At 48.8% G+C, this 70,405-nt stretch overlaps 2 protein-coding genes and 2 long non-coding RNA genes across 4 annotated transcripts; 2 read left to right on the top strand and 2 right to left on the bottom strand.

Moving 5' to 3' along the window:
* Window positions 1–13,841: 13,841 nt before the first annotated feature.
* On the top strand, window positions 13,842–20,619 carry LOC137777975 (uncharacterized). Its single transcript, XR_011076690.1, has 2 exons — window positions 13,842–13,997; window positions 20,463–20,619. It is a non-coding gene; the product is annotated as an uncharacterized lncRNA (long non-coding RNA).
* An 8,326-nt stretch (window positions 20,620–28,945) lies between these two features.
* POU3F3 (POU class 3 homeobox 3) lies at window positions 28,946–30,457 on the bottom strand. Its single transcript, XM_068564581.1, has one exon. It carries the CDS (start codon window positions 30,455–30,457, stop codon window positions 28,946–28,948), a length of 1,512 nt encoding a protein of 503 aa, XP_068420682.1.
* A 20-nt stretch (window positions 30,458–30,477) lies between these two features.
* Window positions 30,478–43,884, bottom strand: LOC137777419 (collagen alpha-1(I) chain-like). The gene is made up of 7 exons (XM_068564181.1): window positions 43,858–43,884; window positions 41,717–42,700; window positions 40,372–41,012; window positions 33,305–33,462; window positions 32,282–32,478; window positions 30,696–30,971; window positions 30,478–30,654 (listed from the first exon to the last, which is right to left on the bottom strand). Exons 1-7 carry the CDS (start codon window positions 43,882–43,884, stop codon window positions 30,478–30,480), a joined length of 2,460 nt encoding a protein of 819 aa, XP_068420282.1.
* A 15,879-nt stretch (window positions 43,885–59,763) lies between these two features.
* LOC137778001 (uncharacterized) lies at window positions 59,764–62,374 on the top strand. The gene is made up of 3 exons (XR_011076700.1): window positions 59,764–59,847; window positions 61,752–61,835; window positions 62,169–62,374. It is a non-coding gene; the product is annotated as an uncharacterized lncRNA (long non-coding RNA).
* Window positions 62,375–70,405: the final 8,031 nt, after the last annotated feature.

Raw genomic sequence — 70,405 nt, 5'->3', positions numbered from 1 at the left:
GTATAGAGGCAAAAAACTTTTCCCCCTCTTTTCAGCGCCATCATATGGGAAGCACTGACTCAAAGTGTTTGGATGGTGAGAGGGAGGGTGGAGGTGAGGAGAAAGGAGGGGGGCACTTAGCCAAGATTTGCAGGTGTTACATGGAAACCCCAAATTGGTTACTGAGACTCTCCTGAGATCGGAGAAGGAAGCGGGTGGGTGGACAGGTGAGGAAAATAGTGACAAAATCGGGCTGGAAACCACGGGCTCCATCTGATGAATCTTAGCAAATATTCCCTTCGTATTTCCTTCCTTCTCCTGGGGGTGGGATTTACATAAGCATTTTCTGGAGTCCAGATAACAAAACCATGCCTTGAGAGACATTTCACTTTTTCTGCCCATAATCCAGGCTGATCCCTTCCAACATGCAGAAATCCTTGATCAACAACAACAAAATATGTACTCACCCCATTCTGAAAGTTTTCCAAATCACGGTGCAAAGGAGGAGGGGGAGATGCGCTGCCCGCCTGGCATCCCAGCCGCTCTTTCATCCCGGAATATTTTTCTCTCACTCGCGTCCTGTTCAAAATCCACATTAGCTCCTTGGTTTTTTGCACAACAGAAGGTACTCGTCAGACCTTCCTGATGAAACTTAACCCTTCGCAGAGTATTTGTTTGCCCCCTCAGAGCGCGTAGAAATATGCCCATTTGGCACGGGGAGCCAGGCTGCCCCCAGGAAGATGCAGGGGTGCGTTTTTCAGAGGAAAAGGTGTCTTTTTCAAGAGCAGCGATGTTTATATACGGCAGGCACGTTACCTCTGAAACGGATGCACTTTGATAAGTAGTGAGTGCCGGCACCTCGTCGTTGTCAGGACGGCTCTGCCCTCTTAGGAAAACGGTGCTGCATGCCAACCACAAACTGGCACTTGCCATCTGCCTCTACAAGGATTAAATCACAAGCTGCTATGACCGCTGACCTTCGACACCCCCTGAAAGGAGTTCAGGGTGGAGATCAGGAATGAGGCCCTCTGTGCTCTGGGAAAACTGGCAGAACAGCCCTTCAGATAGTGAGATATTTTCAGGGGAAGATTTTATGAGCCTGATTCTTGCATCTCCTCGTATCTAGAAAAGCACTAAGATCCTTCATGGTGACGTCTGCTCCTCATGACTAGCGGTAACCTTCACGAGACTAGCGGCAACCTTCTGCCAAAATGTGTGCTTGATTGCATGGACTCCCCCTTCACCAAAATCACACGTATCCCAACCTTCCCCCCTACCTCTTTGTAAGCAGTTCCTCAGAGCTATCTGAAATGCTGTCTCCCGGGCTACAGACCTCATTTTGCCCCAAATAAAACTTAACTCACAGCTCTCACGTTGTGCATTTTTTTTTTTGTCGACATGCACCACCTTCGCTGTGATCCTACCAAAAAAAAAAAAAAAAAAAGAATTCTACATGATTGAAACACCTAACTGTTCCTGATTGTTATTCAGCAGAAAGCGTTGTGCTTCTTAAGTGTTTTCCCCTTTTGTTTTTTAATTAATTAATTAATTAACTTTTGGCTGCGTTGGGTTTTCATTGCTGCACGCAGGATGTGGGATCTTCCCAGACCAGGGCTCCAGCCCATGTCCCCTGCATTGGCAGGCGGATTCTTAACTACTGCGCCACCAGGGAAGCCCCAGTGCTTCCCCTTTTAACACTGTTTTGAAGGCCCCCAATGGAAATGCTTCTGAGTGCGGATACAGAGGTGTGTGTTCACAGGCGCCCACGTGGGAGGCTGGGGGCAGAGGTTCGCATCCGCTCGGCGAAGCACGTGGGACTAGGAAAGGCCTTGGTGGGCTCTGCACTCCACCCACATTTCCACGTTTCCTGGCACCAGTATGTGCCGGCATTCAAGGCTCCCCTGGGGACACAAATCTGGCATTTTTCTTCTGAAATCCGGAAATGTAAAGTTTCGCTGGCATGATGAGCTGGGAGCTCATACCCTGGCTGTGCTGTCTGGTCCAGGCTCCAGACACGGAGCAATTCCACGTCTAAAATGGCCCCAGCACCCGCGACTCCAGCCTCTGTGTAAAGTCCTCTTGGATGAAAGCGTCCAGAGGCTCTTTCACTCCCAAGTGGTCCTTCCTGATGCCTTATTTACGTACCTGGACCCTGAGCCCCGGCAGGAAAGCCGGTGGAGTTTCTTCAGTGGTTTCCACAGCGGCTGCACAGGGAGCAGATCAATGGGCGACCTAGAATATTCTACCAGGCAGGTCACTGGGCAACAGTTTTCAGTAACACAGAGTTCAACCTAAATCCCTTATGCTTACGCCGTTCACCCCTTTTCTGCCCTAATGAAGGATGGCAAGTCCCGTTTCTGTATAAGAGCCTGGGATGTGCAGTCACCTTCTGTATATACCGCTGACCTCCTGCCCCTCAACCACGCACACTGGTCCTCCACACACAGCAGATACTGAATAATCAGCATTGTATACGCCTGGAACTGAGCCGGGTCCAAACATCCCTAGCTTTCCTGTCTCTGACTGAACAACATCCGTTTCTGGTTTGTCAGCCTTATGGTCCCTTAGAACTCCGTGAGGTTTTTTCTATCCTTCTAGAATTGGGTTCCCAGAGGGAAGTCCCTCCACAATCAGAGAATGACGAAAACTACCCCCTTGCAACACTTTTGAACACATCCTAGAGTGAACACATCACCCTCAAATGAATGGGTTTGGATTTCCACCACTATTCCAAACTAGTCTTGAGTTTTTAAATTAATTCATTAGTTAATTTTATGGTAGGTCCTTGTTGGTTATCCATTTTAAATATAGCAGTGTGTACATGTCATTCCCAAACTCCCCATCTATCCCTCCCCCCACCCTTCCCACCTGGTGACCATAAGTTCCTTCTCTAAGTCTGTGAGTCTGTTTCTGTTTTGGAAATAAGTTCATTTCTATCCATTTTTTTTTTAGATTCCGCATATAAGTGATATCATATGATATTTGTCCTTCTCTGACTTACTTCACTCAGTATGACAATCTCTAGGTCCATCCATGTTGCTGCAAATGGCATTATTTCATTCATTTTTATGGCCGAGTAATATTCCATTGTGTATATTGTACCACATCTTCTTTATCCATTCATCTGTTGATGGACACTTAGGTCACTTCCATGACTTGCCTATTGTGAACAGTGCTGCGATGAACGTTGGGGTGCATGTATCCTTTCGAACCATATTTTTCTCCGGATATATGCCCAGGAGTAGGATTGCAGGATCATATTAGTCTTGAGTTTACTTGTGTGCCAGCCTTGGTACTCACATTGTTCCCTGTCGTCCCTTCCATAATCTTCTCTCCACCAATCAGACCAGTCTGGTGTCATCTCTCTAACTTAATGAGCACGGTCTCTATTCTAATCCGTCCTTACAGGTAAGGGCACTTCTATACCATCTGCAGCCACTTGAAATGAGCCACTGAGGACTCACCCAGGGAAGACGCTCTTTCCATCCTCCTCCCACCCCCGCCCCTTTCCCAGTTCTGACCAGAAGCTGCTGGTGAGCGTAGCAATTCTGAGAAAGGGTCTCCTAGAGACCAGAGCTCCCTACAACCCCAAGTCTATCCTGACTTCCTATTGCTGGAGGGGCAAAAAGCCTCCACCCTGCCCTGCGTATCCATCCTAACGGTCTGAACCCTAACGGCATTCATTCCGAAATGTTTGCAACTTTACAAGACGACATGCTGATTTTCTGACATCAGACATAAGGCTGGGATGGGAGGGTCCTGGAAATGTGTTTCCTCCTCTGCACTGGAAGTAGAGAATTGCATCTGTTAGCATGTCCCAGATACTAAGAGAGGAGAGCTGGGCTGAGAATGGAGAGCTGGACAGGATCCAAAGCTGCTGCGTAATATTTCTGACTTTCCTCTGCCAGAAGTGATAGCACATTACACAAAGCTCCCACCGAGGGAAGGACCCACCCGTTCCAGCCCTGCCTAATGACAGACCAACGTGAGTTCATGCACAATTTGAAGGAAAAAAAAGAAGCTGTTAGTGTGCAGCTTCTATGGCCAAAGCTAATCCAGGGTCTTAAACTGCTTCACAAAGGCCCAAGGCCAAGGCTGCAATAGGCCCAGGGGCGGGTGCTATGTGGCTGGTGCATTACACACCAGGGCATCCTGCCCCTCTAATGCCCTGGCCGCTGGGGGTGGGCCTCTCACTGCACGCGGGTCAGAAAAGGCTAGCTCTTTTCCTCCAGGACTTCCCCTTAATCCATTTAGGGGTAATCCTGGCAGTTCTCCACAGGAGACACCTGCTTTCCACAAAGAAGCCACGCTGCTCATTCCTCTTCTCGGCGAGGGCCTTGCCTCGGAAACTGATGGGGGGGGATAATGTTCCCCCCAGGTCCTAGCCAGGTACAGAATTACATTTAAATGCTGTTATTCCTGATACTCAATATTCTTGCTTTCTGCTACCTGTCATTTTCACCTGTTGTTCTGGTATTCGATCCTTATCCTGAATACACTTGGCAAAGCTTTCATTTCATTCTGTGATGTTTCTTCTTGGTCCTTTCCTAGAGGAAGTGAGTTAAATTCAAATTTAAAAAGAGGAGAAGAGAATCAAGTGAAAAGGTGGACGTAACTCTCCAAGCACTTAGAGTGTGAATTTGTTTCTGAAGTCAGATTTTGAGTGTTTCAGTCACACGATGTCAGATGAATATGCGGAAATTCACGGGATTACTCAGACCATCAATGTGCGGGATCGTAAAAGTCAGGACGAACACCATTTTAGTTCCAACATCCAGTCTATGGAGAGACCAGGCGAGGCTGAAGGAAGAAGAGGGTAAATAAAAACATCCACGTCTTCTTTCCACCCAGAAAGATGGTGCTGATTAAGTCAGACCAGGATCTGAAATTTTCAATTCAGATAAGACTTGAAAAACAAACAAACGACCTTTTCCTTTGAAACCCTGTATATTTCTGAAAAACCCATTCCCTAACAGTAGATTTTATCTGCTCTACTAATCTTCTGGTGAGTCAGTGCTACCAACTAGACAGTAAGCAAGATATCAACTTGCTTCATTATTTTCCCTATAAATGCGGATTTTATTTCTTCTTCTTCTCTCATTTTCAAATAAGGAAGAAAAGAAGAGCAACGTGGAGATACAGGGGAGGGGAGGGAACAGTGACAGTCTAATGACAGATATTCCAGCTGTGAGACACCTTCAGGGGGTGTCCACCCAGCTCTGACCACACGTCAGAGGAACCCCAAGAACCACATGGGACCCTCCATGTGACCTGGCCCAACAAATTGCCATCCTTTAAAGCTCAAATCCAGTTTATTTTACTGAATTCAGGAAGATATTGGTTTTTATGGACACACCTAAGGCTATGTCAGAAGAAAATCAAGGCAACCAGCTGAAGAGCAAGTTTGAAAAAATATATTATAAAATATTATATTTGTACAGATTGCACTGTGATCTATATGTATCATATACATAGACATTTATATATATAAAGAGAGAAACAGAGGCAGAGAGACAAAGACAGGGCACACTGAACTTCACTGTGACCGTTGTATAGGGAAAAAAATAGACTGGATACGAATAAAAGAGGATTGTAAGTGAAATAAACTAGATGTGAAATTAAAAGGTTATATTTGAAATAAACCAGATGTCCTTCATCCTCTAAGAGTCTCAAGCCACTAAGAAATAATATTTTCACCCTGTTAATGTAGTAAGTTGCTTTTGATACAGTGTCTTTGCCTCATTGACTTTCCAGAGCATTTGTATGATACACTGAGTCTAATTCCACAATCTCTGCTCAGGGCAGAGGACAGCCTTGTACTGGTTTATCTAGTGGAACAGCACTCAACCCACCCCTGCCCTGAACAAGGAAACCCTGTCCAAGCCCTTGGCTGCGGGAAGAGGCGGGAACATCGCCTGTGGGCATCGCTCTGGACCACAGCGCCCGTCACAGAGTTTTCAGAGGACTGAGCCAAACAAACATACCAGATCTTTAGGAGAAAAGAGGAAAGCAGAGTGGAGAGGTTGTCCTTCTCCTCTGGGCTCTGCACCCATTCCTTGGTACGGAGTGGAGAACAAATCAGAAAGGTATTGATGGTGCTGCCCAAGAAACAAGAGGAGACTCATATGAACACTTCTAAAGGGAAGGAATTGATGACACCAGCAAAATGAATACAAACTCGGCCACAGACCTTGGCGGGGAGCGTGGTCCAGCACAGAGCGCGCCCTGGAGCAGGCAGGGAACATGAAGGTGCAGGGGGGCCCCTGGGCTGTTCCCCCAGAACATGGTGCCCCTCCAGCCAGCCCCACGGAGTTAATCGTTGTACAGACTGTGCTCCGTCCAAGCAGAACCTGGAAGTGGAGCCAAGGGAGCTTTCTCCTCCCGTCACGTTGGAGGGCATTGTTGCAGAGTACGCAGGATGAAGGCGAGAATCTGGCAGAAGGAATCTTTCCATCCTCCTGGCTGTGGAGTGAACAGGTGGCCCCAAATCTGTCTATGTGGTAGGGGGTGGAGGTGGGTGGGAAGAGGATGAATCTTAAAATATAATGTCCTGAAGCTTCAATCCCAACCACATAAAGGAGGGGGGAAATATGCCGTAAGGCAGTATTCTCAAAAATTTCCGCCAAAATATCACTAATGTCAGAAGAAACTGCATGTGCCTTGGACGAGAAGAAGGGCCAGCTATTGGTCCAAAGCCATCATCTCCAATCACAAAATGCATCTGAAGTCTTGGTTTTTGTTTTTAAATCCTAGGATGATTTTGTATGCTATTGTATAATAGATCCATGCTTGTTTTTATCTAAAGGTATAGTTTGAAATTATCTATCAGGTAAATGACTTAACTTGTCCCCCAAAGAATCACATGGTGCCGTGATGGTCCAGGAAAACAGGCTGCACTCGTCCTGGGACCTGACACGTCACCTGCGTCCTCTGCAGGTGTGAAGAGAACACTCGCATCCGTGGCACGGGACTCTGTGCTGAAGACAGAGCACAGGGGCCGCGGCGGTGGGAGGAGGCCCCGTGGATGGGAGGGGACCTGGCGCCTTCTCCCCCAGGGCCCCTCTCGCTTCGAGACCTGCTGCCCCGTTCTGCTCGCCAAAGGGCTAGGCAGCCATCTTCCGGCCCAAGCGTGGGAAAAACTTGCTTCTGGGGATTTCTCTTAGCCTAGCTGAGATGGGTCATGTGTGTGTGTGGTTTTTTTTCTTAAAAAGATCTGAAAAAAAAAAAAATGAGAGAACAAATAGCAGACTATGTACCAGAAACACAAAAGGCCAGGGGACTTCCCTGGCGGTCCAGTGGTTAAGACTCTGAGCTTCCACCACAGGGGGCGCGGGTTCCATCCCTGGTGGTCTGGGAACTAAGATCCCACATGCCCATGCCACAAGGCGTGGCCAAAAAACAAACAAACAAAACCCCAAAAAACAAAAGTCCAGCTTTCTTTCCTCTACCACTTGCTCTCACCTGAGATAACCACGCTTCATCGCAGAGGCCAGGCGAGGCTGGGCAGCCATGTCTCACCCACGCCAGTTCACGTCCCTGTCAAGGACCTGGTCTCCCAGACACCCAGAGGAGAAGGAACCGGGCTCAGAGCCCAAATGCGACTTAAGACACACAGGTGAGGGACTTCCCTGGTGGTGCAGTAGTTAAGAATCCGCCTGCCAATGCAGGGGACATGGGTTCGAGCCCTGGTCCAGGAAGATTCCCACATGCCGCGGAGCAACTAAGCTCGTGCGCCACAACTACTGAGCCTGCGCTCTAGAGCCCGTGAGCCACAACTACTGAGCCCGCGTGCCACAACTACTGAAGCCCACGCGCCACAACTCCTGAGCCCGCACACCTAGAGCCCGTGCTCCGCAACAAGAGAAGCCACCGCAATGAGAAGCCCGCGCACCGCAACGAAGAGCAGCCCCTGCTCGCCACAACTAGAGAAAGCCTGTGCGCAGCAATGAAGACCCAACACAGCCAAAAAAAAAAAAAAGAAAAAAAGACACATAGGTGTGTGTGGTATGTGCTGTGTGTGTTGTGTATCCTGTGTATGTCATGTGTGCATGTGTAGTGTGTGTGTGGTGTAATACACACACACAAATCATGGGATGCAGTGCAGTGAATCTTGAGCTCAAACAGAGCTCAAGTCTGTCTTTGCCGCCCACCCCAGACCCCTCCCACTCAGTAATGTCCTGTATTCTACCAAGTGAAAGAGAAGACCAGATTCACACAATAAAGACAACCCCTACAGAAGAATTCTAACTGTACAAGAGTGGGAGCACAGCCTTATCATAAAAGCCTAATAATGCGGAATAATATTCCACTGAGAATATGGAAGAGGTTGAAAATAGTTTGGTTTAATTATTTCACTACAGTCTCTACTATGGTATAGGCAGGTAGACCGTATTGACATAACAGTATCGATGATCTATCTTAGGCTTTCCCTATATCACTATAAAGAAATTGGCAGGGAGGAAAAAGAATCCACTTAGTTGGAAATCATTCATCCTTCTTTCCAGACCAAACCTTACAAGTGAATTCAGTCTCTGAAATCTGGGTAAATCGCATGATTTTGTTTTCACTCTGACCTTTGGAATCTGGCTGATTGAGGCTGGGTCTGCAAGCCCAGTGGTCCGTCCTTACACTACATGATTTTGTTTTCACTCTGACCTTTGGAATCTGGCTGACTGAGGCTGGGTCCGCAAGCCCAGTGGTCCGTCCTTATACTACATGATTTTGTTTTCACTCTGACCTGTGGAATCTGGCTGACTGAGGCTGGGTCCGCAAGCCCAGTGGTCCGTCCTTATACTACATGATTTTGTTTTCACTCTGACCTGTGGAATCTGGCTGACTGAGCCTGGGTCTGCAAGCCCAGTGGTCCGTCCTTATACTAAATGGACCTACAAGAATCCAGCCAGTTCAGCCAGGCCACCAGCTACTAATCAGCCAGCACCTGGTTAATCTTTATGGAGTTTCCAGAGTTTTCAACTGCCTGCATCCAGGTGCACAAAGGAGTCTTTGCTTTTCTTTGTCCTGTCCTGCGGGGATAGGAAGAACAGTCTTCTGTGGGCAAAGCAGACAAGATTCGGTGACAACAAGTGAGCCCTGAGGCTGTGGCCTCCTAGCCAAGCCACTGGCAGAGGGCACAGCCCAGGCCTGCCTTTGCTATACTAGGTACCACTTCTGTCTCCCCAACTGGGACGGGAGCGGAATGTGGAAGTGTGGGTGGCATTAGTGACACAGTACCATCAGTGGAGATCCTCGCTGCGGACCATAAAAAGAAGACACCAAAATTCACCACGAGTCCTGCCTGTGGTCTCCAGGGGTATGGGAAGGGCATTTTGCGGGGTAACCGTGTGTTAAGGGTACACTTTGGCTATTTCCCCTGGCCGGGTCATTGGAGGGGGAGCTAATCACTCAGTAAACAGAGAAGAGAGATGCTTATACTTAATAAGCCATTGCAAATGGAAAAAGCAAGCTCCTACCCAATGTGATTCTCTCTAGAAACAAATGGCTTGGATCCAAACCCTACAAAACCCTTTCAGAATGCCGAGAGGTCTCTCAGTCCCAGCGCCCCCAGAACGTAATCCTCCGGCACCTTCTCTTTCACGTGGAAGTAGCTTTAACAACGGAAGAGGGAATGACTGTGTGTGCACGCGTGTGGCACAGTCGTGAGTTTTTCTTTTGTCTTGTTTCGGAGCCCCTGATGGGCAGTGCATCCTTCTCTCTGGGGAGCAGCCGCTGCAATTAAAGGGGAGGGCCAGATACCACGCGGAGCCGAGGTGCTGGGAAGCGCCTCCAAGCCACCCTTCCCCAAGGGTGTGCTCAGCCCCCTCCCTCCACGCCCCCTGCGACACTACGGAGCCCTGGCTGTGCGGCAAGGGGCAGCGTTGGCCTGGTGGCAGAAGGGAGGTCAAGGTCTCTGCCAAGGCTGGCTGCTCTGGTTTCTCTCATCTGTGTCCTGGGCTAGCCCTCCTGTCAGATGAAAGAAACAGTGTGGTTCAGTGGCCAAGGCAGAGCTCGGGCTAGGAGCCTCGGCTGCGACCCTGGCACCACAGTCCTGGCCACTGATTATCTTGTGCCCACTCTAGATATTTTCACTTAAAATGTGGGCAATAAAAACACTGACCTGTCTCCACAGGCTGTAATATTAAAAAGAAGAGGAAAGGAGGACGGGGCACTTTGTAAATACACCACAAGGAACTTCTAAATACAGCTGGCTGAGCTCACCAGCCACCAGGGCCATGTGAGGAAGCAGAGGATGCTTTGTAGTAAGGCAGCTCCCAGCCAGGGAGTCGGGGTGGAATGGCCGCTCTCCTGCTTGCACACTTGCTATTTCTCAGCCCTTCCCTAGGAAAGAGGACTTCAGGGGTTTCCACCAGCACACACACACACACACACACACACACACACACACACACACACGGCCAATGTCAGGGACAGTAGCATCGCTTCCAAGTGGAATAATTCAAAGAATCCAGGAAGAAGACAAGCACAATTTTTTTCTTTTCTCCTCTCTATTTAAGAGGGGGTGAATCTCTGATCTCCTTCTGGAAACAAAGAAAGGAATAGGGCTCGCTAATATGATAGCCCCTCAATTTTCCAGCTTGTGATTAGAAAGAGAGGTGATTAGAAGTGATCATAAATGGTGCTAGGTCTGCATGCCCCCCTCTCTCTTGGCCGTTTCTCCCTTTCCCCTTTGGTAAAATTAGACTCAAAAATGAAAGAGTCATCAGGATGTTTCCACTCTGCTAAAACCCATGGCCAATTTGCCTTATTAATATGATTTCTTTATGTTTCTATATTTACACTTTAAAATGTTTCAAAACTACAGTTGGATACCTCTTCACACCCCTTAGAACGGCTCTTATTTAAAAAGCCAGAACAGAAAATAGCAAGTGTTGGCGAGGACGTGGAGAAATTGGAACCCTTGGGCACTGCTGGTGGGAATGTAAAGGGGTGCAGCCACTGTGGGGAACAGCAGGGCAGTCTCCCCCCAAGATTAAATATAGAAGCGTCATATGATCCAGTACACACCCCAACAAATTGAAAGTGGGATCTCAAAGAGATATTTGTACATGCCCTTTCAAAGCAGCATGATTCACAATAGCCAAAAGGTGGTCCCAACCCAGGTGTCCATCAACAGATGAATGAATAAACAAAACGTCATCTATACATACAATGGACTGTTATTCAGCCTTATAAAGGACTGAGTTTTTTTTTTTTTAACATCTTTATTGGAGTGTAATTGCTTTACAAAGGTATGCCATGGACATTATGTTAAGTGAAATAAGCCAGTCACAAAAGGACAAATATTCTATGACTCCACTTATATTAGGGACCCAAAGTAGTCCAATTTATGGAGGCAGAAAGTAGGATGGTGGGTGCCCGAGGCTGGGGGAGGGGAGGGGGAGTTAGTTAGTGTTTAATGGGGACCGAGTTTCAGTCTGGGAAGATGACAGTGTCCTGTGGGTGGTGGTGATGGTTGTACAACAAAGGGAATGTCCTTAGTGCCACTGAGCTGTACACTTAAAAATGGCTAAGATGGTGAACCGTATGTGTGTTTTACCACAATAAAAACTGTTTGTCCATCTGACACCATGTTCTTCCCTCATGACATACCTGAGGGAGGAACAGGCATTCCAGTCCCCAGGAAGGCAGGGCAGAAAACTCTCAGTTCTTCACCGCCTCTGGGCCTGGACCGGGGAGATGCCCCGCGTTCCCGGGAGTGGGGGGGATCTAGACTACAGTCTCTCTGGTCTCATCACCAGGGCCCACGCGGCGGGTCTCGGGCTGCCCACCGGCCTTCCCTGCCTCTGGCCCTTTGCTTGGAGGCACGGAGACAGGTCACCCACACTGGAAACATCGGGGCAGATGGTAGCTGCGGGGTGTGCGGAGAGGGTGGTTTGGGCCTTGACTGGCACCTCTGCTCCCTTACCGTCCTCCCCTCGCAGCTGGTCAGGGATGCAGTCCTTCTGCCAACTTCCCAGCTCTGCGGAAGTCCCTGAGCTGACAGGAGAGCATGGCCGCCACGTGCACCGCCCAGGACGGCGGGCCCGCCACGGTGGCCTGGGACGCTCAGGGGGCCTGAGCCTCCTCAAGCTCCAGCCCATCTTCTGGGGTGCCGGCTCCCTCTCTCCTCCATCTCTTCCTGCGCCCGGCTCCCTGCGCCCTCCCCAGAGGCCCCTGCAGGGCTTCCACACCTGTCGGCCCCGCCGAACAGCCGCTCCCAAGTAGCAGCCACGGAAGCTCTCCTGAGGTCCCCGCAGAACCAACTCTCGCTCAGCCGGGCACTTCTGTTTTGTTCCATTAGCATTATCCTCTTTCATCGCCTTTCCCCATCCCTCTGGAAGCTTCTTTGGCTGCAGACCTCTTCGTTAAGTGGCTGTTTCTTTCGGAAAACTGGTGCTCCCGACGGGGACTTCTTGGTACTTTCCACCGCGGGCCAAAAGGAAAAAGGGCTTGAAGGACACCAGGGCCCTAATAAGGCAGGTGCAAGACGATCCTTCGTCTCCCGTGGCCTGGGGCGCGCGGAAGGGAGGAGAGGGCAGGGGCGCAGGGAAGGGTCCCGGGCGGCCAGGCGGCCGCTGCACTCCCAGTCCCCGCCCCGGGGGAGGCGGGCTTCGGGGGCTGCAGATTCCCAAGCGCGTGTGCGGTGCGCGCGCCGGGGGTGGCGTCCGGCCGGCGCGCGAAGAGGTGGGGAGGCCCCGCCCGGGCCGCGCCGCCAGTCCCCACCTCAGCCCGGCGGCAGCTTCGGCTGCTCCCGTTAGATGGCGCTCGAGGCTTTCCGACCACTCGCGAAAGTGCGGCGGGCCGGGCGCACAAAGCCCCGCGGGCCGGGGGGGACGCAGCCTGCCGGCGAGGGCGCGCGAGGCCGACCCCACGGGGCCGCATGCCCAGGCCCGGGGCGCGGGCGGGGCGCTCCCGCTGGGCCTCGGCGCGCTGGCCGCGGCCTCCGACCCTTCGCCCCTCCGCCCACTCGCGCTCGGTCCCGGGGCCCGGCCGCGCTCCAGGGACGGGAGCCGCGAGGCTGGGGCTCAGGCCGCGGGGGCCCGGGGGCCGGGGACGCGCCAGGTGGGAACCGGGGCGCAGACACGAGCCTCCAGACCGCGCCCGCCCGCTGCTCCCCGACTGGCCGCCCCGCTCTCCGCGAGCCCGGCCTCTGCTTTGCGGGGAAGCGGGCAGGTGCGGGGTCGGTTGTGTGTCTGAACCGTTCCTCTGAAATTGTGGTTCGGTACGAGGTTTAATAAACTTCGTGGGCGCTCGCGTTTCCAACAACACGGGGCAAACTTTCTTGCTGTCCCCGATGCGGGTGGAGCCCCGGTGAAGCTCAAGCAGCCTCCTTTAAAAAAAAAAAAAAAAAAAAAGCTCCTGGGACTCTGGGGCGTAAAATGCGATGGCCAATTTCTAAGTAACTGTTCGGGGATCAGAGAGCGAGCTTTCCTTCCGCCACCAAGTTCGGCTCCCCTTCCACCCCCTCCAAGAAAAGTGACTTGATCACGCTCTCCCGTCCCTGAGGCTCCTCCTTATGTCGCCTGCGCGGGCCCCGCCGCGGAAAGGGGTGCGTCTCCCAGTCCCGGAACACGCAGCAGCGAGACCTTCCTTTGTGCCTACACTTGGCTGTGAACTTTCCCGCGCGGTGGGTTCTCCTTTAAGAAAGTAGCGATCTCTATGAATATTTAATGCCGGGCGCGGGCCGGGGGGGCGGAAGGGAGCCCCGCGCCCGGGTCCCCGCAGCCGCGACGGGGACCGGGGGCCGGGTGGCCGGGGGCGCAAGCCGGGCTGGGGCGCGCGGCCCGTCGCGTCCATTTCCATAAGAAAGCGGGCGGCGCGGTCGGAGGGACGATTTGGGCCCCTGCCGCCTTCCCCCGCCTCCCCGTACCCGGTTTTCTGCTTGAAGCGGGCTCGGGAGCTCTGAGCCCCAAGTGTGCGCTCTTGTCTTTGATGGTATCGACCAAGTGCGGTTTCAAATGTTGCCCCGACTGAGGCCGGTTTCCTGTCTGTGTGCGCAGTGGATGGAAGGACCGCGCCGGGTGAGTCCAGAGCGCGGGGAGCGGGCAGCCGGCCCGGCGGCGGAGGGGGAGGGCCGCCCGGCAGGGGCAGGTCTCCGGCTGGCTGGGTTCTGAACTGGGGAGCCAGGTGGAAACGGAGACCCCGGCACAGAGGAGCGTGTGTGTGTGTGTGTGTGTGGGGGGGGGGGGGGTGGGTGGGTGGGTGGTGGGGGGGGCGGTGATGAGGCACGAGGGGTCGCGAAGCCTGGCGCCCAGGCGGCCGCTGGTGGGAAGGTCTGGCGCGCCTCGCAGCCGTGTCCCTCTGCAAAGACCCGGGGCAACTTTTCCCTCGCCGCCGCTGACCCTCTTCCTGCGAAGGAATAAAGTGAACTTGCTCAGATACTCGATTCCGCTGGCGGTTCAGTTCTTTCTGCTTTGGTATTGAGTTTCTTTCCACCTTTCAGTGTGAACAGCCTTTGTGTCCTCAGTTCTAAGGTGTGCGTGTATGTATACATATATTCTATAGTGTGTATATATATTCTATCGTGTTTGTATATATATGAAATATATATGAAATAGTGTGTGTATATATATTCTATAGTGTGTGTGTGTGTGTATATATATACACATATCTATGAAATCTCCTAGGTACTTTTGATCCCATCTGGATAAATTAAAACCCAGATCTGTAATGTTTATTCTTAGTTTACAAAAGGCAGGGAAAAAAATGTGTGAGACACATGTCTGCAAGTATATCAAAAGTACTTTCCCTTCTGCTGGAAAAAGTTGCCTGCAAATGGCTTCCCTTCACTGATCCTGGACCACCTCTACTTCTCCGGGAAACTAAATCGGGTCATAACTAAAGCCCCCATCAGACCAAGCAATTAAGTGCCAATAATGACTATTAATGACTGTATTACTAATGATTGGAGTTGAGGACTCCAAGCCTGCTCAAGGTCATCAAGCTGTTTCAAAATTCTGCTACCCCAGATTTTTATAGCATTCCACCCCAGTAAAGGAGGGAAGAAGACAGAAGAAGTTCTCAAAGAATTCTCCAGTAGGTATCCCATGGTCAAAGTTGAATTTATTTCGTTCAGTAAAGTTGATTTCTACTTCTGGTAAATAACGGGGTCTTCACTTCTGGCCGTGTCAAGTTATGCGAAGTGCAATTGATGGTGGTGGTTATTTGGTTTGGATGCAGAATTTGGTTGTGGGGGGATTGGAAGGGAGGGTGCGTTCTCTCTCCAGTTACTCTGGTAATACTGAGAGCCCTGGAAGATTTTAAGAAACAAGTGTTTTAAATCTTCAGCTGGGCTCATGGATATCGGGATGGCTGGGAGCTGAGGAAGTGAGGGCTGGTGAACTCAGGGAGCAAAGGAGAAACAAGGAACTTGGTCTGAAAAAAGATTTTCTTTTTGCTCATGGGTTCACATGGTTTTAGCCTGTCACAAGCTGAGTGACTGTTCAAAAGAAAAGGTTAGCGAGACTCATCTGTTGGTGTAAAGGCTACTGAGGCTGAAGATGGTTCACCAGCCCCCCTTGCCTCTTTACTGACACCCCTTCTCACCCCAAACGGAAATCCAGGCTCAGTTCTGGGATGGGAGGAGGTGGCAGGGAGGGAGGGAGGGAATACATCGCCACTGGGAGTCCACAGTGAGGAGGGAGGGCAGCTTGCAGGGGCCCTGGCCGGCCACCGTGACGCAGGCAGGCTCAGCCATGGGGCAGTTGGAGGTGTTGGGTCACCTCTGCTCATTCCCCAGCGTTCAGCCCTTCCTGCCAGCCTGTCAGGACACTGGGTGAGCTGGGGAAGTGAACGTGTTCAGGACATCTCCCCAGCACCTCGCTGGCTCCTGGTGGAAGCCAGAGCAGCAGCGCACATCTGGTTCTGATGTATTTACCAGGCTGGTATGGAAATGCCCAGGCTGCACGGCAGAAACCTGAGCTGCTTGCGACCAGTAAAGTCCTCTGCTAAGCAGCGTGAATGGTTGGATGGTTGCAGAGTGCTGGGTGGCCCCCGCTCTCCAGGTGAAGCACTTGACCCTGCCCCATGCTGTTTTGTTAGAGTTAATTGCCCTGCAGTGAGGGTACCTCACACCTCCGCCAAGGAGTACAGCAGAGAAGGGATCCTCCACAGGTGACTGGATGGTGCGGGGTCATCTTGGACACCTGACAAGTCCCCAAACCTCACCTGAATGAAATGGGCCTGAAGTACGCTCCTGCCTGTGGCCCCTTTTGCCTGGCTCTGGCTGTCAGCAGCCCACATAGGACCCTGTAGTCCTGAGAGGCCTGCTACAGCTCCTTGGAGAGGGCAGCGGACCCCAGAGGCTTAACACGACAGCTCCATACTCAACAACAAATTCCCTGCTGACCCTGAGAATCCCAGGGAAGAGGGGGCTAGAGGCCGGCACGAGGCTCCCATAACTCGGGGCAGCCTGGGCCCTGCCTACCACTGAGTCTGGTGGCAGGGAGAGGGCCAGGGCTTGGGAACAGGGCTCCGAAAATCTGCTGTTCCGCTTCCTTGGGTCAGCTGCAGACAAGCCTGAGACTGCAAATACCTGTGAAGAGGGGAAGGCGTGGAGGCTGGAGCTGGCCCTGTGTCCTTACCAGGGTTCTAGGGCCCTGGGAACCCTCCGAGGTGGCTGGGGGCAGAATACCAGAGGCCGTTTGGTCGTCCCCTTACCTTACAGAAGGCCCACATCATCAAGGTCTGAGAGGACTTGCTTTCCCAGGAAACGCGGGGTGGGGCAGATCTGGTGAGAATTGGAGGCGTTTCCTCAATTTACTTACAGCTGGTTTGGAAATTGACATACAGAGGACAGCAAACACTTTACCCAGATAGGACCTCTGTGGTGTCAGAAAACTTCTCCCCACCTCCCCTGTGGACCCCGCTCACCCCCATTAAGCAGCCCAAACGCACTGTTCAAGATGTCAGGTTAGCTGGTGGAAGGAGTTTGATCCGTCCCCTCCACCCAAGTAAGTACAAATGAATTTTGTTCTCAAAAAGAAAACTTAGAGCTTGACACTTTCCCCAGCCAGATACACCTAAGTTTCACCCAGGTCTCTAGTTAGCAAGCGCAACACACCCCCACCTCTTTTTCCTTTCTTTGTGGCTTGAAGTTGCACTTCAGGAGGGTTTATATCATGTTGTTCATGTCAGCAAGCCTCCTTGTCTCCACTCCCACCCATCTCCCTGGATGGAATTGTAGCTGGAAACCACACACACACAAGAAATTCTCTTTAAAATTTTCTGCTATTCTTCCCAACTAGAGGAGTTGACAAGACGCAGACACGTTAAGTTGCAGAAAATACAGTGGACTGATCAGCCAAAATGCATCTCATTTGCACTTGTATGTAGCCGGGGGTAGGAGCTAGTGTCACTCAGGCTGGGCTGACTGGCTGGAATTTCCGAGCAGGCCCCTCTGCAGGGGCCATTTGTGGGGTCGAAGCCCCGGCCCAGCCCAGGCCAGCAGGAGGAGGGGGGAGTGGGAGGCGTCCGGAGGCCTGGCCCGAGGGCTGGAGCCACCTTCGGCAGACCTCCTGCTCTGGGCAGCTCGGGGGCTGGGAGGCCTGGAGGGGTGGGTGCTGGCAGCTGGATGCCCAGGTCGTCAGCCATTCCCCGGGCCTCCCCCTGGGTTGAATTAAAGAAAGGAAACACCTCCAAGGAGAGTCACTGACCAGATATTAAACCCGCTCCTACCTCTCTCCCAAGGTTGTGTCCCCGTCACCCACTTTGTCCCCATCCACCCACGGGTGGAGGGACACCTCTGCCTGATGCGTTCCTCCACCTACTTCGGGTCCTGAACTCGGACCCTGAGCTTCTCGCTTCCCGCCTGTCTCACTGAACCCCACTCCTGGGCCCCCGAGTTCCCAGGGAAACGTGGGTAGTGCCCTGGGAGCCTTGGAACCCAGCGGGGGCAGTTAGGGGGAAGGCACGGGTCTTTGAGGTGTTCCCGCTCTCCAGCCACCCACTCCCCTGCGCTGGTCGCAACTTTGCCCGACCCCGGGGCTAGGGCGCAACTCCTACCGGCGTATTCCCACCCGGCAGCTGGTGGCCCGGACTGCGCTGGGGCGCAGGGTCACCGCTAGGGCTCGGTGGCGGCGGCGTGCGGGGCGCGGGGTGCAGAGGCCGAGGAACTGGGCGCAGGGCCCAGGCCTAGGCCTTGGGAAGGGCCCACCTGCCTCCGTGAGCGCCCCAGCAGCGCGCCCTCGGGGCGTCCTCTCCACCGCGTCTCGCTTGCTTTCCTTGCCAAGGCCCTGGTGGCTCAGACGCCGCCAACCCCACGAGCTCCCTTCTCCAGCGCTCGGCTCTGGCCGGGCGTGGAGACAGGGAGGCGTGCGCAGTGCTCCAGGCCTCACAGCCGGGCACCCAGGCACCGCCGCGCATCCAGGCACCGCCGGGCCCCCAGGCACCGCCGGGCCGGACCGCAGCCCACCACCTTCCCGGGGCCAACCGGGGGCGACGCGTGTTGCCCAACGGGACCAGCGCCTCACCGGGCCGCCGGGGGACCAGCCACGCGCCCTCGCTCGCGGCGGAGCGCGGGGCCGAGGCTGCGACTCCGGGCAGCCAGCCCCGCACCATTGACAGCCCGGGCACGTCCGCGGAGTCCGGGGGGACGATCAACGGACTCTCCGTCCCGGGAGCTGGGGACACGCCTGTAAGGTGTGTGATGCTTTAAAGATCCTTGGTACTACTTTTGCGCGAAGCCTTTGTTCCAGCTTTGTCAGCTTGCGGGCCTTCAGCAGCTCCCCCTCCCGGGCCCTTCCACCCCCATCACCGCCCCCGGCCCCCCCCCCCCAACCCCTGCAGAGAGGGCATGGCGCAGGGAACCCGCCCGGATCAACTGCCCCGCTCCATATCCCCTCCTGCAAAATGCTTGTCCCTCGGTTACGTCTCCCCTTCGCGCTTGGGGCAAATGAACACGGTTTGCACCGCCTTCGCCTTTGGGGCGAGGTTCTCCTAGAAGAACAGGCTTTCTGAATGTGACCTCGGGCTGCGGCGGCGGCGGCGGCGGCAGCCTCCTGCTGCTGGTGAAAGAGCAGCTCTCCAGCCACAGGCCGGGGCGACCGGGGTGCGCACAGCAGGACCATGGGTGGGGGTAACCTGCCCTCCCACGGTAAGGATTTGAGGATTCAGACGGAAAGAGCAGGTTAAGGACAACACGGCCGTGAACTAACTTGACTCCTACTGGCAACAGGGCCGCCAGGGCCCGGTATTCCTGGCTAGGGTGGCCCTCTCCCAGCCCCCAAATTAGGTACAACTTCCCTTTTAGCCAAAGTGCAGCTAGATGCAGGGTGTTTCACGGATACTCTGGCAAACAGGAGGTGCAGATAATGACTGTTTCCATACACATAGGCTTGCATGCATCGTCGTATATGGGCACACATTTCCCATTTCTCCCTAGTCTTTCTATTTAATTTGTCTTCATTCCTTCTTTCTAGGCCTTTATGCCTGCACATAGCCATTTGGAGAAAAATCAAGTGTGAGCACCTCTCCCCGAAGAAAGTTCTGTATGTTATGTTAACACACTCACACAGGGATTCCTCGGGTTACCAATTTGCTCCCAATCAGCCAGCACTTGGCTTTCTGGCTGGGGTAGGGGTGTCAGGGTGATGCAAATGGACGTGGCGGCTTCACTGGGGGGGAGGCGCTTTTCTTCCCCCTTCTTGAAGCCCCAGTTCAAGGCCCAGGAACAAAGGGAGAGGTAACTGATCTGTCCTTTGGTCTCTTTCCCTTCACTTCCACCCCTCTCACCTGCAGACCTGCAGGCCCTCCTCCTTGACAAATAGAGGAAAGCCTGTGAGTTCAGGTACGCAAGTAAGTAGTGCTGAGCTGCGAGGCCCCCCCACTGAAAATCAAAAACCCCATTTTAGGTGTGCCTCGAGTCCCCACCACCTCCTCTCCCCCAGATGTCACTGGACCCAAGGCTATTTGCTTAGCTTCCCTCTCTTGTTAAAAACATCCAGGACAACTATTAAATAGTGCCTGGAAGAGTTAAAGACATCTCTCAGGTTTGAAACATTTTTTTAAAGCCCTGTTTGGAAGAAATCTTGGAGGAGTACTAAAGCATAATCAGTAAGATGGCCCGAGCAAGTTTGAAAGATTTCTCCCCCAAAACGTTAACTAAAAAGAGTTTGTAGGTGTTGTTTTCTTCACTGATGGGTGTTTCCCTGTTGTAACCTACAGATTCTCAAGACCAAGCTAGTAAGACATTTATTTTCATTTTGTTAGTTTCTGGGTGATACTATACTTTCCGATTAGACCTAATTTATTTATTTTTTTAAAAACTCTGCTGGAGAGTTTTCAACCTTGGAAATGTGAATGAGGAATAGATTCTCCCTCCGAGATTCTTACATGGGCAGAATGGAAGGACCCTGCCTGGCTCCCCTTCACACCTGGAAGTTGCCCTGCCTGAACCTAGGTGGACTGAGGGTGACAGATTTGGGCACCTTTTATTTCAGTGCTGGCGCAAGGCGAGCTCTTTGAAATGAGTATCTATTCTATTTCAGACTGCAGTGTCCCAGTCGGCTAAATGGGCTTGTCTTCTGCCAGGAGGGACACAGTCCTGCAGGACAGAACGAATGTTGGATCTCCCAGGAAGCTCTTCGTCAAAACATCCCTTGCCCTTTTGTTTTTGTTTTTGAATTAAAAGATGTGTTTGCTTTCCTCTCAGTGTTCATCCCGTTATTTTGTAGCTACAACAATGAAATGTGGAAAACAGTTATTCTTTTTTGTCCTCTGTAAACGTCTCATTTGGGGACCTCGGCAAGCTCCAAACCTACCTCAGGTGTGTCCTGTGCTTTTGATGTTTACTCACCACTCACTGGGGCACCTAGAGACTCACACTAGGTTCCCCCTTCCCCTGGGCATCCTTTCTCTCCCAAACAATGCCCCTCTCGCAACTCGAAACTCGCAGGGGAAAGGGATTTACTTAGAGAAAGCATCCCAAATTAATAAAGACCAGACTCAAGTTCTCCAGGTAAGTGATGTTTACACTGGGACAAGGAAGGCAAGAACCAGCATCACCCCAGGTGTGACTCCTGTCAGGAAGGAGTGAGGGCAGCAGGCACATTGCCACAGAAATTTCTAAAACTATGGCAACTAAGTGAGGTTTACGGTTAAATTTTGCTATATTCCCAGCCAGCTCAAGTTCTTTAAAGTTCACTTTTGTTCACACACGTGCACACACACCCCAACTAGGGTTAAGTTACCAGCGCAATTTCCCTGGGCAACTCTGGTGACAGGAACCACTGCCAACAAACTTATTTTCTGAAGAGTAAAAAAGAAAAAAAAAACAAAACACAAAACCTCTCCATGTCCTTTAAACGGTTATTTTATACTATTTAACATCCCCACAGACAGGAATTGGCCGGGACACCACTGCTTCTTTTTCTAGGAACAGGTAAACTAACCATTCTTCTTCCCCTCCCCCAAGACACAGCTATTTTTAAAAGCTAAAATTTCTCTTTCCAAAGGGAGGAGAAGGAACAAATTCCATTAATGAATTACGTACATGGAATGTGGCTTGTCTAGGGCAATTGTATTTGTAAATAAATGGCTTCCTGTTTATTATGTACGTTTTCCTGAGAACTCTGATGCCTTTGAGCGCTTAATATAGCAAATATGCAACTTCTGGTTTAATTTCCACTGGGTTTCTTTCTTTCTTTCTTTTTCTTTCTTTTTGTTTTTTTTGTATTCACTACATAGAAATCAGGTTAAACTGAGTGAGTTGGGGGGCGGTGTTCATGATCCTGAAGCGTCCAGGCTGACCAGGGGAGAAGTAACCTCTTAAGTTCTCACGTTTGCCAAAGTGCGAGCGAAGGGGGCTGGCTCCCTGGAAATGCTGCTGTAATCAATCTGGGGAGTTTCACTTTTGCCCCCGGATCTCTCTAAAGCCGACCACGGCCTCCTGTGGCAACTTGAGAGGCGAAGCCGGCGCGATCCTGCTGGCGGGCGGCTTGGGCACCGACCCGCCGCCTGGCAAACCCGCCTCCCCTGCGGCCGCCTTCGCCCCCCGCCCGCTCTGGGGCGCCGCGCAGGCCAGCGGCCCGCAGCCCCCGGGCGGGGATCGCGATGTGGCCGGGCGCACGCGGCCGACCCCAGCGTTCGTGGGGCGCCCGAGTTCCCCCCCCCGCCCCCGGCGGCGACGGCTGGGCCTTGAGCCCCGAAGTCCACCAAGCGCCGGCCTCCCGCCGTCCCGCCTCCGCTCGCATCCCGAACAAAGCAGCGCCCCGTGCCCCAGGCCGGCCCCGCTGACCCCTGCTCCCCGCCCCCCTCTTCGGACTGCAGCCCAGGGCTGGAGCCTGTTCCGAGCCGGTGCGTCCCCTCCCTGCGCGGCACCCTTCGGGAAGGGACACGCAGTGCCCCCGATGGAGGCCCCAGGCCCGGGTATCTGGCCCCGACCCAGGTCCTTGGAGACCAGGGGCTCCAGCTCCGTCTTTACTTTTCCTCCAGGGCCCTCGGGCGTGGGCCCCAGAGAGGATCGGTCTGCAGGCCCTGAGCTCAGCTTTCTCGGCTCCACGGTCATCGAATTCCCGGCAGAGCAGGCCGGGCCCCAGAACGGAAAATCCGCAAACGTGGAGCAGAGCGCAACAGACCTTTCTACCCTGGTGTTCCCAGAAGTTGTCTCCAGACGCCGGGAGCCTGAGCCGCGCTGGGCTCAGCCGCCCCCCAGCCCACCCGGGAAACTTCCACAAGTTCGCGTCCCGCTCCTCAAGTTCTTAGCTTTTCTCCAGCTACCGGCCTCGTCGATTGCTCTGCCAACTGTCCTTTAGTCTCTAGGGCTCCCGAGGCCTGAGTCGGTCCGGAATTATGATAATCATTGTTATTATCAGGCTGGGGACGGAGCGCAGAAGCAGAGGATGGGGGCTGAGGGACAGAGAAGAAATGCTGATGAAGGGGGATATTTCAACCTGTTTCAAAAAGTTTCAGTTGACCATTATCAGTAACCCCGATAGACAACTCCATTAAAAAAAAAAAAAAAAAGAATTTACTACTGCTCTTGAAAAGCCGTTATTTTTTACATCGCTTTTAGGAAGATAGATGAACAAAACATCGCGTTTCAAGCCGTTTTGATCTGTAATTAAATGGCAGGATCGGTTTGTATTCTCCTACGGCTTTTACAGAAGTTGCAGTGATCCAAAGTCGGGTTGCTGTGTCAGAGTGGCATTTTTATTAATGAGAATACAAAAAGCTTGCATATTCTTAGCCCTGCTTGAATTTAGTTGCTAAGCAACCGGTGTATGGTAATTCATCCGCGAAATTTAAATCTTTGAGAAAGGATCGTGCGTTTTGCTGAATGGTCGCCACGAGGAAAACAGCTTGTGGGACTGTCCGCAGCTGTTACGGCCGGGCCGCCGGGCAGAGCCGGGCCGGGCAGGGTCGGGCCACCCTCCCCCCGCCCCGCGAGCGCCACCGCCCCACCTGGGCGCCGGGCCCCGCTCTGCGTCCCCGAGGGAGGCGGGCGTCTGAAGCCCGCGGCCTGGGGCCGGCACCACCCTCCCCCGCTCCTCCGATCTCCTACTTCCACCTGCGGCAGACCTTGCACCTGAGCCAGCCGTCTGCACCCCAGGGTGCAGGGGCCAGGCCGCGACCCCGCGCCGCACCCCTCCCAGCGCCCGCGCCCCCAGGCCCGCGGCGCGCGCACACCCGGCCGCCGCGAGCACGCCGGTTGCCCTCTTCGCAGACCCCTCTGAGGTCACTTCCAGGAGGACTCTTCCTCGAGGAAGATCCGACTCATACAGAACGCAGCCCACAGCCCTCCAGAAGGCCAGGCGGCCGCCGCAGGCCGGCAGTGACATCATAGGCTCCTGCTCGCCACGCTCGCGCCCGCATTTTAGGAGACAGGAACAAACACGGATGTGAAATCAAGAATGAAAGAGACAGTAATCTAATTAATAGGCCATGAGCCAGGCTAACAGAATCAAAGAATCTGATTACACAAGTACCCCTCTTGCTATCTCCGCCGCCCCGCCCACACCCGTCTCCTCCAGCCTCCCCGCCGCTTCCTTTCCTAGGTTGGAAAGTCCAGGAGGCAAACCCAGAGCCCTCCGATTTCCTCACTGAAATCAAGATCAAGCCCACGGTGGGGCTCCAGCAGCCGGGAGGTCACGTGGGTGACCTTCGGGCCCTCGAACAGCCGCTCTGAGGAACTGAGATGACCAAGTGACCTACAGAATTTGGAAAGCTGGAGAGGTGACCCCTACACTTCCTACAAGTATCACTCTCAACCACAGCAACGACCACGACCACGACCACCATCAGTACACCTGCACTGATTGCTTCTGCTGTTAGTAACAGGACCAGGAGAGAGCCGTTCTTCACTCAGAGCCATTTTAAGAGGATCTACTTTTTCAAAAAACCATAGCACAACTCTTTTTTCTACATCACCTTGCTTCTGGGTCACCAATAACTTCAAAGTTTTAACTCTCCTTCCACACCCTTCCCCACCACAGACATCTGAGCACAGCCAGGTACTAGGTTTTATCACTGCCACATAGCATCTGTTCTAATAGGTCCAGTCAGCCATGTGCAATCCATGAAAGAAGTGAATTCTCTCATTTCTATCCTTCTGCCTTGAAAAAAACCAGGTCCACCTCCTAAATAATTAATTTCAAGTCTGCATCCAGTGCCAATACTTGTTGCATCCATTTTAGAGTTTGATTAATTACCCTGGAACTTGGGCAAACTAAACTCAGTGTGGAGAGAATGTTTCTTCCTTCAATTTAGTTCTGAAAGCTACAAGTTATTGATGGATCTTTACTCTATTTACATACAAATTGGTGCAAATATGGCCATCTCTTAAAATGCATTTTGTATAAATATATAAAAGTGTCATTTTTGATTTAGCTTGAAGAGGTTGATCATTTATTACAAAAATAAACGAATAAATACAACAATATATTGTTGCTTCCAACAGGATAAATACTTTACAAATATATAATTTAAAAAACAAATTTAATTGTTAAAATTATTTAAAATATTACACTTATCGATAAAACTATCAATAGCATAGACTGCATTTAATATTAGAACTGATTATTCTCTGGATGTTGAAAACCATTCATACAAAACAGATTATGAGCATGGTAACGAGCGTACACTGGGGGCTACAGGGAAGCAAAGGGAATCTTTAAGATCAATAACGAATAGTACGGTTTTGGAACAAAGAAGTAGTCCTTGGCTAAGTACTTAAAGAAAAAAAAAAAAAAAGAAAAAAAAAAGGCAGAGCAACTACAGCAAAGTGACTATTTTAAATACACCTTGAATGATTTATCGCCCAGACTTGCAGGGGAAGATGGTTGGGTGAACGAGATGGCTGTAGCTTGGACAACTGATCAGAAGCCACGGGAGACTGCAAACTATAAATGGGCCTAGCTTGGGATTAGCCAGCTTGATGGAACAGAACTTTGTCACTTTCCTCTGAGTTGGAAGGGGAGGAGGGGGTGGGCTGAAATGGAGGAAACAAACGAACACTTGACGAAGCACAAGACACTTGCGCTACAAAGGAACACAATGACCAAATTCATTAAAAAGATCTGGTGATATATAACAATATTTTCATTATTTACATGTGTAACAATATAAGCCTTAGCACAAAACCTCTCAGTTGTATCTGCCCTCACTTGTTTTCCAACCATGAATTTCATTTTGTAAATACATTCAAAGGGTTGATTTTTTTAAAAAAATATGGAGTGCAAGCATGAGCTCACTTTAAAAAACTACAAAATAATGGAATAAAATGGGCCAGCTTTCCCAGCTGCTCTAAGTTACTCTGCTACCTCTAAATCAGAGCTTCTTCCAAAGTAAACAGCAAAGGTTACTTTTTAATAGAAAACAGGGTGAAATCCAATGTTAGTTCTTTTGTTGTCAGCCAAATCAAGTAAGCAAATGCCTCCTAACATTTGAAATAGACCCATTCTCTGTCTCATCAACCACTACGAGTCCTGTAGGGAACATAGGTTTTCATCTCACGCGCCAATAGCACCCACCCTATAAAAACAACCACACCCGGTCCTCAGCTTTCCAATAAGGCCTTCCGTGCTTGCCCCTGTAGACCCTCAAAAAATGATAAAGTTTGTCACCACCCCCCCACTCCAGGTTGTAAATATGCTGGGCAAAGAGATTACAATAGCAAGACAAATAGGAAACGAGAAGGCAAAGAAAAGTAAATTGTGGTTTCTTGTTTTCATTTTTTCCCTGCTCTCTGTTTAATAAATATGGCCTTTTTCAGATTTCACAAATCAAAATGATTGTGATTTTTAGTACGATTTGGTGTTTAAAATAATGCAACCCAATACACGGCCATCTGGCTGGGCTTGATTTATGAAAGTGACACAGGGTCTGTCTGGAAGAAATAACTGTTCCTTGTTGCTCTCACAGTTTTCCGGGTTTTTTAACCCCTGCATTGATATCACAGGGAGAGGGAGTAAAGATGAGAGAAGACGCAAAAAGTGAGTGACAGCTCAATGAGATTAGGGGGAAACTAATCTACAAAATCACTGCTTTATCACCCCCAAATACTATTTTTTTTTTAAAGTACAATACGAAGGGACTCAAGGAAGCAGAGCCTTTTGCGTCTCGTTACTTACAACCTGAGGCATTACACTTTCATTTTCCCACATTGTAAATATTGATACATTAACTTGATAAATGTGACCGCTCTGCAGGGTGTATCTAAAGAGTGATCAAAAAGTGAAAACCCCCAGCACCGGTAAAGAAAATATAGAATCATACTGGGGAAAGACGGAAACACAGAAATGTAGAATCTTAAGTCTGAGCTGGTGATCACACTGAGGGTAATGCAGTGTGGACCACAATCAGGAGTTTAGAACTACATTCTTCCATTATAGAGAAAACAAACCAAACAACCCACCCCCCAAAACGGCTTAATAATTTAAACTTAATTACATATAGTTATTAATGGGACGTAATCGATATAAAAAGATTTCATCGCCTTGTAAGCTATTCTTTACCACTATTAGTCTTCAGAAAAAAGAGGAAAGAGATGTAGCAATATGGTGGGGGAGGGGAGATGAGAGGGAAAAGAGAGGCTAAACTTTGGTGGTGGCGGTGAGGGACTCTGTGTTCACCATTAGTAACCAGTTGGCACATTTTTACTGGGGATGTAGTCCAACATTCTGATAAAGATGATAAAGGACACAGGTATCTCTGAGAAAAGGACTAGCATTTAGACAATCTCACCTAAAAACACTAAAAACACCCACTAAAATTAAGGGAGGGACAAATTTTGTGAAATTAACAGACTAACAAGGAGTGACTACTTTGTCAGTTACCAGCGGTTTCTGTCATTGCCTTTTATTCTAGATTTGCAAATGTACCTTAGGTGGAGCTGACGGCTTCCTCAGCTCTATCCCTTAAGGATTTGCATTGTAAAAAAATATTTTCTAAAGGACTCTCTTCTTCCCACACAGTGTTTATGCATCAGACACAGACTATTTCATTCTAACAAATTTATTTTCTCGATCAGCTCTTATGGAATCACTACTCAAATTAAATTACAATCAAATGATCACATCAAAAGATACCCTTATTACCTAGCAACTGTCCATATTTTCATTTCATTTTGATTTGTGCTCGTCTGAAAAAAACACGTAATACAAGATCTGGGGAAAAATAAATTACCGTTTTGCAGCAGTTCATAAGTATTCTGAATAAAATATTAAAAGAAGTCATTTAATGAAAATATAAAGCAAATATTTTTAGATCAACAACGGATCTAACAATTCTATATTGCCGTCTTTTGAAAAGTCTGTTTATTAAAACCTACCAAAAACACTGCTTGGAAAGGGCAGTATTATATAATCACATCCACAGCACCCATTCAATCAAAGTTGGCAACGGATTGAGGAGAAGAGTCCGGAGAAGTGCTGTCTTTCTAAATCCCTTGATCTGAGTCAGTCCAGAAATAAAAAATAAAAAATATTAATAAAAAAAATATTAGCGGTGGCATCTTTAGGCGTCGTCCACCCATCGGAGCGGCAGCCGATAAGCCGGGGTTGGATGCCGGGCCTCGCTCCGCGCCCTGTCCGCCCGCCCGCGCCCGGATTCGCCGGGGCCTCTCCCACTGGCCGCTGGACATCCCCTGCTCCCTCGCCCATTCCTCTGCTCTTTCGAGATGCTTTTATTTCCAAGGTTACTTTGAGGATACGTATTCTTTTTCTTTTGGCTTTGCTATCAGTCTGTTAATTTCAGAAGCTGTGAATACATATATGTATATATATATATTTCTTGTTTTCCAGAGATTGTTCTTTTTTTTTTCTCCTTCCCGTTTCATAGTCAATTTGTTTGTCCCCAAATGACTTTGATATGGACAAGAACAACAGGGTCCGGGAGCACAGAGTCACCCCTGATTAAACCCGGTGCCTCTGCCTGCTTTCTGGTCGCTCCCAGGAAACAAAGTTTCGGTGGATCTCTCGAGGCGAGGGGCGGGGGGGGCGGCCCTTTGGAGGGAAGAGGTGGGAGGGAGGGGGATTTTTTTTTTTAAACAAATGTTTGTTTGTTGTTTTTTTAAGAGGATAGGACGAGGCAGGTGCTAAGTGCTCTCCACCGTCGCCCCGTAGGACTTCTCAGGGTGGGAAAAGCCTCGCGAGCGCAGTTTTGGGGCGCTAGGCATCTTCACCCTTCTTTAAAAAGAAACCCCCAAAACGAGCCCCCACCAGAGTAGAAACGAGATCTCACGATCGCCCCCTTTTCTCTTCCGGTTTTGCCACGGTCGTGTATATAAAACAGTCTGGGCATTTCTAGGCTTTGTTTGTTTGTTTGTTTCGCCCCTCCTTCCTTGGACTTCAAACAACGTCTCCTCGGTGCGTCCCTCTCCTTTCCCCCCGAGGGCGGGCAGGCCTGTCTTTGGGAGGAGGGGAGGGCGGCCCGGCCCGGCCGGCCGCGGCGGCGGCGGCGGCGGCGGCGGCGGCGGCGGCGTGACAGCGGCGGCGACGGCGGCGGCGGCCCGCTCCGCGCTGCGCCCGGGCCTTCACTGCACGCTTGTCTGCAGCCCGTGGTGCGGCGGCGGCGTGTCGGCGCTCACGGTGCCCACCTGCGAGTAGACGTCGTCAGGCGTCTGCTGCTGGATCCCGGGCGGCGTCATGCGCTTCTCCTTCTGGCGCCGGTTGCAGAACCAGACCCGCACCACCTCCTTCTCGAGCTGCAGGCTGTCGGCCAGGTTGGTGATCTCCTGCGCAGAGGGCTTGGGGCACTTGAGAAAGTGGCTCTCGAGCGCGCCCTTGACGCTCACCTCGATGGAGGTCCGCTTCTTGCGCTTGCGGCCCTGCGCCGCGATCTTGTCGATGCTCGTGGGGCTGCCGGTGCTCGAGTCCGCCTCCTCCAGCCACTTGTTCAGCAGCGGCTTGAGCTTGCACATGTTCTTGAAGCTCAGCTGCAGGGCCTCGAAGCGGCAGATGGTGGTCTGCGAGAACACGTTGCCGTACAGGGTGCCCAGCGCCAGCCCCACGTCGGCCTGCGTGAAGCCCAGCTTGATGCGCCGCTGCTTGAACTGCTTCGCGAACTGTTCCAGGTCGTCGGACGTCGGCGTGTCCTCGTCCGAGTGCGGGTCGTGGCTGTTGAGTCCGGGCCCCGCGCCGCCGCCGCCGCCGCCGTGGTGCGGGGGTCCCTGCGCGTGGTGCGGGTGCGGCGGGTGCGCGTGCGCGTGGTGGTGGTGGTGATGGTGGTGCTCGGCCAGGTCGGGGGTGTCTCCGCGCACCAGCCCCGGGTGCACCAGGCTCTGGGCGCCGCCGCCCGCGCCGCCGCCACCGCCGCCGCCCGGCCCCGGGGGCGCGCTCAGCATGCCGTTCACCGTGAAGCCCCCGGGCTGTGAGTAGAGCAGGCTCTGCGGCGGCGGCTGCTGGCCCCCAGCCATGGACGGGAGGTGCGCGGCGGCGGCGGCGGCGGCGGCAGCGGCGGCGGCGGCGGCGGCGGCCCCCCAGCCCCCGGGGTGGCCCTGGTGCGGCGGCGGCGGCGGCGGCGGCCCGAGGTGCGGCGGCCCGCGGTGGTGCAGAGCGGTGCCCGCGTGCAGGTCGTCGCGCCCCGCGCCGCCCTTCACGTCGGGGCCCTGGGGCGGCGGCGGCGGCGGCGGCGGCGGCGGTGGCTGCTGGGGGCTGCCGGCCATTCCCACGGCGCTGCCGGACCACGGCGAGCTCGCCTCCACGGCGGCGGCGGCGGCGGCCGCGGCGGCGGCGGCGGCGTGGGGCAGGGCCGTCACCCACTGGTGCGCGTGGCTCAGCATATGGCCGCCGTTGCTGGCGGCCATGGCCCCCTGCATGAAGTCGCTCTGCACCATCTTGACGGAGGCCGGGTCCCCCCGGTAGGCACCCGAGGTCACGGCGGCGCTGCCGGGCGGCATGCCGCCGCCGCCGCCGCCCGCCCCCCCGCCGCCGCCGCCGCCGCCGCCCCCGCCGCCGCCAGCCCCCGCCGCGTCCGAGTGGACGATGGAGCCGGCCGCTAGCAGGCTGTTCCCCGGCAGGTAGGGGTTAGAGGCCGCCGTGGCCATCCCGCTCCGCTCCCGCCACCCTACCGCCGCCACCACCGCCGCCGCCGCCGCAGCAGCAGCCGCGGCCGCCGCCGCCGCCGCCGCTGCGCCCCCCCGCCTCCCCCCGCTCCGCCCCCGCCCCGGGCCCCCGCCGGCCCCGCCGCCGCCGCCGCCGCCGCCTCCGCCCCCGCCGCCGCAGCCGCGGCCGCCGGCTGCAGCTGCAAGGCCGCTGGGCAGGGCGCGGGGGTCGCCGGCCGGCCTTGGTCAGCAGCAGCAGCAGCCGCCGCCGCAGCCGCCGCAGGAGCCGCGCTCCGGGGAGGGGGGCTCGCTTCTCGGCGGGGCGCGCTCCGTGGCCGCCCCCCTCAGGGGGGGTCGTGGCCGCCCCCCAGCCCCGGCGCGATCGGCTCGCTCCAGCGGGGCTCGCCGGGCGGGGCGCGGGCCTGCGCCGGGGCTCCGGGCCGGGCGCGCCGGCTCGCGCTCCTCCTCCTGTCCTCGGGCGAGCGCGGACTCTGCCGGGGCGCGGGGCTCGGTCCACCTGCTAAGTGGAGGTTTCGCTGGAGGCAACAAAGAAAGCAGCCACTCCTTTCTTCTGGACCAAACCGTGGACGACCGGCGACCGGCCGCTCCTCGCCGCCTCCTCAGGAACGCAGCTCACTCGTCTCCCCTTGGAGTAGTAAAACTTTTTTTTGTCCTTGAAGGCGTGGTGATGCTGGCTGCTCGCGTGCGGAGAGGAGAGGCTGGCTCCTGCTCTCCCCCTCCGGTCCTCTCGTTTCAAGTTTTGTTCTGTCCTAGGAAAACTTCTGGCGCTGGTGCATTTCTCTGAAGTTGCTATTGCCGGAGCTCGTGGTTGCCTCTGAAACAACAGTCCTTTTTCATTCTCCTCGCAACAGTCACAGTCTGATGCGACATCTTTCCTTTTGGGTAGAAATTAGGAGACAAATATAACAAGGAAAAAAATTGAACAGGAGAAAAACGAGGTCGAGTTTCTCGGTTACCTTGCTGCTGACGGTTGGGGTTGGTGTTTTATTTTTTTCCCAGCAGAGGTCTGCAGGAGGAGGAAGAAGAGTGCACTGGTGGAGGTGGAGGTGTGTGTGTGCATATAGGGGATCCTTGATACACAACCAACTCCAGTGGCACGACGCACGGCTCGGAGGCTGCCCCGACGGCGCTGGCGCTGGCCGTGCCGGAGCGGAGTTGCCGCGGGAGCTCGCTCTGCGCCCTGGTTCGCGCGCTCTCCCTCTCTCTTCCCCTCTCCCTCCCTCCCTCTCTCGCTCTCTCTCTCGCTGTCGCTCTCTCGCCCTCTCGCCCGCCCGCTCGGATCTGACAGTTCGCTCTCTGTCCCTCCCTCTCCGAGCGGGGACTGTCGAATGTTTACCCTCCGCCGCGAGCGCGCACCCACCACTGCACTTTCCCAAATACAAGGAAGTCGAGCACCAGGGTCCCCGCTGATTGGCTACCCGCTGGGTGATTGGCAGGTCCGGAATGACTGGCTCAGGACGCGCGGCCCCCCTTCCGGCCGTTCCGATTGGTTGCTTTTTAATTTAGGCAGAGCGTCGTAGAAGCTGGAAATCTGTCGTCCCCCCCCCTCCCCCCGCCGCCTCCCTCCGGTTCGCCACTTTCTCCTCCCCGCCCCTCCTCCGCCACCCCCTCCGCCACATCTTAACTCTTAGTGTCCGGCCGAGACGTAGGCTTTCCCTCCGTGGCTCTGGGCATCTCAATAGGTCTGGGAGGGGGAGGGGGAGGGGGAGGGGGCGGGAAGAAAGGGAAAGGAGGGGGGGGGCGTGCGGGCGGGCGGGGATCCGAAGGAGAAAGTAGAGGGGAAAATCATGAAAAACAGCAACCTACCCACTCCACCTGGTACCGCGTTGTGCTGCCGTCCTCCCCGCCCCCCACCCCATCCCAGAGATCGGTAACGCGCCCGGCACGGATGCGCCATTCACGCCAATACCTATAGGCAGATGTGTCCCCAGTGGTTTCAAAGTTTCCTTGCTCCTCCACCAGCCGGCCCCCGTCCCCGCCTCGGCGGGGGTGGGAAGGGGGAGCTGGCGGCGACGAGAGCCTGGGTAGCGGCCGCGCTCCTTGGAAATCCGCCACCGCAACTTTCCGCAGCTGCTTCGCGCCGGCGGCGGCCCCCTTTGTTTAAGTTCTCGGATGCCATAGTCTGGGAAACCTGCAGCCCGGGACCAGCGCGGGGCCCGCGCGTGCGAGAAGGACCGCAGGCTGCAGCGCGCTCCCCACCCCCGCCTCTCCCTTCCCCCGCCCCCTCCGCCGGGATTCCGGCGAGGAACGCGCGTGCCCTTGCGAGTCCTGGGGTGCCGGGCGGCGGAGCGCTCGGCCGACCTTCCCCCCTAGACACACCGTCAGTGTGTCTCCCCCCGCCCTCCAAAGGCGTCGGGGAGCCTGCGGCAGCGGGAGCGGCCTAAGGAAGCGGATCCGCCCGCCGCGCCCTCCACCGCTCACACTGTGTGCGGGTGCGTGTGTGTGTATTTCTTTATTTCGGTGCGGTCGTTATTAGTGGTGTTTCGCCTGCTCGCTATTCCTGGGCACGCTGGGGCTTTCTCTTTCTCTCTGGCCTCGGAGGGTCTGCGGCGGGCGGCGCTGAGCGCGTTCTCAGCCCAGCCCGGCGGAAAGAGTTAAGGGGGCCGGGAGGGGGAGCGCGCGGGGTGGGCGGGAGAAGAGGGGGTGGGGGAAGCGGCCGAGCGGAAACGCTGCACAGAGGAGCCTCAGCGAACCAAGAAAAAAGAGAAAGTGGCCACGAAAACAAGGGCAAATTGAACCCTCCTCGGGGATTTCCAATGAACTAACCCGACTAGGACATTCAGTAAATACATCGTCCCTAATGAGTGTGCGTGTGCTTGCACCCCGCACCCGGCCGCGCTGCGCCGGCCCTGCCCGCCGCCCCGGACGCAGACGCGGAGCCGCCGGGGTGCTCGGGGCTGCCCTTCTCCCGCGAATAATTCCTCTGCTGAGCGCAGTTAGGGGTACTCAGAGCCGGAGCTCTCCAGCCCAGTCGCAGACACGCAGCCCTTGCGAGATCTCGAGATGAACAGTGGGCGCGTAGCATTTGTGTAGGATCTGGTCCAGCTCCTGCGTGCCGGGGGGAGAGATGCCCTCGTAGGTAGGTTTTAGTGATTCCATTATTGCGAAGGTATAGACCTGAACGGCGGCGGTAACCAAACCCCAGACAGAACGGATTTTTCCCTGTGCGTCCCCCTAAGGATCCTTTTTATATTTATGTATGCGTATATGTATATATGAAAGATGGAACACAGATTTCATTGAATAAATCTGAGATCTCCAGGTGCAGACGTTTGAATAGTCGGTGCCAGCACCCCATGTTTTCCTTTCCTGCCGATTTTGCTTGGATCCGGCTCAAAAACCGAGAGAGTCTCGTGGTTTTGTTTACACTGAATGGGGAGGATAGGAACAGAGCCATGGGGCCCCTTTCATTAATATACAGTGAGGATTTTGTCTAAATTACTGCTATGAATTTCACAGTACACGCTTTCAAAAGCAGTCTCAGGTGGCCTGATGAAACGTGATAGCGCTTCTGCTATCCACTTTACACACATCCACTTTCTTTTCAAGGAGGGTGTGTGTGCGCGTACGGGAAGCCCCCCAAAACGCCGTGCTCCTCGAAATCAGAAATACACTTCTGTTCCGAGCTCTGTCCCCTTCGTCCTCCCCCTTCGCGTACTTAGTTCTCCAGTCGCTCCCCAGCCCCACCCATCCGTCCCCTCCCTTTGCCGAGTGTGATTGTTTTGTCTGGAAAAAAAAAAAAATCCAAAGTATATAACAAGGGGAGAACAGTTAGTGCTGATTTTCATTTGCATACATTTTCATATATTTTGGTGAAAATAATAGACTAGTGGAGAGCTGGGCTTAGAGGAGTCGCTGGAAAGGCAAGACTAAGGAAGCACCGCTTCTGGGGAGTTGAGAATATGCCTCCCCCCACCCCAGTCACCTTATTTATTTTTTTTTGAATGAAACATCTTCATTTATTTTAAAATCTAACGTTGGAAGTTTGCTCGGTAAGTGTTTTTCATTTTCTTTCCCTGCTTTCTCTTTTCTGCCCCTCCTTTCCGGTTTATTTATGCTTTTGTAGGTTTGGGAGCTTGTTTCCAGCGCTTGGGACAAGAGAGGGCAACTGTTTCGAAGGAGGGAAGGGAAAGAGTGTTGGGGGGAGAGTTAAAAAAACCCAACCCTGCTAAAATATTACATAAAACGATGGCCTCATTCCAAAGCTCCCCACGGCAAGGCACTTTACTTATTTTTTTTGGGGGGGGGGGAGGAGGAGGAGAGTGATATTAATTTTAATTGTTGATTGTCAGGGAAATATAAAGGCCCTAGAAAAAGAAGTGATGACGAAGCACGCAGTATTATAAATATTTCTTGCTTTGGGGTTTCTTTTTTCTAGAGAATCAGGACTAGAGGGAAAGAAACCCCCTTTCTGTAGCCAATGCTGATGTGTTGAACTACGTGTGCCTGCCTGGGATTGGGGTGAGGGATTCCTGCTGGGAGCAGGGGGATGGAGTGAGGGAGGGGGGCTTGGCAAAGGGAGGGCAGAGAGCTGCAGAAGAAGGAGGCAGGGGAGGAAGAAGTGGCAGGAAGTCGGTGCCCCCCTGGTTAAGGCCGCGTCTGGGGAGCTGGCCGCAAGCTGCAGTCTCCCAGCTCGGTAGTGAAAGGCCATCAGAAAGAGGGTGATCAATCAAAACTAACCAGGACACCTTACACTTTATTCCCAAAGGATGCTGGAGCTTTAGCGTGGCATAGTGTTTTACTTTGTTTTCTATTTTTGACGGCCGGCCTTGACCCCTCACCCCTCCGACTCTCGCCACTGTCCCTGGGTTTTGTAAAAATTAAGGGTGCCTTGCTTGCTAGGTGCAGTTAATTTGAGAAATACGGCTGGAGGAAATAGCTAGGCCAAGTCCAAGCCCATGTGAGAACCTTCCTTACTGTAGTGAAATGGGCTGGAGAGGATTCTAAAAGGTTCTTGGTTTTGTTCTTTTTAGAGGAAGTCACGTCTGGGGTGGTGAGGGGGTGAGAATCAAATAGCTGGAATATTATTGCACTTTTGTCTCCGGAACACCTTGCAATTTGAAATTTGTAATTTCTTTGGAAACAGTTGATGCCAAATCAATGAAATGGTTTGTCAGGAAGGAGGAAGAGGTTTCACTTGGGGAGGGGGTAAGAATCGCCAGTTTTCCGCTCCTTGTTTTGCGTGCCTGGCAGCGTCGCTTTTGACTGAGGTTAACTCTCTGTGCTCCATTGGACCAGATGCCATATAGAGCTGCTCCCTGAAGATCATTTGTTTCCTTGATGGGGAACATTTCTGAGCAGAGCATATTGGTTGCCATAGAGAGAAAAAGAAAAGGAAGAACACTGGTCACATTAAGCTATATGTTTGTGCACTGGGCTTTAGATAAAAGGACCTTGGCTCAGCCAAAGAGAAGAAGCCGAGATAGAGATTTCTAGCGCCACCAAAACTAGCTTTATTTTGTTTTGGACTTTTACAGTTGAAACATATAAGCTAATTTTATTGGTTGTTGTTAATTTTATATGACACGGTTTACTGAACAAAATAAACTTTGCAAGTGCTCGGGAGTCGCACTCTTGGCTTGTCAGCAGGGGGCGCACTGACTCGTCTTAGCAGGTACCGTGTAAAATGCAGCTGTTTCAAAAGCAAATCTGCTCTTCCAAACTTGCCAAAGGAACAAATGCCCCTACCTTTCTATGCATATTCACAACGAGGAGTGAATTCATTGCAGAGCACAGCGCCTTAAAATAGGGCAGTGAGTCCCCCCCATCTCCCACCCAGCCCCTTCTGTGAAATGGCCCCGAAAGAAAAACAGTTCAGAAAAGTATTCCTCCATTTCTTTCCGCAGAGTGGATGTAAGTCTGGAAAACAGAGTTGGGCTGTGAAAGCAAAAACACTTTACAAAATTATTAGGGGTATGTAGTAAGCTACCTCAGAAGCTGGCTTTCGGGTTGGGAAACAGTCAAGAAGAGAAAAATACATTCTAAAGATATTATCTACTAAATAGTGAACATTCTTCAACTTGATGCAGGCTTTGACTTCTAAATAAAAATCCAGCTCCTGGAGACTCAGTCAAGGCGTCCTGGATCTCTTTTACTCCATTTGATATTTAATGGCTCCTTTAATTCTTCATACCTCCTCTGGCTGTAGAAAGATTTTGGATTTATCCTTGAAAGGCTTGTTAGGGAAAAGGGAAAATACAAAATCGCCATCCCTGAGAGGTCACTGTGGGCTTGAAACTTTTTGGCACAGTATGACCTAACACAGTTGCAGAAAAGTTTCAAGAGAGCACAGGCTTTCCGCCTCAGAGATTTTTAGATACAGCCAAGGAAGACTGAACTTTATTGTGGGGAAGGATGAAAAGATACGTGGAAAATTTCCTAAAATAGTGAAGGGCAAATCCTGCCCGGTTCTGAGGAATTAGTCAGTTTGTCACTAACAGTTTTCCCAAGGAGATTTGGAGAGCCTAAGGAAGGGAAGCCATGAGTGGCTGGAAGTGGGGAGCTGGCTTCCGTTGTTCAGCGGCTCCCCACACCTGTGAGTATTGCCACCGAGCCTGCAGGAAGGGCCCCGGGCTGGAGGCTCTACCGTCCCTCTGGAGGAGCAGGAAAGACATCTTATCCTTTCGAACTCTACTCCAAGCCAGCCAGGTTCCAGCCAGAAGTTTTGCTTTGAAACTAACTTGAAAAAGTCAAGGTTTGGATTTAAGTGGTATTTCATCTAGGAGGGCTGAAAGATTATGGGAATAACGTATGCAAAGGAGACACTTTAAAAAACATATTAAGTCCATGATTTTTATCCAGGAGCTCTCACATTTAGAGTCAGGAAATGTACTGTCAGGTCTGTGCGAATAACACAAAGTGGGAAATGGAAGAAACCGTGTAATTTGAACCCAAACATGGCTTTTTCTTCAGCTCTCCGGACATTTCAGACAAAAGACTTCTGGGGGAGATCCACACGCACTAGACCAATGCCTCAAAGCTCTAGGTTACTTGGCAGGCCCTGGGCTGCTAAATGCATTTTAAAATTATTCAGGAGAAAGGGCACTTTTCTGTTCAGCCAGGCATTTTGTAAAATAATAGTTAAGCAATAATTGTACATATTGGGAGCGTACTTTTTGGTATCACTTTTCATGAGATCTGGGATGGTTACTATCTTGGCTGCTTCGTATGTTCCTTTTCTATAAAGTTACTTAAAAAAAAAAACCTGGAAGAAAAAAAAAGCTTGCTACTCATGATATCTACAATCTTAGGTTACCTCGAGTAAAGGAAATAGAAAATAATAATTCTGGGTAAAGCAACAAGTTAATTTGAGAACTGGCATATTATAGAGACCGCGTTAGCATTCTGTAATGATTTGGAGGTGGAAACAATCAAACTGGGTATGAATTAAGATCCAAAGAGCTGGGCAAAGCTACAGACTTTAAATTGTTGGGGATGGTGAAATTGCTTTTGCCAAAAGAGAGAATGAAGAACATTACCTGGGTCAGATGCACAAAATACAAACTGGGTATTTACTCATTTGCTTCCATTTGAGAATGATAAGGTGCTCCGTCCGGTATCGTGGCAGTGCAGAAGCACATTTGCCATTAGCATTTACAAATTAAAATGTGTTGCATACTCACAATCCACACTGTGTGCTAGATCCAAAGAAAGGGCTCTTCAGTGGTGGCTTTTGGGTGGAAATGAGTATTTGTCATCTGGCTTGGCGGTGGGTGGGTTGTTTCTTGGTCTTGCTAAGTTTTTGGAAGTGTCCCGGTGGTTCCTCCTAGTTCTTTGTATCACTTTGATAACTGATTTATCTGATCTGCAGGAAAGGAGCAAGCAGTTAGTTCTCTTAGATGGGCTGCAAGGAGCAATGATAAATTCAGACACTTGTGATTTCTCACCCTCAAGTAAGAAGCTTTACTTCTGATGCTTATAGGACAGCTTTAAACTACAGACCATCTCAGATTGTGGAATCTAAATTAAGAAGGCATGATAAGTTGGTAATCAAGTGTATGCTTTAAAAACAACCCATTTCCAACGGTTTGCTCACTGTAGCTGCATTCGTGCACCTGACCAGTCTGGTAATGAAAGCTACCAATCGCTAGGGAAGCCGTGGCTGACACAATGGGATGGACTATTCTTGCCTGTCCCCCTTCACCTCCCCCCACCAACAGTGGTCTTCTTGGAATTTAAATTCACAGGGCTAGGTAACAGAGAACCCAGCTGATTGACCAGAGTGATGATGATGAGTTATTAACAAAAACATGTGGGTATGTCTAGCTAGAAAAATATTCCAAGGTCAACTTGGTGTTTTTGTGTCTGTGTTTTTAAAAACAAAATATTAACTCAGCTTTGCCAGAGGGGTGGTTGGATATTTTTGAGCCTGTGGCCCTAACAGAATGAACTCTCCTCTCTTCCTTGAGGACACGCCCTGCCCAGAACCCCCCAGATTCCCTGTATAGTTTCTCCTTTCTGGGTTGGAACCAGGTAGCCTCCTGATGGATGTCTTTGTAGCACACCAGAAAGCAATTCTTGTACTTTAGTGCCTCTGGTTTTTGTTTGTTTGTTTTTTTTTGTTTTTTTACATTTTTTTTTTAACACTTGAATTTAGCTATTGTCTGAGGAGCTGGGTGCAGATTGCAGCTCATCAGGCTGAAGGCTGCTCTTTTGGGCATTTCCCCCCAGTGATGCTTCTGTGGTGTCTTTTCTCCTGTTGACGTTGAAGCTCCCACTTCACTGCCCTGCCCCCTCCCTAGGCTCGCCCTGGACTGTCAGCCTTAGGGGGTCTTCAAGGGTGGCTATTCTGCTCACTTTTAAAATCCAGTACCAATATTCACAGATAACTGATACTTCGGATACTCTGTGGTTTGCAGCAATAAAATTCCAGCACTAAAAATATCTGGCAAAGAGACTTTTGGCGGTAGAACTAAATGACCTTGTTCATCGTAGCTTCATGCAACTGGGGCTCGTTAGTCCCCAGTTAAAAGTTCTGTGTCTGATTATAGCTTTGAAGGCCCACCTCCTCCCCCCAGATTTCAGGTAGGGAGTCTGGTTTCTCAACAAAGCCCAAGGGGAGGATCCCAAGCTTACAGTGGTGTTGGACAGCCCTCAGCTCTTAATTTAGTATTATATCAGGGTGCAAAAAAACCTCCAGAAGTCAAGGCGTCTGTTGTCCAAATGGCTTAGGCTCTGTTCCCTTTATTTGAAATTCACATCGCAGAAACAAGTAAAACTTCACTTGGAAAAACATTGACTATTCAAGTCTCCAAAATTCGAAAACACTGGGATGTCAGTGCTAGGGTCCAGCAAGCGATTCCTATCCAGGGTTAGGAAGTCACATTGGGACGTTCCCTAGAAAGGTTTGCTTTGGGGGGGGGGGTCTCTCTTCCGCAGCCGCAGGGTCCCCCTGCCTGGCCCCTGCTGTGGTTTGCGGCCCTCCGAAGCGGCTTCTCTCGAATAGGCGGCGGCTTCTGGGGGTCCCAGGGCCGAGCTCTGCTTCCGTAGACTGCGTTTTATTTTACTGAGAGCACAATTTGCATAATAAAATGAAGAGGACCCATTGCTCCCCTTTTCTCCGTACACACTGCCCGGCAAGGACTTTGAGACTGTTATCTGAACACCCAGAGCGGCCTTCAGAAGTCGAATTAGCATTGCTTTTCTAGGAGAAAAAGAAAAATGGAAAGCGATTAAAAGCAAAAAGGCCAGGGGAGAGGGAGTAAAGGAGGAGGAGTGAGGTGGAGGAGAAAGCAGGGAGAGAGCGAGGAGCGCGGGGCCAGAGGCACAAAGGGGAGAGAGACCAGACGGGGTGCGGACCAGCGACGAGGGAAACGCTGAGTCACCCTAACCGGGCACCGGGGACAAGGCGGCGAGATGCCGCAGCCCAGGAACAGCCGGTGCGCATCGCACCCCACCTTCCAGGCCTCCTTCCCGCCCGCCGCCGGCGGAGCGCGGCCGTGGAGCTCGGCGCCGCCCGCCCGCCTTTGTCACCGGCTCGGTGCGCGGCCGCGGGCTCCCGCGGCGGGCTTTGTTCTGGCGGAGCAGGGCAGGACCCCTCGCCCCGCCGCCCCCCGCCCCCCGCCCCGAGCTGGGGAAGCTGGGGGTGGGGACGGGGCGACGGGGACGGGGACCAGAGGAGCGTCGGCGGGCGCCTTGGAGCCTGGGGTTTCCTGCCTTCGCTCTTTTCGTAATTGAGCTGTTCTCCTTCGGGGCGGGGGCCGGGCGGCGCGGGAGGAGGGGGAGAGGGAAAGGGGCGCCCGCTCTCCGCCTGCCGCAGGGGCGAGCGCGGCTCGCGGCGGATCCGCATTGTGTCCGAGTGTGCACGGCTGGAGGGGCGCAGGCATCGATGCGGGAGGAGAGCCGCTGAATCTGGCCCCGCGTTCCAGGTTTCTGGCCAAGGTTTTGGCGGCTGCGGGGCGCCTCGGGTCGGTGCCCGGTTCTCCCCCAAGATCTGCTCTCGAGGTGCTTTGGGACCGCGCGTGGGCTCTGTGGACGCGCCCTGGGTCCGGGGGCTGCCCACGGGGAGCGCGCAGATCCCCGTCGCCGAGGCCTGTGGCTGGGGACAAAGAAGCAGACGGCCGGAGCGACCAGTGGGCGGGCGCGCACAGGCACCCACGCGCGCACCCCACCGGGGCCCTCCCTTGGAGCCCCCGCGCCTCGGGGCCCGCGGCTCCGCGTCTGGAAAGTTCGTCCCTCGCACAGCCCGCTCCCTCCTCTCACCCTTGCCTTTAGCAAACGGCGTGGGATCGTGTGTCACCCTCTCCCTAGCCACCCCCAAAGGTGTGGGCAGATTGCAAGAGTTGCTGCTCTGTTATTGTTTGTCAAACAGGCCCTTTCTCTTGGGAGAGGGGCGAGGGGCATGTGGCGGATCCCGGGCCAGGATTACATTAATCAAAGCATTATTTCCCCAGAGAAGCCGAGCACAAATGAGAGTAAATCCTAATAAAATTGGATCGCGGAGAAATGGTACGCTTTAAGTAATCTGTGCTGCCTGGTAAAAAATCTCACGTTTATATGATGTGGGTCTTAAACAAAAAAATCTGCACACCTTTGGCCTTGGTTGCTGGGTCCGTATCGATCGGGACGGGGGACAGTCACCACCCCAAGCTCAGGTGAACTTCTGAAGTGAGAAAGGGACGTGGACACCCCGGAGTCCGAGGTTCTATTCCAAGGGTACTCTTGGCCCGGGCGCCCCTCTGGAGTATTTGCAGAGGCCCTGGGCCGGATCGAGACCCCTCGGTGCCCTGCGAGGACGCGGACTCTGTTCCTCTGGGATCGTGGCTCCACCGTCCTCCTCGAGCGAAGCTGCAGGGCGGGCAGTCCCCGTGGGTGGCGGCGCGAAGCCCATCGGGCGGGCGGCGGGACTGCCAGGTCTCCCCGGCCCCCGGCCCAGGGCCCGCCCGAACAGGAAAGGGGGTGACTGCTGGGGAAGCCGGGGGCGCGGCTGGCCGGCGACACTTCTGGTACTTTCAGGTCGTCCCAGCCTGTAAGCAGGCTCGCACTTGGTCCGCCTCCGTCCCCCAGCTGGTAGGAAACTTTCCGATGCCCGGCGCGGCCGTGCACTAGAGAAGAAGAGCTCTCCTCCCCACCCAGAGCTCCGAGCAGGCAGGCAAAGCCCACCGGCCAGGAGGAGACCTCCCCGGCCAGCTCCCGTCCCCCTCCGGCCGCGGGACACGAGAGCGGACTAGCTGGTGACAAGCGGGAAAGCGCCGTCCCCGTCCTGCGGGCGAGCACCAGCCTCCAGACTCCGCGCGACCTTCCAGAGACGCGCGGCCGAGACCGCTTCCGCGCCGGCCTCGCGGCCCCTCCTCCGCGCCCGAGGCCGCGGCCCCGCGAGCGCGGCGCCCCCTGCAGGCCGGCGCCGGAGGAGCCACCGCGCCGCCCGCCGGTGGCCGGGCCGCGTGGGTTCCCCGCGCTGCCCACGGCCGCGCCCGGCCCGCGCGCACGCGCACAGCCAGCGCCCCCCCCCCCCCCCGCACGCAAGCTGCCGGCGGAGGGGCGGGGGGAGAGCCGGCTGGAGGAGGGCGCAGGAGGGCGGCCGGAGAGCGGGGGTGGGGTGGGGGGTCGCGCCGGGTCACCCCTCCCTGGCCCTTCCTCCCCGCTCCCGACCCCTCTCGGGTCGGCGCCGGGCAACCCCTGCCGGAGTCGGCGGCCGCGCGCCTCGTTCCCGGCCCGCGGACTCCGGAGTCCCGGGAGCCTCGCTGTCCGCTCGCGGGGCAGGGCCGGGCGCCGGGAGGGGCTCCCCTGCGGAGCGGCAAGGAGAGCGGCTTGGAGCGGTGTGCCTGTGCGTGTGTGCAGGTGCGGTGTGCGTGGTGCTGTGTGTGTGTGGTGTGTGCGAGGGCGGCGTGCGTGGGAGTGCGGTGCGCGCGCAGGGCAGGGCAGGAGGCGGTGAGCGATGCTCTGGTGCAGCCGTGAGATCTAAATCTGCCAGCCCCCCCGCCCCCCACGCGGGCGTCTCCTTCCTCCGCCTTCCATCCCCTCTGAGCCCCAGAGAGATCCCTCTTGGGGTCCCGGCATGTTCACGGACCCCCGGACTCACGTGAGCGAGGGTGAGCCGAAAGGGACCGTGTCCGCTGAGAAATGCGACCGAGAGCCTTTCCAGGCTCCTGCCTGCCCTTGAGACGGGATTTCACCCACTGGGAAGCCACGTTTCAGGGGCTTGTGTATCTGCTTCCTCTCGGTCTTGGCCTTCAAAGGGGCTTGCGTGGAGGTTGTTTTTATTATTTTTGGAGGCATAGGGTGGAGGTAGGAACCAGTTGAAAATCACTTTTGGGGGTCTCTTTAGCTGACCAGCCAGCCAGTTTGCGGGCTCCTTTCCAGTGATGGGAATTTTTTTTGGAGGGGGGGGGCGGGGAGTGCAGACACCCACATCTTTTCAGTTCTGAAATAATGACTCTCCTTTCCTCCAATCTCTGATTTTCATAATTTCATACAAAACAGGGCTGTCAGTTATCTCTTATTAGAAAAGAGGAAAGCAGACTAATAGAAGGAAACTTGGGCCCAATGAAATTCCTCCTTCTTACAACATTAACTAGCCTATCCAAATTGTTCAAGTGTCAAGGGGGAACACAGGGCAGAGAGAATTCAGAAAAAGGCTAAATATTTCTCTCCATCACTGAAAATATGAACCCAATTGCCCAACTGTAGTTTTGATAACGTGACTTTCAGAGGATCCTAAAAATAAACTTTATAAATACTTTCAGTGTCCTCTTTTTGTCCTAATGTTTGCATCTGGGGATTTTCACTAATTTGGAAACACCATTGGTATATATGTCTTTGCTTCTTGGATTTAGATGGACATTATGTGGTTTAACTCTTAGCCACAATTCACTATAAGACCTCCTGTTCTGGAGAAAGGCTCTGAGTAAAATTTACTCACACTCACCTCAAGAGACCCTCACCAGCCAGTATCTTGATACTATTTCCATCACTCCTTTTCATAAGATAATGTATAGACAGCTAAATTTTGGTCAGGAAGGTTAATGGTAAAATGTCAATGTTTAACAGGATGAGCTTTAGTTTTTGGATTCAAAGTTCAGCTTTTCTTTGAATTATTTATCAAGCTGTTTGCCCATAGGCCTTCCTAAGAGAAGGGCAAGGTGAAGGGGGGGGGGCACCACTAATTTATTTAAAGCATATGTTGACATAAGATTAAAAAACTAGCCTTTTGGAAAACAGTAATAAGTAAACCATGTCTATAAACACCCACCTTTGGGACTGTGAAAAAAAGGAAACCTAATTACTTTCGTAGAAAACAGCCTCAGTTAACAGTTAACTAAAATATTGTATGGCAGTCCCTTGGAAGCTTCTCCTCCTCCTTCAGTATAGGACCCTTTGGTAATATACACATATTTATACATGATGTAAATATACATATGCACGAGGGTAGATGTTTATGTACATAACATAACAAAATATATACATACCCCAACTGAATACATTTGCATATAACATGCCCATGTGTACTATACCAAACTTCAATGATTAACAATACATTCTATAACAGATAGTCCTAAAATAAGAGGAAGAGTGAGTAAATCTTAAGCCTATTGAAAAAAATTTCAAAATTTCTTTTGAAATCTGAATTGTGCCAGCTGTAGATGACACCACAGGAGTCAGTTAAAAAAAATCCATGCACAGTATTAATATTTTCAGCACGCTCCATTTAAAAATACGATAAACGACTCATTTTACATAAAATAAAAAAGGGCACCATACGTTAGAATTTAAAATATAAACATTCTATCTAAATTCAGGTACTTCTCATCTTTTTTTTTCCCTGCAAATTAAATACTGTTGTCTTAGAACAAAAATTCAATTCGGCACACAATGAAAAAGAGCATTAGTTTTATTTTCCATTCTGCTGTAAAGAAAACATTTTTTAAGTAGTTTAATTCTGTAGGCCTTTATGTCATTAAAAGACATTCAGTAGTCTAGTGATAATTCGAAATGGAAAAGCAAGTTGGAGGCATATGTTTATCCTTGAAATGATTTGTGTCATATGGGATGACATCTTACTTATTTGCCTCATTTTAGATAGTATTTTGAATCTTTGCATTTTCAAAGACTTTTTTTTTGGTTGAAATAAGAAATACAGTTAAAATGAATACATTGGCAAGAATCCAAATGCCTGTTCGCGCTGAGCAAATGTAAAGAAATATTATACCTGAAGGTTATGCTTGAAAAGTTATTTGTCCTCATTGATAAAAAGAATCAAAATGAAAAAGTTTTGAAATTTTCTTGAAGACCGTGATAGAAGGAGCTCTCTCGTGTAATGAGAGTTATTTTTACTGATATTACAAAATATTTTGTGGGCTTTCCTATGTTTATGTCAATGTGTATTTCTTTACTGAAAAACATATACGGTGTTTATGATGGCATTTATTCCCACGTGTAATTTATTGCTTGTTTATTTCAGAGTATTTCAAAGACTGGTGACTCATCGGTGGTGTCTAAATATTAGTGATGAGCTTGTGAAAATAAAAATCAGTTTAGCCCAAGTGCTTTTTGAGGTTTGTTTTTTAATTTCTTAAAAAAATTAAAGTTAAAATGATGGAAATACCACACATGAAAAATTTTTTAAAAAAGAATATTACTTGGAAAGAAGTAAAAACATTTTACTCTAGATGGGGTTTAAAATCAACTGTAAAAATAAGTTAGTCTTTTATTTTAGAAAGTTTTCTATCTGATGGTGTGGTATGATAGAAGGAGACATAGGCTACATAATGATCTAAAATTGCACAACGTGTATTCAAAAATTTGGATAAAGAGTCATTCACTCCAAAATGTAAAAGAATATTCTCTGTCGATTTAATTAATGAAGTGAGTAAAGGACTGTTTTAGTAAGCTCAAGTTACATATATAGAAAGATTTGTAAGAATAAATACTTCGGTGTTCTGTGGCCGAAAAGCAGACAGAACTATAATATAGCAAATAAAACTCGCTAGCATGTAGGCATCCAAGATCCAATTTTTAAAAAATTTGTCAGTTACAGAAAAGAAGGGAAAAAGCTTATTAACTCAGGGCAACTATAAAATGTTGACAGATATCAAGTTTCATAGCCAACCAGGCTGTTGGAAAACTGCTCAGATGTTGGTGGAGAGCAAGTTACTCTGTGAAACCAGTTTCACAGTGAATTATCTTCTTAATAAATTTAAACTCCAGCTTCATAGACTAACCATTTTCTTCCTCTCTCCTCTCCTCCCTCCCTCCCTCCCTCTCTGCCTTTTCTCCCCCGCCTTTTTTTTAAGTCTGTAAGCAGTTGGGTGAGGCTGCTTTAGTGAGGGTCTGAGCGACCCCCAGGGGGATTTCAGGTACTCAGCCTCACTGTTTAGACACTATTAGTGACACACATCGAGGTGAGATATATCTGTGCTCTCTCAAAACATTTATTTTCTTTCCTCATCCAACTGCTAGCATCTTTTAAAGAGAGAACCAGGCAATGTCTACCAAAGGTAAAATAAATCAGAGAATTTAATTAATTATTTGAAGAATTCAGGCATTGCTGCTCTTCGTTCTGCCTAGCTATTAAGAAAAAAAAAAAAAAAGAGAGCGAGAGAGAGTGAAATTTGAACAGTCTAGATTGGCTATCTATAGTGATTAAATTTGTAAGCTAGCAACAAATTATAGAAGATCTTGCTTGATTCCTCATTGTACCGATGGAACACACACCTGAATGGACCTCCAGGTGAGGCAGTTACTAGATATAAATAAAGAGAGTGGAGGGGGCTGACTTTCCAGGTTTGGCTGAGTACATTGATTGAAGTTATTAGATAATTGTTCACCTTTCTACTTAGCCCCATGAGAGGAGACACACACATATTATAAAATACTTTAAATTAATGTTAAATAGTCCAACTGGGATTGCTAAAGTTATTTACATTTAGCAATGGATTAAAATGTTAGCATTATACATTTAATGAATTAGAATCCTGTACGCTCTGACTTGGAAACATCTGCTGAACACATTTTCAAGGGTCTTTTAGGGAGGACAATTTTCTCTGTGTAATTTGAATTCAAAGGTGCAGTCCCTTTACCTTCTGTGTGGGACAAAAATATGAGAGGACAATGTTTATATTGTAGTTGGTAATTAGGTCTATAGACTATTTTAAAGTAGTCTTTGGTAGAGTAGGATAAGATTCGGGTTTAGTTTATAGAACATTAGCAAACCTTAATTACAGGAGATTTTTAAAAAGATATCTAGTTGCAAATATTATTTTAAAAATGGCACCTAGAATCTATATTAATGAGCTTTGCTTACTTTCTCAAAAATTTCTGGAAAATTATGTCACTACATTTTGCATTCATCTAATTAAACAACTGAAATATTGTTCTAACACATAAGCTACTCCAAGAACAAATAAAATGTATGCCAGATAAAAAATATTGCTGATTTCATATTTGCTGTAATAACAAGAGGGAGTGGCCAGGTGAAAACTATAGGTGAGTAATGCTTTATATTTATTTATAAAGTTGTTTTATTACACTAACAGAAATTATGAAAAAGTGTGATCATCTTTTGAAATTTTTCATGATTCCTATTTCTAGATGCACCTAAAAATAGGGAAATACTTAGAGCTTTAATGTTTGCTTGCACAGAAAGTAAACATCTAGAAAAATGTAATGAATAAGTGAATGAAGGATATTTAACAACTGGGCAGTTAAACCTAAGATTGTACTTTTGCTATTTACCATTATTAGTCGTACTACCCTATTTTTTCCTTGAGCCTCCAGAAACTTACACAACGTGGAATTGTTACGGAATCACTCATTATTTCTCACCCCAGACCCTTTTCAATAAAATAATGCCATCCACTGAAGATTTATGGCAAAACAAGATAATAGGCTTATTATTGGGAAGTTCTCCTGTCATAAGAATTTACAAGATTTTTTGGAAATAATACCTCTAGGGATATCTATTTTGCTTCCTTTTTTCTCATTTTAGAGTTAAGGCCTAATTTTCCATGTTGGCCATTGATCATGGTAGAGGCTGTTCAGAGGTAGCCATGTAATTTCTTTATCTTTCACCTGCAAATTACACACATTATTTTGCAGCTCAAAATAAGCATTCCCAATGAGTTGCATTCAGTAAATGTCTTTCACAGCATTAGTACAGAACTGAGGTACAAAAGAATATTAATCTAATACATTCCAAAATTCAAATACTTGTGATTAATAAGCATTATTATCTATAAATAAGGCCCTAATGATACTTTGGCAGTGTTGTAAACACAAGAATCAGAGGCAATTATTGTCATTATTGTTCAGCAAGTACTTCCCATGAATACCAAACGGGTATTGCTGTCCAGCTACTTGGCAAGTAAGGTTCCCATAAAGAAGCAGCTGTTGGCCAATCAGGACTGGCTACTGTTTACTGCCCTTAACCCCAAATGCAGGGTCCTTAAAAAAAGGAAAAAAAAAAAACAAAAGAAAAAACCCAAGCCATCAAAAGAGTTTTGATGCGATTAAAAAAAATATCGTTTCTAATAAATATAAAAGCATCTTGAAAATAGTGCTGTTGTGAAGTACTGACGTTGGTGAATTGGATACATTAGCAACCATTGTGTTTGCGAGAAGGACAGGTCTCATTTGTGAGGCTCTAGGCCCGGTGTGGTGAGCTGCCCTGGAAGTAAAATCAGTGGACAACGAAAAATCAATGGCAACAACATGAATTACCCTTCAAAGAGCATGGGCTGGAGCACGTCCTCACTTTTCTACCTTCCTCAGTCTACACAGAGCTCACCCCTCTCTGTTAAACAGGACCAGCCCACCAGACCCAGCTCTAAAGTGGGGTGTGAGTGTGTGTGTGTGTGTGTGTGTGTGTGTGTGTGAGACCTGCTGCAGTACAAGTAAAGTAAGTTGCTCATGTTCATAGGAAACCGGACACAGTCACACATGCACTCTGCCCTCCGGCTCTTAGAAGTCAATGCCGGACCGGCTTTGGCTGTGTCCGTGAGCTGATTTTAGCTTGCAGTCTGAGTCAATTCAGTGGCACTGGTTAAAAGCTAAGTTGGTTTTCGTGGAGAGGGGGAAAAAGTTTCATGTACATTTTCCTAAGGGATACATGCCTTTAGCATCAAATGTAGAGTTGTCTATTTTTAAATTTTCTTGTGCCAAGCCTTATGCTTTAAAGATGTTATAGGTATACAGTGGGGGTAGGGAAGCATTGAACTGGTTTCCCGAGGCATCGGAGAAACTTAGGAGGGCTGGGGTGGCAGCGGGGTAGGTGATGCTGGAGAAACCACCGTTGGCAGTCAGTTTGCGCGAGGGTGTGGTCTTTATGGGGCATGCGCCGTGCACCCGCTGGAGGTACAGACTCTCCCACGCCCAACCCCCGACAGGCCCCTGGGTACCAGCGGTTCAGGTTTGATGGGGTTTCCCCTCTTGCCCTCAGAAAACGGAAACAGCCGGGATTCCCTTGTCCTCCCAATAAACTGGGAGGGCGACCAGGGAGAATGTCAACCTATGAGGTCCTTCTGTCCTTCTGAAAATGGTCTTGCCACCGTCGCCTGGGCTTTGTCATGGGAGCGAGGTAGCCACGCTTGGGGATGCAGGCGGCTGGACTCCAAGGCTGTTGCTGATGGGAAACAGTGGGTCCTAACCCGGGCCCTGGCCACCCTCTTCTCTCTCCCCTGTTCTCTCTCTTCCGTTTTGAACTCCTCTGCATGGGCTGGAGGGTGGATGGTCCACCAGGACTCAGCAGCTTGTGTTCGATCTCTGAGTTTGGGAAGATGAGAAAAGGCGAGCTCTTCCAAGCGAATCTTTTCTCGTTTTCAAGCATGAAGACTCAAAAGAGAATTTCTATGACAACAACAGTAATAATAACAACCACATTTCACTAAGGACTTACCATGTACCAGGTATTGAAACATGCACCTTGCGTGCCTTGTCCTAGTTAAGCCTCTAAACACCCCTTGAAATGCAGCCTGTATCCCAGTTGGACAAATGAGCCAACCGAGGCTTCCAGGGGCTAAGTTACCTGCCCAAGGTCCCGGAGTGGTGGCACCCAGTTCTGAACTTTGGTCACATCTCTTGGAGACAAGGTGCTTTTACCAGCGATGCTTTACTGCTTTGCAAATTCTGGGACCCTGCTGCTTTCTCCCCTTCTTGGAGATCTCCAGATGTCCCCTCTTTAGGGCCACCTCTCTGCTTGCTTGCAAAGCGGTCCTGTGACATCTGTGAGTGCAGCGTCCCCAGCAGTCTCACGTCAAAACCAGGATGGTAAAGGCTCTTGGGACCTCTGTGTACACTAGTACCATAGTGAGCCCCGTCTCCCAGCCCTCTGTGATCATGAGGGCAGAATAAGGCTCCATAAGGCTTCACGGATTCACCAGAAATGAGTATTACAATTTGGTTTGTATGCTCCTTTAACACTGAGGTATGGCAAGTTAAGGCGCATGAGTGTGTATCTATAAACCTTGCACTAAATAGACAACAGTAGTGTGTCTGTTTCTCTGTATCCGAGCACCCTGGGGAGGAGGGTAACCTGCTGATGGGAAGCGCCATCCCTAAACGTGATGTTGGCTCTGAGTCCGGAGATGTCTCTTCTTCCAGGCTGATGGAGGAGCTCGCGGGGCCGCGCTGGCTGGTTCTGCTTCTCTCTCTGCTCAGCCCATAAACACCTTCGCAGGGACCATGCTGGATGCCTTGCAGCTACAGGCAGAGCCACTGTCTTTAACCTTCTCACAGATCCGGCATCGTTCGGAGACAAAGGAGCTGTTTCAGGCGAGCCCGGGATCAATCAGCGAGGCTGGACTCTGTGCCCCCCCAGGGAGCGCCTTGAATCTGGGCCAAGGAGCAGAGTGTGCAAGCCTGGTTCCCGGCGAGAGGGAAAAGATGGGGTTTTGTCTGGGGTCCAAGAGGAAATAGAGTCGGCTGTGGAACCCTGAGAAACACCGGTGCTCCACCTGTGACCGTGACATCAAGGTTGAAAAAAGCTCCGCAATGATTTCATTCGAAATGAAATCTTCCTTGCTGCCACTGGTCTCCAAAGGGCAAAATGCTATCTGTAAAGGTCAAAGTGAAAAGGTCACTTGGCTTTTAGAAAATGACTTTCACCAAGTTATTAATTAGTTAATTAATATGCTGCCTCATTCCAAGAAAGAATTTGAGGCAGTTTATAAAAATATGTGACAGGCGAAACTAATTTGGGGAAGATGAGCCAGGTGAAGTCAGCATACACGGATACATACCCTCAAATGCTTACTCTGCTTAGTGATGTTAGAAAGTCATGGCGTGAGATAGGGTTTGCTTTCTCCACAGCAAAAAAAGAGAAAAAGAATAAAAAAAAGAGTTTCACAATAAGCTATCAATCTATGTTAACTTTTATTTTAAAAAGGCACTCTTTTCAAGATGAACTATCAACTACATCTGACTTGAATGTATTTCCTGAACATCTTTGATATAATATTTAACCTCCAAGAAAATGTTCTGAAAAGAATTCACTATGGTATCTTTTGTTTTAAAAATAAAAAAGCTAATCTTGGGTCCGTTAGGATTTTATATTGGAGAAAAAGTGTTATGATATTCTTGGACAATTTTTAATGCTAGCAATTGGCATTTTACTTCCTATGTTTACTTCCCATAAGGTAATTTGACACTTTGCAAAATATAGATCACGTCTGCTTCTTCCCAGTAAGTCGCAGGAAATCAATAAGTGATATATGTTTTGCTGTTCCTTCTATTTTTTGTTTAGGTAGTCAAGAGGCAGGTAGTATAAAGAACTCAGTAAGGTTCCATATCTTCAGGGGTGTATAAATTCATGCACAAAGCCACAAGCAGGTTAGCGACGTGGTTCCCTCATGCCACCTTTCTGGTCTCAGTTTCTCGTCTACTAAATCAGGGCATGGGATTTACTTGATCTCTGAGTTGCCTTCTAGTCATAAAATTCTGTGTTTTGAATTTTCTGTCATCCTGAGAATCCATTAATGTAAGCATGATTTTTAAATATTTAGTTATATTTCAATTGATACAGAACTTGCATGGAAAGGAGATTACAGGGCATGCTGTTATGCAGTGTAAATCAATAAAATGAAAATGTATCCATTGACAACATTTGTATTTTCACCTATTACGGAGCTGTGCCATCTCTTTGAATACAATACACTTTTATGCCCCATTAAAGCATGCTTGACATAGCTTTCAACTCCTTGCAAATGCTGAGAAGTTGAAAAACATAACATTTACAAAAGATACATCTGGTGCATATTTACATGACTTGGAATAAGGAATCATTTAAATACTGCTGAGCCATCTCCATATTAGGAGAAACGATATTCCACGTCCATATGTGAAATCGGTAGTAAAATACATGTAGGTTTAAATTTCTCTTAGGCATTTTTTTTTTTACTTTACACATGTTAGAAATATGGAAATATTGATTAGGGCTTAATTCATCTATTTGAGTTGTTGGGATTGCTGTCTCCCTGAATTTTATCGATTACATCATTTACTCTAGTTTCTATTCTAGAGGAGATAAGTTTTGAAAGGGGTTGAAAGTAGCACTTTCTACTTAGAAAACTTGCTTCTTCAGGTATAGGAGTTCTTAACCTGGGGACCATGGGCCCGGTAACATCCAGAGGCAGACTTCAGAGGCTCTGTGACCCTCCTGAGTTTATATGCAAACATTGGTGTGTGTAGATATGCAGATCATCTTTTTTTTCCCCCCCTTTGGAAAAGACCTAACTTATATTTGTATCTCAAAGAGATATGGCCCTGGTGTAGTAGAAAACTTAGAATCATAAGAAATACTTGGGGTTACCCCTTACTAGTTGTTGGACCCACCTTCTGCAGGCCTTACCTGTGAAGTAAAAGGATTGTACCAGATAATCTTAGATGCCCTTTCCAGCGCCAGCATTCTCCAGGCAGAAACTTACCTCCATCTACCTAAATGTTTAAGCCTCCAGCGCCCTCAGCATCTGTTCTATCCGCTGCGTTGCCTTTTAGGTTGTTATTGTGGAGCTTCTGCATGAAGTCTAGGCGAGACTGTGCATAGTGTGCAGGGCTGCATACATAGGAAGTTGGGAAAAAAAGCACACCTAAAAATTGTACAGCTCTTCTAGAATGCCATGTGGTACAGCATATGAAATATAACTTGTACCCTCCAGCTCACACACACACTTTAATTAATGTTATGGGCTGTGCTTTAAACTGAGAGAAGTGAGAAAATCAAGGTTAAGGATGCTCTGTTCTTTACTATGTAGAAGGAAAAAAGAGACAGCTATGTAAATGAAGGGTTTCGCATCTCCTTGTCAATTTCTTATCTGTTGTCAGTTTGAATGATTTCTAAATCAGAAGAATGCTGAAGATCTGTTTTCCCATCAGTTTTGAGCCTAAGGAATTTGGAGCTGGAGTTCTGAGCCAGGAAACAGTCCTGTTTTGAATTCAGAGGCTCTACTGCTGAGCACAGATGCCAGGCTGATGATAAATTCCAAGAGGTTCAGCTTGATATTTCAACCCCAAGGTCAGAGAGAATTCCTTGGAGTTGGGCAAATGAAGGAAGTGAGTGTGGCCGGGGCATCTCCAGCGGTCGCCCCGGGAGAGGAACACCTCACCAGGTTGTGGCGACGTGGTCAGCTAGGAGAGACGCACCTTCACCAAGTAGAATATTGTGGTAATGGGCACCGCTGGCCTCAGGCAATACGGTAACCCTCAATTTCTATATATTTCACATGGTGTAGCTCCAACATCAAGAAGGCTTTCTAAAATTTTCACTTTATCGTTAGTTATTATGGTATCATGTAGACCCAACCTCCGAAGCTGATATGATCTATTGTGCAAAAATTCTTAATTTGAGAGGATATTTGTTGGACAGATTCTCCCAGGTTTATTTATTTATTTTTGAGCCCTTAAGATGGATTGTGACAGTGTGGGCTAACTCCACATGCGTGCGGTACACCAGATTCCAACCTCAGAGGCTGGCACTCACCCCACCTTTCCTTCCTCTCATTCCCCAGATATTTTTCTGTATTGCAGATTTATTAACAACTCATTCAATACAACAAGAGGTGATAACTTTTTCTGAGTTCAAACCCCCAAAAGAGACCATTTTCCCGGGGGGTGGTTTGAAAGGGTCCTCTATCGAGGTGTCTGTGGTCATGAACTTCATGTGAAGTCTGAAATATCACATACATTGTGATGTATCCTAATGACACTAGGAAATCTGTGCACCTTGGGATTTATTTACTATTAATTCGCCTTTCTAATGGTTGACAGAACTTTTCATGACCAATTGAAATGATAAAAAAAAGAGACATGATTAAGGATTGAAATATCACAGACCAAATTTCGATGAGGAAATAAACAAAAATGTATTTTTTTCTAAAGGGTCATCACTGTAATGTTCCAAAGCATTGTCAAAAGCAAAACTACATCCGGCACTGAATGTCTCCTGAAGCAGTTGAGTTATGGCTCTGCCCCTTACCGTTGTTCACCTCGATGGAGAGATGCTTTGATTCAGCCTGCGTCCCAGGCAGCCCCAGGAGGTGGGAGGTCCGAGTCAATTTGGGTAATGATGTCATGTTTTCATCTCTGGAAGGAAGGAAAATAAAAGACTGCCAATGTTCGATGGCATTTTGTCTACCTTGGAAGAGATCTGAGTGACCAAGTTTTGTCCCCTGGAGCTCCGTGTCCTGTAGCCTGTGATTCTCTGGAACACCACCCCACTCGCCTTCTGCCACAGGGAAGAATAGCCACGCGGGGCTTTGCTAAATGACATTTGAGCTTTCTACCTTGGAATATTCTCGTGGGAAAACCTCTGAGCACACGGATAAAGCAACCACAGTAAAACTGAATGGCATGCTGTCGATGACATTAGCTGGTTTAGGTTAAGTATAACCCCGTCCATCAACAGTGTATCTGTTTATTCATAGGCGTTAACACTATTTGAATTCCAAGAAGAAGTGAAATAAAGTGTGTCTACAGCTCCTTAGAAGAAACTGCTTTACAGGTTGAAAGGATCGTTACCTCCTTTCAACGGGAGATCGTGAAATGGAAGGTGACAGAGAATAAACAAACGAAAAAGGATCTCTGCAACTCCCTGTGATGCACCTTATTCAGACTTTCCCAAGTCCCTTCCCTAAGGCCTGGGCGATCCTGCTGTACTTAAGTACCTACCTTATTTTGATTTGGAAACCTCATTTGTTTACAATGGTAATTTGGGGGTTGGATAGCTTCAGACCGGGGATGGAATTCCACCTTGGGGAGGTTATGCATTTGCACAGGTGAGAACTGAGATCCTCTGCTGGGATTTCTAGTCTGGGGTCTGCCTGGAGAATGTTTTCTTCTGTCTCTTGAACCTTATTTATGTATGTATGCGAATTCCAGAGCAGTATGGCTAAGTAAATATGAAACAGGCACCTGGATGGGGAAAAAAATCAGTTGTTCAGCCTCCTCACTTCTCTCCAGTGAAGGCACCGAGACCAGAAATCTCTATGATTCTTCTCTAGGTGTTATTTACAAAACACCACCACGAGATTACAAAAATGACCAGGACAGTTTCCTAAACTCTATTTTTGCATTCTAAGATGGAAAGCATTATCATTTTAAATATAAAAATATTTCCTTTGCTTACTAGTTGTTCTAAGAATACTACACATGGTCTTAAGTTTCTGCTTTTCCTCATGTCATCAACCAGGAAGATTTTTCTGATGGAAAAGATGATTAAAAGAGATCAGGAAGTGTGCCTTTTAAAGGTATGATTCTTCATAAGAAAAGACATGCGCTACTAAATTATCTAGATAAAGTGGCCCGGGCTACTAAGTTCTGCCTTCAAATTTGGGAATTTATGGATGAACATTCACTGTGCAATACTGAAGATTCGTGTTATAGATCCAGAATTTAAGAAAAACCATTTTGCCACTGATCTGCAGTGAGGAAGCACTGCAAATTAATTACTATTGAGGAAAGCACATCATGTGTCTATATCCTTAAACAGCTGGCCTGTGTGGACTGAAATGAGTGATAATTCATCTATAAATTCCAGTTAAGTTGGTGAACCAGTTAACTCAGTAAACAAATTCAGTAGAGCTAAGTTAAAAAAATTAATTGGATGGTTCAAGTAGATCAAAATCAAAGAATGCTATAAAGGAGCATGGACGTGCCTCCCCAAATGATGACTATCTTGTGATGCCATTTGCAAAGAAGTGAAAAAAGAGATTGCAAACATTTTTGTCAATTATTTGAGATGAACGTGTCCATTTTTGGGTACATAAAGTAGGAAAGTAAGTGGAGAAAAAGACTAGCTAAAAACCTGGAGGATTACACCAAAAATCTTTTTTAGAAACCTGCATGTGTTTTGAATATTAAAAGGCTTTCCTTTCTCTTCTTTCGGTTATGCTTTTTTAAGTAGCTAATGGTTTTATCGGCATTCTTAACCTGAGTCAGATGATTTGGCCCTTGATGTTTCTAGTGTCTCTGACGTCTGTTTCAACTTGTTTTCTAAGGAGACAGTGTGTATATACTTTTATGCAGAAATAATTTTGGCCATTTCAAACCCCTCAGTTTTAGGTTTATTTATTTTTTTTTCATTTTGCTCCTTGGATTTTCTTCCCTTTTGTCCTTACCCTCTTTTTAATATTTAAAATCAATCTCCCATGCCCACATTTGCTGTTCTTTGCTTTGCTCCGTGGTTCCCTTCTTTCCCAGTGATATTGCTGGATTTCTTCTCTGCCCCACCATCAAGTTTCCCTCTTAATGTCCCATAGGCATCTGTTGACTGCCCTTTATCCCTGCATCCTTATCTTTTCCTGTTCTCTTTGCTTTTAGGGATATGGCATGTTGTCTTCTTCCCATAGATATTTCCCAAGCTATTGGAAATATCAAACCAATCTTTGTTGACAGACAACTAGTTTTCATAGTTTTCATTTAGTTTGTAGGTGGACTTGCTCCCTAATTTCTTTTCCACAGTTGCTCAGTCCTTTCCTCTTTCTTATGGGCACAGATCCTGTCTTTCTTCCTCACTTGCCTTGTTGAGTCCTTGGTTGTCTGGTGGGCTTTGGTTCCATCGTGGAGATTTCTGCCAAGCCCACTTCACATGGGCAGTTTAGGACAGCCTCTTGTCGGCTAAATGGATGGTGCGTCCACACCCATCCTTTTGGAACAGACTTGGCTGGTCCCAGGAAGACACCCTAGGTGGGACATCGCACCGTGTACATGTTGAGTCAACAGACAGACAGTCAGGGTTCTGACCGGGGCTCTCCCCTTGCCACTGTTGGTGTCACCTTGGGTAAACACTGAATTCTCTGTGCCTCTCTGCATTCTTGGAGATAGTAACACCCAACTCATAGGGTTTTTGTGTGAGTTGTGTACTCGGAGCATTTCCAGTGTATGCTAATTCCCTCTGTACTTAGAGGTTGCAGAAAACTTAAAGCCTGTAAGTTAGACACAGCAGACACGCTAGATGTGATGGGAGAAATAATGCCGTGAATGTAGCACTTCTAGTGTTTCAAAGTATATTCATATCATCCATTTCACTTCATCTTTACAATGACCCCGAGGGCTGCTGAGGACTCCAGGCCCCTCAACAGTGGCCCTCTTGGGGCCACTGCTGCCATATGATTCACTTGGGAGGAAAGAAATGCCCACTAAAAAGCCACGTGGTTATTATGAAGGTAATGGGGACAAAGAGGTCGTCCTGAGTGTAGAAAATTGGAGCCATTCAGCCTCATAGAAAAGAGGAGTTTTATGTTTCATTCCCAAGTTCAGAGAAAAGAAAACCTTTCCTTTTCTTTCCTCTTTGCTGTTGTTGGCAAGACTCTGTAAGACGGCAACTCACATAGAAGGCACACACTGGGCCAGATTTTCAAAGAGCCTCTATGCTTTGCATGTGTTAGATTTTTTCATGCAGAGCTGCAGCTCTGGGTGGTGGGGAAGTTTGTGGGGTGGAGGGGAGGGTGGGCACAGATGGCTTTTCACATGTGCCACCTCACTTTGAATGTGGAAATGTACTAATTTTGTGAGACTTAGTTTTCGTAAAAGTAGAGTTCCTTAAGAAGGCTTATATCCTGAGCAGTGCAGTCTTTAAATGAACAGTTCTGCAGATGAGACGCAACCTGGGTCTGTCTGGTGGACAGTGGCGCAAAGGTGCTTTATTGTTGGAAACAGAGCTCAGCTAAAGAGACTCCAAATTACCTTGCAGTCCGTGTGGATTACGGTGACTTCCAATTGCTTGCAGGTCATGTTATACCTTTTTCCTGGGCACTTTTTGCTAGAATAGACCTTTGCTAGGGAATGATTAAATGCCTCAGAGTTAGTGATTTGATAACAGAGCCTTGAGGATTTGGTTTAGTCTCAGAAGGATGTAGGTTCCTTCTTTCCCACGTGACCACCAGTGACTTTAAATTCTCTTCCTTTGGCTCTTTGCCAGTGGTATCTGTTCAGGTAGAGAAGGTTATGCTGTGGTAGAAAAAAGCCATCAAAATCTCAGTGGCTTTACAGCAACAAGTCTGTTTCTTTTTTTTTTTTTTTAGGTAAAAAAAATTTTTTTATTGAAATATAGTACAATGTTGTGTTAGTTTCAGGTGTATAGCAAAGCGATTCAGTTATTTATATGTGTATATATATATATATATATGTATGTATGTATGTATATGTGTGTATTGCAAGTCTGTTTCTTGATTCCATTTCTTGTCCATTGTGGGCTGGAAGAGGTATCCGCCAGCTGTAGACATTTAGGGACTCAGGGTGCTGGGGCCTTTCTCTGTACCTGGTCCCCCACGTGCCACAGCAGGGGGAAGGGGACCTGGTGAAGCTTGCCCTGGCTTCTGCAGCTTCTGCCCAGAAGAGCCACCTGTCACTCCTAACATCTCGTTGGTCAAAAAAGTCATGTGACCATGCCTGACTTCAAAGTAGTTGGGGCCATTCAACCCTACTCTGAGCCTAGAAGGAGGGGAAGAGAAATATAAATAAACCGCCTCTGACGACCTCATCCTCGATTACACAAATCTACACAGGGAAGGGATTTCTCTATATTTATTGTAATTAGCACTGCCGGTGTGCATTTCTCTGCCCCAGACATTTTCGAGCCTTGCTAAAAAAGTGTCACGTGTCTCCACAACAGTCTCCATGCGTTGACTGTTCTGCATCCTTGGACTCTTATGATACTTTGGAATGCTTTCAGTAACCATGATTAGAATGAAAATAATAGTGAAGAATAAAAAGTCACCCACAGAGAGAAATACACCTCTTAATCAGTTGCTTAAACTCCACTTCTTTTCTTTCTTTTGAAAGTGCCTTTCAGGTCTTTATCAAAGAACATCTTTGTGATCAGATTAATCAACAATTGATGCGTGAGGAAGCTAAGACTAAGAGAAGATAGGTAGAGACCTTTCAAGTCTCTGATATGTGAGTTCAAGTGTTTAATTCATTTTCTGGGATTTGACTAATCACCACCACCACCCTCACCACCACCACCCTCACCACCATCTCCATCGCCACCATCACCATCACCACCACCATCCTCACTACCATCTCCATCACCACCACCCCCCTCACCACCATCACTAGTACCACCATCTATCATTATAAACACACATTTGTGTGACCCATATAATGTTTCTCTTCACACCATCATGGGAGCCATAACATTGGTAAGATTTTTAGTAATTTTGGGTTTTTTTCCTACACATTGCCTAATCTAGGAATTAAAAGGTCATGGAAGAAAGTGACAGCTCAGAACTGTCTTCAGGACTGAGTTTGGATTAAGCCTATCTGTTACCCTCTTCAATTTGCATTTTTTTTTTTCTTTTCATTTTCTTCCTGCGGTACTTTCCTCCTTGAAACTTGAAAGAGAACCAGAGCTAAAAAATGACGTGCTCCATGGCCTCCAGGTCCCAGGAAAGGGCTGTATTACTGCAGCACTGACTTTTAAGTCCTTTACCACAGACATCACTCAGGTATGTCCTTTTAAAGTGCACAGGTGTGGGGAATTCCCTGGAGGTCCAGTGGTTAGGACTCCGCCCTTCAATTGCCGAGGACCTGAGTTCGATCCCTGGTCAAGGGACTAAGATCCCACAAGCCACGTGGGGTGCAGCCAAAAATAAATAAATAAGTAAAGTGCACAGATGTGGCTCGGATTTCCAAAGCTGAGGCTATTTTTCCTGCCATACTCTGCTCGGCAACCAGCAGGGGAAGCTAGAAGGACCAGTCCAAAGGAAAGTGGCACAATTACCCAGTGAATCAGAATGATTTAGCAGAATCATTGCAGTTGGAAGGTTGTACTTCATGAGTTTGCCTATCTGCTCTGATTTGGGTGTGATGCTCTGGGCCTCTGGGCATAGTGTTCAGAGTGGGCTTTCTTTGGAGGTGATTCCATTGTCCACTGAGCCGAAGAGATCAACGTTCTGTCATAGCCTCTGGCTTATGTGGGAAAGATGGCATCTTTGACCCTTGCCCGTGGCCTATGATTTGTGTCTTTAAACACCGTTGCTGGCTGAGGTAATGGTGGAGAGTAGAAGGAATCTGGCCCAAAGCTAAAGCCCTAGAGCTTTACCCGCCCCCGCCCCCCACCCCCCCAAATATTAACAAAACAAGGATGTTATTAAATTACCAATCCTGGCTCCAATTGAACATATGCCAAGAATTCCATGCTTCCACCTCACATAATACGTTTTATTTTTCTTTTGGGGATTTGTTTTCTGAATCAGTTTACTTCTTTGTGGCCCAATAATCACCAAATGGAATTCTCTCCATCTTTCATCCTTCATCATTAGGAAAAAAACACAGTATCATTTTCTGGCAAGAAATAAATATCTCAAAATGAAAGACAATATTTAGTGACCAAAAAAAAAAAAAAAAAAAAAAAAAGAATCCCTCAAGAGTACTGTTTTTTCTGATGAATCAGAACTGGAAGTGATTAAGGGCTCAGTACATTAAAACAATGAGCACTCGTGTTCATTCCTCCATTTTCATAAGAAAATCAAACATCCTCTTTTATGTAAGTGGGGGGCTACTTAACAAATCTTTTAAGTGAGCCATAGATAAGTGCACTGGCACGGTTTGAGGAAATTCATAGAGGAAATTAAAAATATTTATTTTATTGAACTAATATTCCCTGCTGGAGATTAAAGTAGCAAATCGAGCCCACAACTGTAAGACAGATACTATTCAGCAACTGAGTGTCTATTTATTTGGTCCCTAACTGTCAACTTGAACTTGAGTAGAAGTTTTAAATTGTAACTTACTAAATGCTTATAAGAGTGTTCCTTGAATATAAAATTGGGTTGTTTCAGATTGTATTTTCATAAAAATATACTTAGTCTGATTTTATCTGGATTGGTGGATTTTTAAAAAATGTGTTCGGAATTGAAATTCCTGAGAATCTTTAGGGTGACTAAAATGTTGGTATGGTGTAGAGAATTATGATTTTAAGATCATGTATTGTGATCATGCCAGTTTGGAAAGTTCCTTATGCCATTTTATAACGTATTTCATAAGGAAATATTTTTAAAGGCATTATTTAGAGATCAGGACTAGCTATTTTCATTTCAGGCTGCTACCTCTTAGCTGTTTGAATCAGAGCATACTAGTTAAACTTGGCTGTGGCCAGTTTGATCATCAGTATCTTTTTCATGGATGTACAACTATATTTGTAGTACAACTTAATTTTTATTTTAGATTTATAAAGGAAAGGATATCTGGAATGGAGATGTAAGCACTGAGACAGGAGGCAGATAGTAGCTACAATATTTAAGTTCCAATGAGTAGTTACTATGTTCCAATCGACTAAAGAATTTTGTGTCCATTTTCACGTGGAGACACTTACTATTTTGCAGGAACTATAATTATCATCATTTTACAGGTGAGGAAACTGACAACTCAAAGAAGATACTAACTTTCCTGCCCACCGCCTCTCCTCCAAGCTGGCAGGCTCCCCAGAGGCCAGGTTGGTTTTCTCCACTGGAGGCTGGGACGCTGTGGGGTTTCCCTTGCAGTGGGCAGAGACCTGGGTAAAGATGGTCTTCAAGCTCCTGGGGCAAAAGGTGATAAGTGCAAAATGCAAGGCTGGCTTCCTATCCTCTCTCCCTTCATAGAAATTCTCCTGTACGACGTCCATGCATCTTCAAGCAGGCTTTTCCATGGAAGAGCTCACGTGGGCACGCGTTCAATTCAAGTCCCAGTGTGCTTTCCCCCAGGGGCTCTGTCACAAGATTACAAAGACTGGGAAACTCGCCCATGATTATTAATATTTAAAAAAAGTTATTCTGGCTTCTTTCAGGGCCATATCAGTTTCAAAGATCGCTGTCAGGGTGCGAGCAACTGAAGTTGAAATGGCCGGAAAGCGGAAACTTTTCTTCAGAGTTGTACAGTCGGTGGAATATTCATAGAAGTGTAATGTGACACAGGATGCCGAGTCGGTGTCGAAAGTTTGTTCCAAACCATATTTGCTATTTGTAAAACTGGTCCCTCAGGGGCCAGCTACGGATAAGGTAAGGGGTGGAGGGGGCAGGCTGGCTGCCGAGTGACTGAGACGGGGCTGCAGGAGGGGCTTCTGGCCACAGGAATTAGGGTTCTCGGGAGCGGGGAGAGATCTGGGGTCCAGCCTTTCCCACACTGGGAGGACCACCTCTGCCTCAGGTAGGGACACCTTTCCTTCATGTTGCCACGTGAGTTTTGTGCCTGAGTTTGAAACGTGAACTTTGGAGGAATTGATACAGAATCATTGTGCAGTTTTGCTCGTGGGGAAGTGACACCATTTGCTTTTTCCTTGAAAGTCTCCTGGTCAGGATGTTGATTAAAAAAAATATGGCGCCATGGATCCTGATGGGTGTCATCTCTCGATGCTGAAAGTATATTTTAAAACGAACCAAAGGTATCATCTACTGATGACCCAAATTTCCTTTCAAGAATTAACAAATCCCTCTCGTTTTTTTTTTTTCCCCTAGGAACTCTATGCATCTGTAGTTAATCTAAGAATTAACATTTAGCAAATTACTGCCTCAGTGCCTTAAATGAGGTATGTGCCTGGTGGCTCTGTTGATTAGAGCCCTGTGCTAATGAGGTCACGAGTTCAGTCCCCAGGAGGGCTGGTTCGCTTCTCCATGGTTCCCCTCCGGACCCTGGCCATGCCTCCAGAGGAACACTGGTCACAAGTGGCCTTCTGGGGAAGAATCAACACAAATTCTTCACGATTTGTGGGAAAAGACAGCTCAAAGCAGATGCCTTGAGTTAACCTGGAATATGGCAGTGATCCCACGGGGTGGCTAAATGGTACCCTAGGAGGCTGCAAAGACATACTGCAGACTGTGCCAGTGCTACGCTTCCTGGGGTGGCTTCCGTGCTGGGAAAGCTGGCTTTGATGCGTGTGTGGGACTCTGTCCTGCAAGGAAAGGGGAGTGTTTTCTAGAAACAGTGAGAGGCGGGATGCCTATTCAAGAGGCAGAGTCGGGGGAAGCTTTAGGGGAATTTGGTTGCATTTTCATTGATCGCTTATTCAAAAGATGGATCATTTGGGGACTGCCAAATAGTGTCTGTCGTCATGCACCCCCTGGGACCACTTTTCCTGTGGTCAGGCCACGCCACCGACTTGTCTCAAGCTGGCAGTAGACCCAGGAGTGAAGAGCTTTCAGGGCGTGGGGGATTCTCACACTCACGCATTCTCTCCATTTTTCACTCCCAGAAACCACTTTTTCAGGTCCAGGTTCAGTTCTGAAGCTAAATCTCAGCCAAGCATGACTGGATGCATTGGTATCCTCTGAGGTCGTTTTTTTGAGTTTAGGGAAGGATAATGCCTAGCGACCTCCAGCTGTGCCTGGTGACATTCCTGGTTGAAACCAGCACCCTCGCTGGCTTCCTCCTATTTACCAAGAATACATTCTCCACCTCTCTTTTAAAAATTTTTTTTTAAAAATAATTTTGATCGCTAGGAGGATGCTTTGTATATAGTAGGAGTTCCGTAAATATTTGTCAAATGAATGCGTGAGTGGATGAAAGAATCAAATGTAGAATTGGTTCCATTTAGAAAAAGACAGTGTTTTTAATTTTATCATTTTATTGCTTTTCTCTTTACAAAATTCTATGTGGTTATTAAAAATAATTTAGAAAATAGAGATGAGCAGAACTTAAGAAAATAACAATCACCCGTAATGCCATCACTTGGAGATAGCCTTTCTTGACATTTTGGGGTGTGTTATATTTATATCTATATGCATATCTATTATATATATGGGACTCAGACAATGTGTGATTTTTTAAAACTTATATCCAGAATCTTTGCATGATATTATATATTCTTCTGTGTTATTATTTTAATTTTTTCAGGGCATTTTATTCTATGACTTGACTTCAACTTAGTCGCATATTAAAACATCCCTGTAGCTTAAACTTTCTACATAGCTTTATTTCCTTGGGATAAATTCCTACAAGAGGAATTGCATGGTTCCATGGTTTTCTAATTCACTGTATGTTGGCAAGTTATCGGTTAGAGCAGCGCCACCAATACGTACTCCTACCTGCGATCGCTTAGTGTCTGGCCACACTCCTCCTTTGTTGAACAGTGTGTTGTCATTCTTATATTTGCTAATCCATAGGCAAAAAGTATATCCAAGTTCTTCTACTTTGCACTTCTTTTTTTAAAATTTATTTTTATTTTTTGTTTTTTTCTTACTCTATTGCACTCTTTTATATTTTAAAGATTAATTAACAATTTTATTTTTTATTTTTTGGCTGCATTGGGTCTTCGTTGCTACGCGTCGGCTTTCTCTAGTTGCGGCGAGCAGGGGCTACTCTTCGTTGCGGTGCACGGGCTTCTCATTGTGGTGGCTTCTCTTGCTGTGGAGCACAGGCTCTAGGTGCATGGGCTTCAGTAGTTGCAGCATGCGGGCTCAGTAGTTGCAGCACACGGGCCCTAGAGCATGCGGGCTTCAGTAGCTGTGGTGCACTGGCTCAGTAATTGTGGCTCATGGGCTCTGGAGCGCAGGCTCAGTAGTTGTGGCGCACGGGCTTAGTTGCTCCACAGCATGTGGGATCTTCCTGGACCAGGGATCAAACCTGTGTCCCCTGCATTGGCAGGCGGATTCTTAACCACTGTGCCACCAGGGAAGTCCCTAATTTTTTTTTTTTTACAGTAGGTCCTTGTTGGTTATCTATTTTAAATATAGCAGTGTGTACATGTCAATCCCAACTCCCATAGTGAAACTGAGTATTTTTTCATGTGGCCATTTTAACATCTTCTTTGCAAATTGCCTGTTCATGTTTTTGAAAATGCACATATTTGGGGGGGGCCAATATATGTACCCCTCTCTGCTTCATGGACTATTGTAAGAATTAGTTGAAATAACCTATTTGAATATGTTTGAAACTGACACAGCAATACACAAATGTGTTGACCACGTTTATGACCTGTAGGGTGAGGGTCAGAAGGAATGGCCATCTGGAGACAAACGGGCTGAGTCAGTGGTACCCATTGAAGGCTTGGGCAGCTCTGCCTGATGACGTATGGGGGGAGGCACCTGTGAGAAAGGGAAAGGGGCCTTGACCTAGAGACTTGTTACTGAGAGAAGGCCACCGGAAATAGACAAGGTCAGTGGCAGTACAGGGGCTGGCAGCTCGAAATGTTGTTTCAGTTGTTACAACTAGTATATTGTACTTCTCTAATTTGAAAATGATCCGATAAAGAAAAAAACAATCAAGACACTCCACCCTGCAGCAGGGTCGGCAATTCATGAGGCGACAGGAGCTGAGTTCTGGGCTGTCATGGGTGCCCGTGCTGACTTGGACAGAGCAGCCCCAGGGAGCCCCTGAGAGTCATACCTGGACCCTGCAGGGCGCCGAGCTCAAGGCCATCTCGCACTCGGATGACGGGGAAGCCGTGCCTCCTTGGCAAGCAGGACCCTGTGAACAGGTAGGACATTTCCCTGGCTGGAAGTAAACACAGGCCAGTGTGCACCACTGCCTGGCAGGGAGAAGGCAGGGCTTAAGCGCAGTGGGAAGAACTTGAGTTTGTGCAGGAGGAGAAATGAGAGCTTTTCTTCTTCAGTTCAAGGGCTGCCACTGCAGCCGATGATACAAAGTTATCTGACTGGGGTTTTATGTTATTTTACACCAGGTAAAGCTGCTTTGAGGCAACACTGTTTCCTGGGACAGGGCCTGTGCTAGGGCCTGGGGACAAAGTTGGGGACAGACTGTGATAATCTCTGGCTTTCCGGAGTCTCAGCTGGCTTGGGGACATGGACGGTACAAGAGGGACCAAGCAAACAGGGAGAGTGTGGTCCATAGCAATCATGCTCCAAAGGAAACGGAAATGGGCAAGGATCAGGGCTGGGCCATTTGGGATTTGGAGGCAATGCAAGATCTTTCTGGGGAGAGCACATTTAAACCGAATTAAGAATGAGGAGACGGGCCAACAGGTGAAGAAAGGCAGACCCAGGAGGGAGGAGGCGTCTCAGCCGTTCCACAGGGTGACAGCAGAGCCGCGAGCTGGTCAGGATGAGGTCTGAGAGGCCAGCAGGCATCAGATCACACCTGGCCTCATTCTTGCTTCATGTTTAGAAGTTTGATTTTACCCTAAGCGCAAAGGCAAGGTAAAGTGTGCTTAGAAATCCAACATCATAACGCCTTGCTGAAGCCTCAACTCAGCGTGTGTAAAGATTTGTTGAGTGAGCTCAAAATAAATAAACAAATTGATGTTCTGTGCTTGGAAAACGTCCTGTTTTATTTTATTCTATTTTTAAACTTTGGTTTTCGCTTCTATTACATGAAAAATCACTCCCATTTAGATTTATTTTTGTTAAAAGACCAAGCTTACAGGGATGAGAATTAAAAGTCTGATGTTGAGAAACGTGCCTGAAATGCAAGGAAAGGTTGATGAGACAGTGTCTCCACAGCCTGGATCGTGTGGGGCGCTTTCAGAAACCATCACCCGTTGTGCAGGTGAGGCGGCAGCTCAGAGACATGAAAAAAGGCTTGGCAAGGCCACATCCTTGTGTGAGGTCCCGGGAACGTGCGTCGCTGCTCTGGTGAGCTTTCCGTGAGCCCAGGGCAAATGGTGGCCACCATGGCCTCATGGAGTTGCTTGGGCTCCTTTCTGTGGCCTCTGGGGCTCTTGCTGTAGGAGTTTGTGAAAACAGGAAGGATATGGGATGGTCATGGGGGTTCTCATTACTCCGTGGTGCACTGGGGGCCCGTGTCTGCTCATCAGGTAGACTAGAGACTCGGCCCCCTAACCTCCCTCTCTGACCACCAAGCGTCCACCTCTGAGACCTAATCAGGGCTCCCACATCTTGAGGTTGGGGAGACGCCCAAGGAGATCAGTGGAATTCCACCTTTCTCCTCCCATCCCAACACTTAAAAATATGGGCTGTGATGACTTGGGACGTGCCACCTCTCTGCACATTGGCATCTGGGTCCTCTGTCCTCCTGGAGCCCTTGCCGGTCCTCCTCGTCCTCCTTGAACTTGTCTCCAAGGAAGTCTGCTGTGTTCACTAACATCACCCCTATTATCTGAGGTCCACTGAGGTGCGTCAGGGTTTTGGGATGCACACGTGGCACTCAGCCCAGCTACTGTAGATCTGCAGCCACCTTGGGTTTCGCCTTTCCTGGTAGGATCCCACCGGGAACTCTTGGGGGGCAAAACATTTCTTTTGCAATTTAATCGTCAGCAGGTGGGATACAGTATTCCCTGCCTGAGCTTGAATTGAAGGAACCTGTAATCTTCGAGTTCCAGCTCTTGAGAAGAATGGCAGCTGCTGGAAGATGTGAACTTGACATTTGAAATTGGCCGACACCTGGGAGTTAGTGTGAGGTAGAAAAACAAACAAGGGCTGTGGGGTTGGGTAGATGTAGGTTCCAGACCAGCTCTGCACTTCCTGTCGTGCGGCTCTGGAGTAACAACTTGTATGGTCTCTGTGAGGCCCATTTTCCCATCTTTAGAATGGGGGTAGTATAGTCTACTGCATAATATTTCGGTGAGGATGAAAAGAAGAGAATGAAAATATCTGTCACACAAGAGATGCTCAAGAGACATTAGCTCTTATGTTCCTTTACCCTCAATAATGTCATGACTCCTTCCAAAAACAGAACATCCTTCAGAATAGAACCCTACCCATTTTTTGGCTGATGGGACATCCAAAAGGACATAGGTGCCTTTGTTTGGTCTGTGGTAAGTTGACTTTGCACTTTGAAAGGGAAAAAAGGGAAATGTGTAGTCCCTCAAACAATGACCCCTTTTAAAGCCTACGTTGGACTCCGATTTCAAAGAATATTCTTATTAACATAGTTCCTTATAAATGGAGTGCCACTCATCAAATATTTATAAAGAGTAGCCTGAGAAGCCAGTGTAGCGCTTGGCAAGCCTGGGGACATTTCCCACATGCTCTGTGGGATGGCGTAGGTAGGGGACACGCTTTAATTTTGTGACATGATTTGGGGGCTCCAGCGCAAGCTGGTCTTGGCATGGTTTCTCCCAGTTCAGGGCCCGTTCAGGCCTCGCCGGCAACTCCCTTTGAAGTCCATGGGAGCTCTTTGAATGGAAAACATACACAACGGGGTGCTGATGCAAATAGGAATCAGGCCTGACGTACGTGGGGAATAAAGGTGCCTCTCCACCCAAATATTAGCTCTTTAGCCAGGAAGCTATGGTTTGATCATTAAATAAAAGAGCCCCTCCCTGCCCCCAAAACCCCGCAACCTACCACCAGAGCTCCACTATCCATTTGCTCAGAAAATGATAAACCTGCTAGTTACCTGAGAGTTTTAATTAAGCAACAGACACAGACCATGCAGGGCTGGTTTTGCTTTAAACATATCAATAAAATAAGCATTCTCAATTCCAGGGCAACTTGTTCAATGATAAAAAAAAGAAGCATCACTATCTTTTGAAATATCACTCATCAAGTGTGATCATTTAGAAAAATATCTCTATTAGAGTCAGTTAGAGATGTTTTTTGGTTGAAAATGCAGTCGCCGATGGAGTGCAAAGCCGCAATTTGTAGACAGGTTAAGTAAATTAAATCACTCACTGTCTTCTTTTTTTTCTTTTCTTTTTCCTTTTCCAATGGCTTTAAAAGTTAAAGGTAATTTGCAAAGAAAATGCTCAGTTGAATTGGTTTGTAATATCTGTTAATGATCTTTAAAAAAATCCACTTATTCACAATCCTGTCCCTGAGGGAATAGCAGTGTGCTATCAGAAAAATTTCTAAAGTCTGAAATGTCATTAGCTAGTGATTTCTTTGAAGTAAAAAGCCCTGAAAAAATAAATTATATAAGGTATACAAGTGCGCAGGACAATCACTTTGATGAATAATATCTGTGTTTTTCATGCCGCAAAATACAACAATTGAGATCCAAGCTGCTAAATTACAGAGCTGTCTTTTGAATTACGTCCATGTAGGCATATCTGCTCTGTTTATTTCACACGTATACTGAGTTCTTCCATATATTTATAGATTGTTGATGTAAAAACAGTAGTGTTAAGAACAATTTTGATTATATTCCTTGTGTTTACCTTTTGGAAATACAAGGTGTTGCCTAAATATAGGCCTACAGGTGTTCCATCCAGGATGAAAACAATGGCCTGTTTCAGTGCAGCAGCCTGGATCCCAGAGCCAGGTGCCGGGAACGGAGGTGCAAACGCCAGGCAGCGTCTGGATGGTTCACTATTAGATAACAGAGCTGTGAAATACTACACCAAAGGGAAAGTTTCCTTCCTGACCCCAGCTGGCTATCGGTTTTTGCCTGGAAGCAGGGGAGTCTTTGTAATATAATATTAGTCAGTGTAACTGCTGATGCTGTTTCAGCTGCTATAAATAGCTAATCTTTTTTTTTTTTTTTTTTTTTTGAGGGAGGAGTTGGATTTTACTAAACCATTGGCTAGAGGTTAATTATACATTTCATAAGAAAGTATTTCCTTGCAGCCAGCCTAAATTTGTTACCTTTTAATCCTGCTTTACGTAAGAAGGCTGGAAATATAGGAGTCTCCCCAAGGTCCTCCATTATTGCCATTATTTTATACATTGGGTCTTTAATCGTTTTTTCCTCATACATTCTTTACCTCTTCGCTAAACTGCAGAGGGTCCCCGTTTTTATTCATTTTTCCTCAAGAAAAGACATTCTCTTCTTCCCAGCCCAGCTGACCTCTAATCATATATGTGGTTCTTCCCATTTTCTGCTCAGTAGCTGACATCAAGAGAGCAAACTGAACCCAGGTAAGAGCAAACCACTGATCGATTTTAATAAAGATATTCTATACTATTTTCTGTGTTAGTCCCTCCCTTTGCTTCACCTAAGAAATAAACATTTGAAACTTTTTTGAAGCTTTATTAGGGTTCCACATGTGGAAGCTTGCAGAGAGCGGAAGCACGTGATCAATGTGTTATCCTGGAGGGAACACACCCCTGTAACCACCCTCGGAATAAGAAAGACAACACAGCTATCCTTGACTGCGCCTGTGATGGGACCCCTCCTTCCTCCTCAAAGATAACCACCATCCTTATTTCTGACCTCATAGAATTTTTTTTC

Source organism: Eschrichtius robustus, chromosome 15, assembly GCF_028021215.1.
Source record: "Eschrichtius robustus isolate mEscRob2 chromosome 15, mEscRob2.pri, whole genome shotgun sequence".
Classification (NCBI taxonomy): Eukaryota; Metazoa; Chordata; class Mammalia; order Artiodactyla; family Eschrichtiidae; genus Eschrichtius; species Eschrichtius robustus.
Note: the sequence above shows the minus strand (reverse complement) of the source record. Positions and strands in the feature narration are given on the sequence as shown.

What these genes read in the sequence shown, in the direction of transcription:
- POU3F3 (XM_068564581.1), bottom strand. Translation starts at nt 30,457, where the DNA reads ATGGCCACGGCGGCCTCTAACCCCTACCTGCCGGGGAACAGCCTGCTA.
- LOC137777419 (XM_068564181.1), bottom strand. Translation starts at nt 43,884, where the DNA reads ATGGAAATAGTATCAAGATACTGGCTG. An exon ending in TAGTATCAAGATACTGGCTG is followed by an intron (nt 42,701 to 43,857) that starts GTGAGGGTCTCT and finishes GCCGCTCCGCAG; the next exon opens with GGGAGCCCCTCCCGGCGCCC. An exon ending in GGCCGGCGCAGCGCGGCCGG is followed by an intron (nt 32,479 to 33,304) that starts GTGCGGGGTGCA and finishes CGTCGCCGCCAG; the next exon opens with CTCCCCCTTCCCACCCCCGC.